The 59,559-nt window shown below is 41.0% G+C and overlaps 2 protein-coding genes across 2 annotated transcripts; one reads left to right on the top strand and one right to left on the bottom strand.

Moving 5' to 3' along the window:
- Positions 1-22,433: 22,433 nt before the first annotated feature.
- CMPK1 (cytidine/uridine monophosphate kinase 1) lies at positions 22,434-48,414 on the top strand. Its single transcript, XM_080921089.1, has 6 exons — positions 22,434-22,655; positions 42,180-42,326; positions 44,613-44,765; positions 45,990-46,066; positions 46,281-46,377; positions 47,268-48,414. The coding sequence occupies exons 1-6, from the start codon at positions 22,488-22,490 to the stop codon at positions 47,307-47,309; spliced, it is 684 nt and encodes a 227-aa protein (XP_080777215.1). The 5' UTR covers positions 22,434-22,487; the 3' UTR covers positions 47,310-48,414.
- Positions 37,675-38,918, bottom strand: LOC308424138 (threonine aspartase 1-like; the record flags this gene model as incomplete). The annotated part of the gene is made up of 2 exons (XM_080921031.1): positions 37,675-37,767; positions 37,842-38,918. The coding sequence occupies 2 exons, from the start codon at positions 38,916-38,918 to the stop codon at positions 37,675-37,677; spliced, it is 1,170 nt and encodes a 389-aa protein (XP_080777157.1).
- Positions 48,415-59,559: the final 11,145 nt, after the last annotated feature.

Genomic DNA, 59,559 nt, shown 5'->3' with positions numbered 1-59,559 from the left:
TGGATCTCTGACATGTAAACTGACTACCAAAATTAGTATTATTTAAAAGTATACTAATTCAATCAATATTTATAAGCTCAGACTAATGGATCTTTTACTCACCCATGTTTATAGGTTCCCTGAACTTGAGAAATATTCAGATTACTACTTAAGTTTCTTGCTAGTGCTGTAGGAATAATGGGGATAGGCTTCACAGGCACACACTTGAAAGAATTTGCTAGAGTTACTGCTGTCCATTGCAAGGTAAAATCCACACCATCCAACCTCTCGCTGGGGGTGACGTGGGCTCGTAAGGAAAGCAACTTTCCACAGTCCAAGGCGGCTCTGCTGCACACGTGGTACTGGAGAGCCTGAGGAGTGATATTATATAAATATTTTATTACTTGGAAATGTATCCATGTCTTTAAAGTTCAGTTAACATTGCTACACATACCTCTATGATATCTGACATGAACAAAATTAAATTCATTCTCATTCACAACATTTCAAGTCTCACTTTTTCCACATGATCAAAAGATTATGTAAATAATTTAACCAAACCAGCTCCTCAGCTCCATCATAAGTTTCCAATTGGATGTCCTAGCCGCTCTTTAAACAATTATCACCCCTAATAAGTTTCACTACATTGGGGTGGTGGGGTAAGGAGCCAAATTATAACTCAGCCTTGGGGAATCCCAATCATGCCTTTTTGGTTCTTTTCTCATTATCCAAATTGGGGTAGCTCTTCTTCCATAGTTAGTCATATCTACTGTGCCCTTTTTATTCTTACAGCTACCACTGTGTATATATAGTTGTGTATACACACACATATAAACACATACACAGAGACACACACACCATCTAATATACATCCAACCTACTTGATCATTCTGACTTCAGTGAGCCTGCTTGATCAGATCTCACAGAACTGCTTCTTTTCAAAAATCTCTAATAACTATATGCACAAAAGAAATTTCTTCATCCAATTAAGTTCTCTATAATCTGACTAAATTAATACTCCAGTCTAATTGCCATTAGGAAGTCTATAAACCTTTAGCAGCCCTAAGCACTTCCTGAACTTTCTTTTCTGTCTTGGTCCCACTGCCACTGCTTCCTCTTCTGGAATATTACCCATCTCTAGCCTCAAGAAACCATATTATCTTTGATTCTTTTAAGTCTACAATGATTCAATCACATATCATTACAAATAATTCTCAAATCTGTATGATTTATCAAAATACTATATGCCATACACACTATGATTCTCATATATAATTAAAAATAATGCCATCTACAGTTCAGACACAGGACTCAGAGGACCTGAGCTGGATCTGAACCAAAGCATCCTACGTACCTACTAGTTTTCACAGCACAAGGGGCCATGCAAACTTCCAAGGAAGGCAAGCAGATAGTCCTCTCAAGGCATGACACCTGTGAACCACAGGCACAATAACCCTATGGGAGCACTAGCAGCACACATTCCTTGGTGGTAACTAACAGCTCTTTAATTGGACTTCAGGCTCACTCAGGAGGGAAATCATGCCTGGTACTAGAAACCTAGCCAACTGCCCAAGACTAGAAAAGTCATCGATTTTGGAAAACCTTCAACTGCAAGGTTACCGAACTTCCTAATTCCTAAATGAAGTACATTCTAAATATTTATCCTCTATACACAGGTACATGTACTCTTACACCTTATCAAAGAAACTTCTCTTTGTAACAGAAGAAGACATTACAGAAACCCACAACTGATCACAATGCAGAGAGAATAAGTCCCCACTGGAACACCTTTAATCTATCTCCTGCATCTAAGGCTCAGGAATCATTGCTGAAGAGGACAGAAAAATCATTAAGAGCAAGAGAATAGGACATTTCACGTGAGATTGTTTCTACCAGAGAGGCTACATAAAGGAAGTCTCATCAACATGACTGCCAAAATGATTCCCAGATGGTGACAACACCCATAAACATGCTAACACGGTAGGGAGAAATCTTATGAGGTCTCAACCTTATACAAAGAGCTACAGGCACCTGGGAAAGGTTGAGAGTGGGAGACAGTCTTCCTTAGGGAACTGCACACTAATTGGTTATCCAATATGAAGCAGTTGGTGCTGAGGAAACATAAAGAGTAGGCTAAATTATGTGTGTATCCCTAATAATAACTTTTTGAAAGGCCATAAATTTGAGCACAACAGGTGACATACATGAGAGAGGTTGGAGGGAGGACAGGAGGAAATGATGCAATTGTCATAATTCCAAAAACTAAAAACTATTATAAAAAACAATGTTATCCGTAAATTTCACCTTTAAAGCTGAACTGAAGTCATCTGCATTACGAACTATGACATCTTTTGAACAAAGTCCTTGAGTATGAACTTTGCAGGGGATCAAAGAATCTCCAGGAAGAGATGCAGTAGGAGTTCTTTCTGAGCCTTGAGGCATTTCTCGACCAGGATCAAAGCGATCTATGGTCAGTGTCACACCTTCTTCATCTGCAGAACAAAAGTGTTTCTATTATATAGCATGCTAGTTAGAAACATAAAACCTCCAAGCAGAACTATGTCTCAGCAAAATATTTTTATCATACTAAAATCCTACATTGAAAAACGATAGCTTATCCAGTCTACCGGGTGACTACACCATGAGTTCTGAGATGGGTAGTTTTACTCATAGTTATATCCATGATGATGCACAGCAAGGAGATTAGCAAAAGCACATGCAATAGCTGCCTGAAACACATGTATGCTCTATAACAGCCATTGTGTGTGTATGTATACAATATATACACACATACTTTTTTTTTTTTTAACAACATATTACCTTCATCCACTGTGAGAGAACCAAGTAAGAAGCATGGCACATTTTTTTTATTCTGCTTAGCATGACGATAAGCCAGTTGGATGGCCTTTTCAGTTACCATAAGCTTTGGTTTTCTGAAAAATAAGAGAAGTCTTTTATGAATGTGGTATCCCTAATGTCCACACTATGAAATGTCCACATTAAACAAAACCTTCTATAAAAGTACTGACTAAAATGTAACAAAGAATTTTTAAAATGTACACAAAGACTATCACTAGAGATCCCTAGTCAAGAAATCCTGTAAAAGGCAAGAGGTAGACAAGGTCACTTAGAAGCCAGACTGACCACAAGCGGACAAAAAAGGTACAAATGCCTAACCTGGACCAGAGTACAAGCTGACCAAGCAGGAGGCTGATATGTCTCTGTAAATACAGTGACAAAGATAGTCACATTCACTTCTTTACATGTCATTTATGTCTGATCCCAACACCCTTGAATACAAAGCATAGATAGATAGATTTAAACAAAGCAGCTAGTCATGGTGGAATGAATCCTTAGTCTCAGAACTGGGGAGGTGCAGGCATCTCAGAGTTTGAGGCCAATCTGATCTACACAGTGATCAAAAGCCAGCTAGAGCTATATAGCAAGATCCTGTCCTTAAAAAGGGGGGATAGGTTGAGAGTGGAGGCTGAGGAGATGGCTTAGTAGTTAAGAGCTCATGCTGCCCTTTCAGAAGACCTGAGGTCAATCTCAGCACCATCAAGTGGCTCTCAATCACCTGTAATTTTAGTTAAAGGGGATCTGGCCTCTTCTGGCACCTGTACTAATGTGATTAAAAATAAAATGAATCAGGCTAGAGAGATGGCTGAGAGGTTAAGAGCACTGACTGCTCTTCCAAAGGTCCTGAGTTCAATTCCCAGCAACCACATGGTGGCTCACAACCATCTGTAATGGGATCTGATATTCTCCTTCTGGTGTGTCTGAAGACAGCAACAGTGTACTCATACACATAAAATAAATAATTCTTTAAAAAGTAAAATAAAACTTTTAAACGATATTTAAAGAACTATAAGAGGGAAACTATAATATATACAAGGAGCAAGTAACCAGAAGAAAGGCCAGATAATTTTAAAAAATATTACTTTTAATAAAACAAAAAGCCCCAAATAAAACAAAACAGACCCAGAGATGGGCAGACCTCTGTGAGATTAAGGCTAATCTGGTCTGTATAGTGAATTTCAGGCTATATAGTAAGTATGATCTTGTCAGGAAAAATTTTAAAGTACCAGCAAAGAATCATATGTTACCCCTGTAGCAGAGTGTCTGTTTAGCATGTTCAAGTACACGAAACACTCTAGGAGCTATATGCATACATGCATGCATGCATGCATACATACATACATACATACATACATACATACATACATACTTCTTTCTTGGTACTTTCCCATTTATTTTAATAAGGAAACTGACTTTTGACTACTTTATTGGAGTTATTTAAGTAAGAATTGGTAGGATCTGCAGTTGAGGGCTCAGTCTGATGCCAGTTAAGAGTACCTTAAAATCACTGTCACCAAAATCTAGTTAGTGATAAGTCCCTTGCAGACCGACCTGGCTCTCTGCACTATAATCTATCCTCTGCAGAATACTCCTTTTATCAAGCAGTCCTGAGATAACATCTCAACTGATTATCATAACTTTTAAGTCTAAACTTCTTTCAAAAGATCCTACACAGAACTAATTCAGTATTATATGCCTTCTAACCTGATGGATTCCAACTCTGTTCTTTCTTCTCAAGGTTCCACATAGATACCATGTTGAAGTACAGGAGATATTTCTACAATACTCAGAACCTTAGATATGTGAAATATTTTAACTGTGAAATTAAAATTATTTCTCAAAAACATAAGAAAAATTTAATAAACAGATGGAATTTTTATCTGATACAAACTTTAAGTGAGAAAGTTAAAAAAAAAAACCTGAACAGGTTGAGCACTGTTTTCTTGAAATACTTGAGACTACAAGTACTTCAGGTTTGGGAATGTACACACGTACAAAATCTTGGAGATGGAACTCAAATCTAAACATTTAAGTTCATTGATGTTTACAAATATCTTATACATATAGTCTGAAGATCATTTTTATATAACTATATTTTGTATTTAGATAAAATGTAGAATAGACCACTTTAAAGTATCTTGTTGACACTCAACAAGTTTCAGATTTCGAAGGCATCTTTACCTGCTCAGCCATCTTGCCAGTTTAAGCTTCAGATTTTATAACCTGGGGAAATGGTTCCTACCACACAAGCACAAGGACCTGAGTCTGGATCTTCAACATGCACATAAAGATGGGTGCAGTCCAAAATCTGTTTCTCCCAGTGTTTGGTGGAGTGGGGAGGGGGATGAACTGGCCACAGGCTAACTGAAAAGGGAAGCTCCAGATGGAGTGAGATCCTGATTCATAAGATAAGGTGAAGAGCAATAGAGGACACTGGACATCAACCTTCCGTTTCCACAAGTGGACACATACATGCACACACACACACACACACACACACACACACACACACACACACACACACAAAATTGGACTTTGGGATTTAGGCAGCCCAACTTGTAATTAATAATAACAATCAAGACTGTCCTATATACTATGATTCAGCTTACACTGGTTTGATATGGAAAGAGAAACACACCTGTAGTAAGTAAGATGTAAGTAGGTGCACTCTCCAATTGGCATTGGGTTCCAAAGTGCCAATTTTGATGGGGGAAAGTGGAAAGGTACCATCTTGCTTGAAGGAAACCTTAAAAAAGAAAAAGACAAATTAAAGTACAAGGAAAAGCAAAAAAGTATATATAATAAGAAAGTTATTAACTATATGACAACAGATTGATCAATATGTCCATGCTGTATTTTATATTCATTAAAAAAATACTACATGGGGCCAGGCATGGTGGCACCTTTAATCCCAGCACTTGGGAGGCAGAGGGAAGTAGATCACTGATTTTGAAGCCAATCTTATCTACACAGTGAGTTTCAGGACAGCTAAGGAGACCCTGTCTCAAAACAAACAAATTAAAAAAAGAAAAAAAAAAAAAAAAAAAAAAAAAAACTACAGCAGTATGATCTAACAGAAGGGTCAAGAGTAAAGTATAAGAAACATGATAGCCTCTCTGGGCCATGTTTCCTATTGTCTTCATCAAAAACATCTGGCACAAAGGAAGCTACAGAGAATACAAAAGCTCCCCATGGGCATAACTGTAGTTTAGAAGAAAAAAAAATCCATATGCCAGCATTAATCGTTCTTCTCTAGGGGAAAATAATGGTCCAAAAAAACTAAGTCACCTACGCCAGGTTGCCAGGTACTCATGGAATAACAGACTAAGAAAAGCAAGGACAGGTGGCCAGCTCCTCCTCCTTACTACACATAAAAAGAACCACTTCAGGAAACATGGAGAATCTTGGGATGGCCAATGTGAGATGATTACCACCAAAGACTCAGTGCTTAGAAAGAAGGAACCCCCAAAATTTTCTATTCTGCTAGAGCGGAAATGAGCAATCTTCTAATCTACAGCATTGGTTCAGATCATTTCTTATCAACAAAAACATCTATGTCAATAAGTTCAAGAGGAAAGGGAGCTAGTATTTATGCAGTGCCTACATATGCCCAAGCCTTTCGTCTACTCTGCCTTCTTAATACTTCCTGGTAATTAGAACGTGATCACCATCCTCATCTTACAGTGAAGAGCATAGTAAATGAACTAGACCGTGGGAGCCACCATTTTAACTGTGGAGCCAGGTATTCCTTCCTCTCTTCCAGTATTCCTTCCCAAGCTAATGTGGATAGCTGTAATAAAACACTGTGCAAATATTTTGAAGCAAGGCATGTCAGCATATACCTGAGGTCCCAAAGCTTGAGAGGCCAAGCAAGGAGTATTGAAATGAGTCCAGTGTTTTAAGACCAGCCTCAGCAACATGGCAAGACCTCCACCTCAAGTAACTAATAAACAGCCAGGTACAGTGGCACATGCCTATTATCCTAGCTCCTGGGAGGATGAGGCAGAACTGAGTAAGCGAGTGTGAGGCCAGAAGAGCTACATAGCTTTTGACTCATAAACTAAAAGGGAGCCTAGAGAGATAGATGGTTCAGTGATTAAGAAAGAGTACTTGCTGCTCTAGCAGAGGACCCAGATTTACTTCCTGGCATTCACATGGCAGCTCACAACCAGCTACAGCTCCAGTTCCAAGAAATCAGATAGATACCTTCTTCTGGCCTTCCGGGCCACAAGAATACATACACATAGTCAAAGCACTCATACAAATAAATAATATCTAACTATATACTCAATAAAATAAAATGTCTGTACCTGGTATTCATCTGGGACTACAAGCTGGAGGAACCACAGGCTCTATATTTGGTGAGTGATTTATTCAATTTGTAATCCTCAGTACCTTACAGAAATAAAGAAATACTGTTAAACATAGAAGAACATTGTGTAGCAAATGGGGACCATTCTTAACCATATAGTAACAAAATAATCAGCAAAATTAAGTTGCTCATATGAAAAGTAACTACAGATTAATAAGATTAAATGTATGTAAATCTCAGGATGCAGCATACTTTCCTACTCTGTGAAGAGTCCTATGTCCAATGTCCAATACAGAGAAAAATAATAGAGCAGATGTTAATAGATTTTGATTGCTTTCATACTATACATACTATACAGCCTATATTTTGCTTTAGTACTGAATGAACCTATCCAGTTGGAAATTAGACATATGGACTTGAAACTAAAGAGAGGTGGAAACTAAAGGTGCACAAAATGCTAGTGAGAAAACCCAGTAAGTGTGACTATGGAGCCAAACCAAAAACACAGATTCTTTCACAAGTCACTTTGTGGGAACAGAGACCTTCCCGTTCACTCTCTAAAGAGTGAGTTTGTTGATAAATATGTTATTGTAGTTGTTTATAAAAACGTATCATACATTTTCCTGTTTGGGCTTTCTGGGGATCATGAGGCTTGTCCCCCCAGTGCTAGGATACAGGTGGCACTACCAAGTCTAGCCAGCATTTATTGTACTTTTTTAGTCTTAATTTTTGACCTTCTGTGCATTGTTTTGATTTCAGGGAAAATGTTATCTGAGGTAGATGAGAAGGCTTAGTACTTGCTGCTGCAAGGCCAGTGATTCCATTCCCAGAATTCCACAAAGAACAGAATCTGGAACCTTTGACCTCCACATGTACACAGTGAGACAGACTTCTGCTCTCACATACACAGTACATACACAGTACATACATATCACATACACAGCACATGCACATCACATGCACATCACATACACAGCACAACAGCAACGATAACAAGATGAAAATCTAGGGCCAGTAAAATGGCTCAGAGGATCAAAGTGCTTGTTGCCAAAACTAACAAGCTAAGTTTGATTCCTAGGACCTACTCCTGGGAGGAGAACCAACCCCTCAGGATTATACTCAGATCTCCATATGTGCACATGCATGTGCACATGGGCACACATGAACACACAATAAGTACAATTTAACCTCTAATGTAATTTTAAAAAATGAATCATCTGACTCTAGATAAAGGATTTCTAATGGAAGTATAAGTCATTTCAAAAATTTAAAAGAAGCCTTTTCTATATAGTCCAAGGCTAAAAATATCCAGGAGAATGAAGTTCTACTGGATATAACCTTGAAGGATCAACTAAAAATTCACCCAGACTTTTTTTTTTTTAGAAGCCTTTCTTTAGCGCTTGGTTTGGTTGTCATGGTTTCAGTAATCACACTGATAACATTACCTCCACAAAGTATATAAAGCTTTCCTCATGCACAGGAGTGTTTTCAAATGCCCTGTCTCTCCTTTCATGCATTAGGCCTTTCTGACTTGAAAACCACCAAGTGAGATTTGATAACTAGTTCATCTTGACAGTATTAGCTCATGGGGTCAAAGCTGTACCAAGGAATACCTAACAAAAATACTCTCCTCAGGTAATGTCTTCATTGTGTAGCAAATGAGGACCGTCAAGTCACCCTCACCTCTTCTCCCTCTTACCCATATAAAGTTCTTTCTATCCTCCAACCTTAGCTCACCTCACGACCCTGCCGGATTTACTGACACATCCCTCCAATGCAGACACAAATGTGTCTATAACAAGTTTTCCTCTACTTAGAAAGTCAATGGCTTTTCTTATACAAAATAAAAGCCCTTCCTAGTTAAGGTCCTACCTAACCACTGCAACCATAGCCCTGGTCACTCACCTTCCAGCCCTAACTCAACTACCTGCAGTCCCTCATAGGGCTGCATAGGCTGTCCTCCCCTTCCTTTGGAATCTCCTACTAAATCTTATCATCCAACCTCCAACTCCAATGTGCAATTTCTCACGGTGACATCACTGTCTTTGTGTTCAGACACAGTACGTTCACGCCTCGCTTTTGACTTAGGTCTATTTCCTGTAGATCTATAAACACTTAGTAGATTCTTTACAGTCTGGGCAAAAAAAAAAAAAAAAAAAAAAAAAAAGCAAGATCGAGGATCAAGGTTTGAGTCTCCGGTGAAATCAATCTGAGGCACGTCACAAGGTAAACTTCTTTCCCGTTCTTTAGCAGACAACAGGCAAGGTTCTGAGGTCCGCCTTCTTTCTCCCCTGGCGGCCCTGTGGTCACCGGTCCCACCGCGCTAACTCCGACCTTACAGGCCGCTTGTTACTCACGGTGTTTGCACGGAGGGCGCCTCGGGGAACCAGGAGCAGGAGGAAGATCCACAGTCGCTATTGTCACGGCCGCCGCCAAGCTGGAGTTTGTTTGTTGGGCTCGTTTGTTGGGCAAGCAGAAGCAGGATCCAAGTAGCGTCTCCGATAACTGCGGCCCCGCCTCTGGGACGTTGGGGTCGCGGGAACCCAGGCGGCAAGCGCCAGCTACAAGAAACTGAAGGGCGCGCCGCGACTGCTGATTGGCCAGAAGCCCAGCCAGTCCCGCTACAGGGGCGGTACCAAGAACGCACGCAACCTCTCGGCCGCATACTGCTGTGACGACCAATCGGAACCCGGCCTGGAATTAGCGCTCGCCCTATCCCAAGGTTCTTTAGAGAACCGAGGGCGTGACCGCAGCGCTGTGTCACTACTCCGAGGATTTAAACCTTCGTTTCGTCAACGGTCAAGTTCCGGTTTGGCCTGGCTAAAGGCTTGCGCAGTAAAAAAAGAAAAAAATCCCGGCAGACTAGCCCGGAAGTGCTTCTTGCGCTGACTGTTGGGATCGACTCAGCCGAGCTTGGCTCTCCCCTGTAATTCCTGCGCTTTTCCAAAGTAGGTGCTACGACAGGAGGCTCACCGCGAGTTGGAGACAAGCTGGAATTATTTAGGGACCCTGTCTTAAAAAGACTAGAGTCGGGTGTGGTGGTGCGCCGCCTTAGTCCCAACTTTGAAGAGGTGGGTGGAGGCAGAGAGATCTGCAGGTTTAGGTCGTCTAAGCAACGGAGCAACTCAACAACTTGGTCTACATGGGACCTTGTTTCAGGGGAAAAAAACTGTTTTCAAGCCCTTGAATGATCAGAGATAGAAGAGGTTAAATTTGGTTTCAGTTGTTTCTTAAGTAGGATCTTATCAATTTTGGGAAATTCTTTTTTGTTAAACAGAAAAAAACAAAAACAAAAACAAAAAAAACAAACGATGACCATTTACACTTATTTCTAGTGCTAATATTGGGAACAGTTGAGGTTTGTGACTTGTGTGCACGTGCAGCCAGAGGTCCATGTTGGATATCTTCGAGATGATCAGGCATTCATTTTAATTTAAAAAAAAAAAACTTAAGAAGCACATCTATAATGTTAGGGCGTGTTACATCAAGCTTTGTGCATTTTTTAATAGTCAGGCAAAAATCTAAATGTATTAAAGATTTTAGTTAATAATGTATTGATGTTGGGTTAATAGAAACAAAGTACATACTTATAGAAGATTTAAAAACTAGGGCTAGAGAGAGGGCTCCGTGGTTAAGAGCACTGACTGCTCTTCCAGAGGTCCTGAGTTCATTTCCCAGCAACGACATGGTGGCTTACAACCATCTGTAATTCGATCTAATGCTCTCTTCTGGTGTGTCTGAAGACAGCTTCAGTGTACTCATATAAATAATATAAATAAATACTTTTTAAAAGATGTTAAAAATAAGGGAAAGTGAGTAGGAGGTGCTGTGTCTTCATTTATTTCTGTATATCTGAGACTGTTCTGGGAGGCTAGTATGCAGTTAAGCGGTAGTGTAGTGCTCCAGCATGTGCAGGGTCCTGGGTTGAGGCACTACACAGTAAGTAAATACTTTAACAGGTAAAATCTGGGGCTGTAGGGATAGCTCAGTGGTTGAGAGCGCTTGCTGATCTTGCAGATGATCTCGGTTTCAAGCATCCTGGTTGAATAGATCACAGTTGTCTTCTGACCTCCTTGGACACACCCACCTCCTGGCTGCCACACATATATAACCTATAAATAAATCTTTTTTAAAAAAGTTTATGAAACCCAGTGCTAGTGGTGGTGCACACCATTAATCCCACCACTGGAGAGGCAGAGGATCTCTGTGAGTTCAAGGCCAGGCTGGTCTACCGAGCTAATTCCAGGACAGCCAAGGCTGTCTTGGAGATCCCTGTTTTAAAAATAAATAAATAAGGAAAAAACGAGAGGAAACAAAGGAAAAATCTGAAGCATATGTTAACTTTTGAACAACTAAAACAACATAAGAACTCAAATGTTAGCAAACTGTTAAACATTTAATGACACTGTATTCTAAGGATGTGTGTGTGTAATGCATAAATGTTTGTTTTGAGACAGGGTCTCATATAGTCTAGGTTGATCTTGAACTGTTTAGGTAAAGATGACCCAGATCTTCCTACCTCTGCCCTTCAAGTGTTGGGATTCTAGGCCTGGGTCCCCCACGTGGTTTCTGCCATGATGGGGGCTTGAACCCATAGCTCTTGTGCATGTGGTTAAGCATCCTGCTAGCTAAGCTACATCCCCAGCTTCAGTGCATAAATAGTTAATACCAAAATGGAAAATGATTGTCCTTGGCAAACAGGAAGGCTGCCCTGAAGGCAGCCCAGCTCTTCATTTTCACTTAGTTTTCTTTACAGTATTGGGATTGACATGTTAAATGGGTGCTCTGCTACTGAAGTGCATCTTCGACCCCCTCACCCCTCCTTTTTGAAAAAAGAATTATTTGTGTATATGGGTACACTGTCACTATCTTCAGACACACCAGAAGAGGGCATCAGACCTCATTACAGATGGTTGTGAGCCACCATGTGGTTGCTGGGATTTGAACTCAGGACCTCTGGAAGGGCAGTCGTGCTCCTAACCACTGAGACATCTCTCCAGCCCCCAAACCCTTTTTTTGTCTTCTAAGTCAAGGTCTTGGATAAGTCCTTAGGTTGGCCAGGAACTTGCAGTCTCTCTCCAGCCTCCTGAGTAGCTAGGGATACAGGCACATTCCATCATGTCCAACTGGCCCACCTGTAGACTCTTCATTTGCATGCCATATCCACAGTCCTTGCTATATAACCTCACTTTTTGAATCAAGTGAAAAGTACTCCTCTGTGCTGCCCCCTAGTGTTGCAACATGAGGCCCAATAAAAGGCTTCTGAAAAATGAAAACCATAGTGGCTTTATTTTAAAACTGAAAAGGTGGCTTATTTTTAAGAAAGCCTGTATTTCCAGGTATCTTTAAATGTTTTCTTTGAGTAATGTTGTAGCAAAACAAGCCCCAACTGTGCCCTTTAGTCTCTCTGAAATTCATTCTCCTTATCTACATAATGTACCCTGTCATAAATGAGTGTGTGTTAGTTTGTTAAAAGGCCGTCAAATATTGCTATGCTAGGAATTCTATAGTTAACATTACTAATAAAGGTGCAACATGATCTTATATTTGAAGAGATTAAGGAGCTGATTTGTTAAGTCAGAAGGCTAAAGTATAATGAAATAAGAGCTGCAGACGCTACCTAGGACCTGTTACACACTGAGCTTTGTACTAAATGACATGGCAAGCATGAAACAAGGAAGGTACTGTTTTACAGGCTAGGTAATAAGTGGTGATTATCCAAACCCAATATAAATTACTGGTAGATTGCCTGCCAGGTTAAATAGACTGATTTTATACTGTGCCATTCCTTGATCCTTATTTATACTGTATATCAAGACACTGCAGTTTCTATGGCTGCTGACCTTTACAGAGAAAGACAGCTGTCTTGCTCTAATTTGTTTAACAGAGAACCACTTCAACTTTCTCATTTTTTTTAATTTTAAAAATGTATTATTTGGGGCTGTGTGTATAGTTTAGTGTTACAGTATGTAATGTATTACAATTATACAATGTACAATTATATTAATTATATCACTAAATATATTGTGTATTTATTATATATTACACATATATGTTATATAAATATATATAATATAAATAAAGCTAATTGTAAAGGGAAAATTTATCAACAATTCTGTATCCTAAGTGTTGTAGAGTAACTGTGTCCCAGTAACTGTTCAAATTCACATGTTGAAAAAGTTTTTTGGGCAGTATTTCACTATGCAGCCCTGCTCACCTGCAGTTCACAGATATCTACCTGCCTCTTCATCCTAAGTGCTGGGATCAAGGCATGCTGAAATCTTAGCTTCCAATGATGGTAGAAAGTGGATGACTGGAGGAGTAGATCATGAACACCGTACTTATGAGTAGGCGTCCTGCTCTTTTAGAATAGCCCCAGAGCACTCTATCCTGCAAAGTCACAAGAACATGGAAACTGGCCCTCACCTCATACTGAATTGGCCGTCACTTCTATAACTATGAGAAATTTTGTTATTTAAAATATACTCACTCAGTGGTATTCTATTATACTGGCCCAAGTGGAAAAAGACACCAATATCAATTGGTTTTGGAGAATGGAGTTTTCTTTCTCTTCTTCTTTTTTCTCTTCTTCCACTTCTTTTTCTTCTCATCCTCTTTCTTTTTTCTTTTTCCTTTTTCTCTTTTCTTCCTCCTCCTCCTCCTCCTTCTTTTTTTGAGACATCATCTATGTAGCCCTAGCATTTGTAAAACACTATGTATATCAGGCTGACCAGGAAGTCACAGAGAACCTTCTCAGGGCTGGGATTAAAAGCATGTGCCACCATGCCTGACTTGGATTTTTTTTTTCCTTCTTAGTCTCTTTCCATCCTGTCATAGTTAGCTTCAGCTGTTAACTTGACATAAAACTTGTCACCTGGAATGAGGGAAACTCATGTAATTGTCCAGATCAGTTTGGCCAGAGGCCATGTCTGTGTGGGATTTTATTCATTATTGATGTAGGAGGGCCCTGCCCACTGTGAGTAGTACCATCCCTAGGCAGCTTGACCTGGGCTGGAAGGTAGCTGCGCAAGTCAATAAGCAGTGTTCCACAGGAAGCATTCCTCCATGTTCTCTGCTTTAGTTCCTGTTCAGAGTTCTTCCTCTGGCTTCACTTCATCATGGGATGAATCATGTAAGTCCTGGAATCCTTATCTGTCTGTCCATCCATCCACCCATCCATCCATCTACTATGTATCTGTGGCTGGTATGGAACTTACAGATATACACTTACCTCTTCTTTCTTGCATGAAAGACTTGTGCTACCACATTTAATCCTTTCCTCCCCAGGTTGCTTTTGGTCCTGGTATTTATCATAGCAATGGAGCCAGGGATCTGTTCCCAGGGGTCATTCTTAAGCATATGTATCTGTAACACGGTCTTCATGATTAGACCAGGTAAATCTTCAGTGTTATATCTGATGGTATCTGTCATTCTTACTGTGGGAAGTAAAGAACTTTTGCTATCAGGAACAAAGAAATTACAGTCATTTGTTTTCATCTTTTGTCTTCTCTTACCCACTGTACTGAAATCTCCAAAGACCTAACTTTCTCCTCTCAGTTATGACTTCTGAGATAATTTTACTTCTGCTTTTAGAAAACAAATACCTGTGCTTTGGAGGTGACTCTGTGGGCAGACACATGCTACCAATCCTGAGGACTTGAGTTTGATCCCTGGAACCCAGATGTTGGGAGGAGAGAAATGACTCCTGCAAGTTGTCCTGTGACTATACCTATGGCATGGACTCTCATACACCACACACACACACACACACACTGTAATAAAAAAGAAACTTCTATATTGCTCTTTTAAAATATTTTATAGACAGAGTGGCTTGGCCTGATCTCTTTATCTTTCTGCCTCCACCTCTCAAGTGTTAAGATTATAGGTACATGCTGTTCCAAGACACTGATAAAACCTTGCAGGAATAGGAAGTTGTTCCTTCCAGAGCCAATATATTTTATAACTACATTCTAAATATTTTCTTCTACCCACATATAAGTACACCCCTCATCAAAGAAGCCCCTTCTCTCTGCAGAGACCTTTACAGGAATCCTTAACTTGCCAACATACAGAGAAAAGCGATTGTGGGGTGCCCAACACTGATACACTTACAACACAACTCCACACAAGGCTCAGGGACTCGAGGACAGATTGTAAAAGCAGAAGACAAGGGTGTCTGCTGTGAGACAATGTCCTGTACATGTCAGGGAAGAGACACCAATGCAGTCTCACAAACAAGGTCATCTAAGCAAGAGCTGCACAGTGCTGACGCCTGTTGATGTGATGTGTGAGATAAAAAATCTCACAGGGCCTCGTCCCTAGATGGAGCATGGTGGTTTGAATGAAAATCATCACCATAGGCTCATGTTTGAATGCTTAGTCATCAATGAGTGGCACTACATGGGAAGGATCAGGAGTCCCATGAGGCCTTGTTAGAGGAAGTATGTCACGCGGGATGGTTTTTGAGGTTTTGGAAGCCCATGCCAGGCCTAGAGGCCCAGTCTCTTACTGTTGCCTCAGCTACTTCTCCAAAACCATTTCTGCCTATGTTCCTTACTAGTTTGATAATGGACCATTAAACCTCTGAAACTTTAAGCCAGCCCCATAATAAATGCTTTCCTTTATTAGAGTTGCTGTGGTCATGGTATCTCTCCACAGACTGAGACAGCTACAGGCAACTAATGGCTGCTGAGATATGGGGTGCATCATCAGTCTTCTAGACAAGCCCTGTGATGGGATATTCAGTCCCAAGGAGTAAGCCCTAAGCATACATATACAAGCAGCACTAAGTAAACTGAGAGGCCGAATTTACATATACGTGTGTGTGTGTGTGTGTGTGTGTGTGTGTGTGTGTGTGTGTGTGTGTGAATAACAATAAGAAAGGGGCATGACTTTGAGAATAAGGAAGACATGGGAGGGACTGAAGAAGGGGTAAAAATTATATAAATGTAGTACCTATGTGTAAAATTCTTTCTAAAAATGTTTTTAAATGTTTATTTTATATGTAGGGGTATTTTGTCTGCCTACCATATGCCAGAAGATGCAGAACTGGACTTGAAGTTACAGACAATTGGAAGCCATCATGTGGGCCCTGGGAATTGAACCTGGGCCCTCTGCAATAGCAGCAAGAACTCTTGACCCCAAGCCATCTCTCTAGTCACATGAAATTCTAAAAAAAATAAAATAAAATAAAATTTGAATGAAAAGAAACCTTTCAGTAATACCCAGAAGTATAAAGAGCAGGGGCTGTGAGCAGATTCTAGACCCTCACCAGATGCTGAATCTGCTTGGGCTTTGACTTTGCCTGCTCACCACCTCCTGAAATTTGAGTTCTCTGTTAAGGTTATGCAAAGGATTAATTAACCCTCCTTTGCAGCATATCTTCCATGCTGAGGAGATGGAGGCAGCCTGCTGGGGATGGAGGAAACCAGGGATATCAGCACTGAGTTGCCCTCCCCAGGAAGATACAGATGAAGCTGTCTCACGGACTCTGACTTTTATGTAGTGGTTTCTATAAATTGTGAGGCTACCATGGGAATGATGGGGAGAAATTAGCAGCTTTTCTAGCTCCGGTTCTGCCCACAGCTGTGACAGATCTGATTTCCTTTATTAATTTTTGGTATCCCAGTTTCTTCTTTTAGAATGTGGTAAGCAAGAAACCTGAGAGACCAGTTATACCTACAACATAAATCCATCCAGAAACACCTCCAGGAAATAGCTTTCAGTGTACTGGATGGTTATAAAAACCTGTTTACCAAGTATGCAGCCTACATTCATAATCATTGTCTTAGTCAGGGTTTCTATTCCTGCATAAACATCATAGACAAGAAGCAAGTTGGGGAGGAAAGGGTTTATTCAGCTTACACGTCCACATGCAGTTTTTCACCAAAGCAAGTCAGGACTGGAACTCAAGCAGGTCAGGAAGCAGGAGCTGATGCAGAGGCCATGGAGGGATGTTACTTACTGGCTTGCTTTCCCTGGCTTGCTTAGCCTGCTTTCTTATAGAACCCAGGTCTCCCAGCCCAGGGATGGCACCATCCACATTGGGCTAGGCCCTCCTCCCTTGATCACTAGTTGAGAAAATGCCTTACAGCTGGATCCCATGGAGGCATTTCCTCAACTGAGGCTCTTTTCTCTGTGATAACTCCAGCTTGTGTCAAGTTGACACAAAACCAACCAGTACAATCATGTAATAAATGACCCATGTCCTAATAACATGCTTTCAGTTCTGTAGAAACAGTCTTTCAAGCAGTCTTTGAGTCTAGAGTGAAGGTATCCAATGCAGAACAGAACGAAAGTAACATGGGATTTGATGGGAGATGGGAGCACAAAAAAGGTACAGCTAACCTAGTCTGGGGAACTCAGAGAAAGCTTCCTAAAGGTGGTAAAATTTGAGCTGAATCATGGAGAATTAACAGAACACAGGCACCCATGTGGAAGGAAAGGAATGGGACCAACCATTTGCCTTAAAGGACAGTTCTTACAAGAAGGATGGGCAAAGGGTGACAAGCCACAACTTCTTAAGCCCCGAGAGAGTACTCTAGTAACATAGATGTACTCTGAGAAGGTTGCCTCTGCATTGAGTATGTGCTTCCAAAATGGGCTGGAGAGATGGCTCAGCTGTTAAGTTTCCTGCTATTCCAAAGGACCTACACCACTCTCTCTGTGCACTTTGGATCTCCCTGTGACCTGGGAGTAAAAGGACATCTGGTACAAAAGCATCTAGTCATAGAAATAGCTAAAGCATCCCAATTGTTGTAAGTATTTTATGTTGTCAAGTCACCAAAAAGTAATTAGCATAAGCAAAGTAGCTGGCACATAATGGGCGCTCAAAATAATGAATGTACCTGTGAATGAATGAAGTGTAGATATGTCAGCTTGTGGATTGTTCTATGAGTTTAGATAGGGAATGGCCCTTTAGGAAGTGACATTCACCTAGTCTAGTCTTTTAGGCACTGTTTGCACTTAAGTGAAACTCATTGCTTCCTCCAAGATACTGAGACAAAATGGATCTGTAACCAAGAGAATATGGGTTCCTTGGGGACAAATTAAGACTAAGGTGCTGAGGTTGGCCTTTTACTCAGCAGCAGGGTTAAATGTTGGGCACCAGTGTATCCTCGTGTCTTATAAATCCTAGCCTCTCTGTCTTGTTTCATGGACACAAGCTCTCTAAGCACTGCATCATCTAGCACAGCTTACTAAGGCTAGGGTACCACATAGGAGTTTTGGAACCTGTAGCAGCTTTAATAAACTTGGCTCATGGTGGGGAAATAGCCCAGGCACTAAAGTGTTTGCTGTGTAAGCATAAGGACTTGAGTCCAACTGCTAACACCAAGTACCTGTAACCTCAGCATTAGGGGAATCTCTGGGACTCAGTGGCCATCCAGTAGAGCTTAAGGTTTGGTGAGACTGTTACTCAAAATTGACTGTAGCCCTAAGGACAGGACCACACATCATTAATCCCAGCAGAAGAAAGCAAATTTCTGTGAGTTTGAGGCCAGTCTGTTCTATATAAAGTTCCAAGATATCCAGGTCCTAAAAATAGACATATGTCTAAATAAGACTGATTGGGGGAAGATCCCTGATGTTAACTTGTGACACACATACACACACACACCTGATGTCAACCTCTAACCACCCCCCCCATTCTCATACACAGAGTAAGAATAAACATAGTTTGAGATTCTCTGACAGTATTTTATCAATAAGTAGTACCTATGTACCCTCTCTCTTTGGGGGTTCTAAGCCCAGTTGACTGGAATATGGGAGAAGTATCACTGGGGTATCTGAGTCCAGAAGTATCTGAGTCCACATTTTAGATAACTGCAGCTTTCAGTCCCCACCACTTAGAATATTTACTATCAGAACGAGCCATCAGGAGATAGGAAGAAATCCAAACAACTCTTGGGGAAACTCGTAGTTCTAGTAGAGCAACTGGCTAAAAGCCAACATAAAATCACCAGTTATGTGAACGAGTCTTCTTTTGGAAAAAGTTTAGCTGATACCATATGGGACAAAGATGAGCTATAACCCAAACTGTATGTCCTAAGTAAAATGTTCCTGGGTAGTTTAACTCATTAACTTTTGTTAAGTAGTAATGGATAATAGCATGCTCAAAGAGCCAACTAGCAAGGGAGGATTTCTTTGCACAGCCTGATCCTTTCTAGAAATGACTCCTTGTAAAACCCTTGTCAGAAACAGGCATCTAGGTTTCTCTTTTTTATATCTTTCAACATAAAATTATTATTTCCCTTTGTTGCTTAGCATACTCGGCAGGTGGTGGCTAGGACGGGAAACAAGTACTCAGATTACTGTGGTCAGTTATGCAGGGGACACAGACATATGTGAGTATTCAAAGAAGTTTTAGAACTAGACCCTTGGGTAGAATTCTTTTTTATAAGTGAATATATGTATGTATGTATGTATTTGTCTTCAAACACATTGGAAGAGGGCATCAGATCCCATTACAGATGGTTGTGAGGCACCATGCGATTGCTGGGAATTGAACTCAGGACCTCTGGAAGAGCAGTCAGTGCTCTTAACCACTGCGCCATCTCTCCAGCCCCATTGGGTGGACTTCTTTGTTCTGGTGCTCTGCTATGGAAGCAACAAAGAGTGTATTTTTGTGTTTGCCTCAAGGCCTTCCTTAAAGTTAGCCAATAGCATAGATTTTTGCCACAGAGCTCACACCCTTAAGATCCCATAGCTCCACAGGCCAGAGGAGATATAGTGGTTGCCAGGAGAGTACGCACAGAAGAAAATAAGGCACATTTACTTTCATATGATCTTTTAATTTCTAGTTTAAATATCCTCTAAAGCTTTTCTTAATTGTATGTGTTTCTGCTATGTGGGCTTCGGAGATTAGACTCCGGTCTCCAGGTTTGGCAGCATGTAGCTTAACTTGCTGAAGCACTAACTGACCCTAAATAACTTTCTTTTAAAAAGGCAAGTCAGAGACAGAGCCAGGCAGATCTCTGTGAGCTAGAGGTCAGCCTAATCTACATAGCAAGTTCTAGGCCAGCCAGAGCTATACCAATTATTTGCATTGTGTGTGTGTTTATGTTCAAGCCATAGTGCACAAGTGGAGGTCAGAGGGCAACCTTCAAAACGTTTTCTCCTTCCACTGTGGGTTCCATAGGAAATGAATTCAGGTCTTCAGGCCTGATCAGTTAAGTACTTTTATCCACGAGGCCATTTGGTAAGCCTTTGGGAGACCCATATAGCTGTCTGTACCCTGAGTGCTGTGATCACAAGAATGGCTCACTATGCCTAACTCAGTATGGCCTACTTCATATTCCTACCACCTCTTCCTAGTAAGACTGGCTCTCCTGATTCTCATATGCTATTGTCCTAGCTGGGAGGTTGGAATCTTTTGAGCTTGAATTAAAATGTACTATCAGGTATTCTAGGTCATAGGTATTTAGCAAACTATAGCCTACAAGCTGAGAACTGGTTGTTTTTTTTTTTTTTTTGTTTGTAGCTCTGGGTATCCTGGAACCTGTTTTGTAGACCAGAGATCCAACTGCCTCTGCCTTTGGAGTGCTGGTATTAAAGGCATCTACCATCACAGCCCAACTATCCACTGAACCACCTTGATGGTCTTAGACACCTTTTCATTTTACTTGTTCCCAGTTTAAAGTGCAAGGATTTGTAGTAGTTTTCTAAGGCCAGAGTGACTAATTAGCAGGAGTAAGACTTAGAGAAAGGCCTGTGTACTCTTGGTACATGCTCCATCCTCTGTGCCCTAATATCAGTACAAAAGTGGGGTACTGCCCCAAAGTACATGCTTTCTATTGGAAATACGAGTCAGGACTAGTTTTGTTTCTTTCAAGTCTCACATGCTTTGCTTTTTCATGAGCAAAACCACAGACTTGGTAGCTCCTTGATTCTTATTGCTAAATATTTTTGAGCAAATTTTGACTTTGGATTTTTTTTTTTTTTACAGCAGGGTCTTCTGTAGCCCAAGCTGACTTGGAACTTGCTATGTAGTTGAAGCTGGTTGTGAAGTACTTCTTTTCTTATTTCCACCAGACAAGGGTGACCTCGAATTCACAGAGATCCATCTGCCTCTGACTCCCAAGTGCTGGGAATTGAGTTAGGCTTCAAACCCATCATCCTCCTGCTTCATCCTTTGACTTCAAGTTTCTTATTTGGAGAGCTGGAATATTATAGGTCCAGAGCTAAATTATCTATATTAGCTCCTAAACAACCATTTATTGATCATTATGTGACCTAACATTCTGTGACTCTTAGGTAATATACAAACAAAACCCTATCTTCCAAACCCAAAAGCTAAGAAATGTCACTGTAAGGGTCCATGACTTGCCAAAGAATGACACCCTGTACTCAAATAGTATGTAAATACAAAGAGCATTAACAAGATAGATGCCCCCTCCCCAAGTGAGCTTGCAGGCCCAACTTAAACTCTACCTCTAGTTAAGTGCAGTAGTGAGAAGGGGGAAAGTATAGAACAGGAGTTCAATCCGTAACTGGTAACAGTCACTTGAGCTAATCTTTGGATCAGTCTGTCTTATCCCTCTCATCATTTAGTTAGCATCTGAGGCCAATAGCAGTACTAGCTTTGCTAGAAACCATTCCACCAACTTATCTGAAAAAAATGGCCTTGATTCGTAACTTTGGTCTGTTACTATAAAAACTCCACTAAATGCTTCTCCAACTTTCAAAGGTTTGTGTTCATCCACGCTCAGTTCTCACTTTTGCTTCTATGTTCCGATTTTTCCCTGATGGCCCCAGTCAGGATAACAGAACTAAACTTAAAGGTTTTCACTGCGGTTAGAATATAACCTAAGTGCTTTCCCATAACTGGCTCAACTCTCCATTTATGACTTCTCATTCCCCTTATCCAGCCCTAACCTTCCAACACGACTTCTTATCTTGGTGGGTCACTGCATCCCAGTCTCTGCTCTCTTCATCCCTCAAGTCTTGGTTCCAAGGTCACCTCTTTGAGAGGCCTTCTCTGCAAACCTCAACCAAACTATTCTTGCTTTCCCTTGGTTTCCTTCCCAACAATGCCGTTGTGTTGTTCCTACTGATTCCTGTGTTTGCCTTTTCAGTTCGACCGCTTCTCTTGGGAAAGGGAAATCCGGGAGACAGAACCACCGGTCTGACTAAGCATCAACCCAGGCTGATACTGGGTCTCCAGCCACGCTGTGAAGAACCGGAACCGCGAGCGGAAGCTGGCGCGGCACACAGAAGTCCCGCCCCTTCCTGTCGCGGTGGCCCGCAGCTGGCGGCGGGGCCCGGCGCCCGCTCAGCCCGCCCCCTCCCTGCCGCCCCGCCCGCGCCGCCGCTCCGGCCGCTGTCAGAGGCGCGTTGTATGCTGAGCAGCTGTCGTCGCCGGCTGCTGCACGTCTTGGTCCGGAGCTTCCTGCCGCTGACCCGCGGACTGCAGCTCTTCCCTCTCCACCTCATGAAGCCGTTGGTCGTGTTCGTTTTGGGCGGGCCCGGTGCGGGCAAGGGGACCCAGTGCGCGCGCATTGTGGAGGTGAGGCCGTGCGGGAAGGCGACGGAGCGCTCCCGGCCTGAGCGGGCCGGGGCTGGAGGGAGCAGCCGCGCCCCCCGCCGTGGGGAGCGGACTACGAGTCCCGACGGCCATCGCGCGCCCAGGCCGAGGGGCGTCGGGTCTGCGAGTGCGCACCGCGGTGTCCGCTTTGTTTCCGCGCGCCCTTGCTTCCACTCTCGGGATGGGATCTGTTCTTCTCGCTACAACCCTGGCTGTCAGTCCTCCGCTAATCCACCTCGAGGAACTCGACCCGGATCTTGTAGTAGTTAAAGTACCGGAGCCGTGAGAGCCCAGGCGCTAACCTTTGGCCCAGCTGCCAACTCACGCCTTTTCCTTGGGCGAGTGAGTCACTCACTCTCACTGAACCTCAGTTATCTAAGCAAATAAAAACCTCTGCTCGCCGAGAAAGCAAAACACCACCCAATTATAACAACTTCTTAATTAAAAAAAGTGTTTATCTTAGGGCTGGAGAGATGGCTGAGCGGGGCTGAGCCTCCAAGTTCCATCCCTGGGACCCACATAGAACCAATCCTCTGCGAGTTGTCCTCTGGAGTTGTCCTCTGATGTTCACTCTGATGAGCTGTGGCTCAAGCGTTTGTTTGCCCACACAAATAACTAAATACAATTAAAGTTTTGACATAAGTTTACCAGTTCCATCCTTTTAGTGTTTAAGGTCAGGGATGCAATGTACTCGGAGAGAGGCAAAGACTTTAAACTCAAGCAGGTATGGGTTCACACCCCGTTTTTCTAGCCTCTGTGAGCTGTGATGATGCGGTGAGGAAGGCTTAATGGACTGTCTTGGCAATGTTTTATTTTTATTATTTTAAAATTTATTAATTATATATAAGTACACTGTCGCTGTCTTGAGACACACCAGAAGAGGGCATCTGATACCATTACAGATGGTTGTAAGCCACCATGTGTTTGCTGGGAATCAAACTCAGGATCTCTGGAAGAGCAGTCAGTGCTCTTAACCCCCGAGGCATCTCTCCAGCCCTTGGGCAGTGTTTTAAAGGAAAACAAGACAAACAGAAAGAAATGGCAACCAGGGTTGGGGTAAAAAAAAAACCCAACGTTCACCATTAAATTGAGTGCTTGGTAAAAGGTTTTTGACCCAGAACTTGATACTGTCTTCTTTTCCTATAGGCTGTGGCCTATATTTGCTTCGGATTTTTTTCACCTTCATATATTCAACTCCTGTCCTATATTCTATTCTCTAAAGAACACCCACAAATAAGTAGAATAGTGTGTTCTAAAAGTTACGTGTTTTACAGTTGTGTTTAGAATAACAGATGACTTTTGAAAACCAGTTTAATCACAAAGCTCATAGAATTTTTCTCCTTATTTTTACTTCTGTTTGTTTTACATTTTAAAAGGCCAAATGTCAAGTGAATGGTTTCTTTTCTTTTTTCCCTTTCTTTTCTTTTTTTCTCTTACAACTTATTTAAAAAAGAGAGATACATATACAGATTTTTAAAAGCATTTTGGCATAAAACTATATGAATATATTTTTGTCAGTATTTGATGGATGGTTTATTTTATAAGTAAAATGATTAAAATACAGATAGCATGGTAAAGGACCGAGTAGGAATTTAGAGTCAAACAGGTAAGCAGTTCAAGACCTGACTCTGGTGGTGTTTTTTCTAGCCCCAGAGAAGTTACTTTTAACTTAAGTTCCTTTGCAAGAAGGGTGAAAATAGAAGTGTCCGTTTTGTACTTGTGACTGTTAAATGAGGTTTCACACCTGGCACATAATGCAAATGCTTACGCTTCCTGGTTTATTATATTGGTCATTCAATTTATCCTTGGAAAGACTGCAGGTTTCTTTAGTGTACTGTAAGGGTCAGCAGGCAGGGTATAAGATTACTATAAGATTATCAGAAACTGGTTGTTTTTATTTTAAAGGTGCATTACTTTTTTTTAAAGAGTGTACACTGTCCCTCTCTCACATACCAGAAGAGGGCATCAGATCCCATTACAGATGGTTGTGAACCACCATGTGGTTGCTGGGAATTGAACTCAGGACCTCTGGAAGAGCAGCCAGTGCTCTTAACCACTGAGCTATCTCTCCAGCCTCTAAAGGTGCAATTAAAAAAAAAAAAAGTTGGCTTAGGAGTTTCATATTTGAGTGCATCCAAATACTTTCTGAATTTATGTCCTTAAATGCCTGTACTCAATCTAATAATACCCCTGTTACTTCACTGGGTTAAAAAAAATCTCTGTGTTCAGTGACTAGTATTTCTACCTCATAAAATAATAGTTGATAATACTGTTAATACCTGTTAATTATCTGAGTCCATGTTGGTTTGTTTTTTAAGATCTGTTCTTTTATTTACTATTTAAGACTTTGGCAGTTGTGTGAGCTTCAGCTCTGGGTTGTTTGTTTCTGTTTTTGTTTATTTTTCTGGTTGCACTGACAGTGGAACCCAGGGTCTCACACATGAAAGAGCATCTCTGTACTTTTTGCTTTAAAATTCTCAGTAAATTGTCCCTGCATTCACTCTAACTAAGGCAGGTCTTGAATTTGTGGTTCTCTTGGCTTAGTGTTATATAAAGCTGTGATTATAGGTCTGTCTCACCAAGCCATCGTAAGTAAGTTGTTTTGAACTGTTTGCTGTTGATTCAAGTTGCCATAAACATCCACCTGATACTCTGCTATTTCAGATGTATAATTTAACAATGACTGTTCTTTAGCTGGTTAAATAAACACTGGCATGTCTGTAGTCAGGTGTAAGTCAGGCATTTCCCCCCTTTGTGAGTTTGCATTTTGGCCCAATATTTCATTATGCAGGCAGCTGTGAACACAATCTCCAAAGATGGCAAGTTTTAAAATTAATTTTTTTTCTGTAGGGAAAAATGTTGTATAACTTAATGCTAAATTCACCAACTGACCTCAAAGCAGGGTACCTGAAATGTGGCTGATGATAGAATTATTTCTTTGGAGAGAGCTTCAGGCTGCCAGAAGTTGTGTTGTGTTGTTTGTTTTGAGGTATGGTCTCCTTATCCTCACTCAGGCTGGCCTCAAATTCTGTTCTCCCGCCTCACTCAGTCTTCTAAGTGCCAGGATTGGTGTGTGCTGCCGTGTGCTGTCAGAAAGTACACCCTGCTTTCAGAACCTGAGGGTATCTGGCCCTCACGCTCTGGAGTATTGGAGTTAGGTAAGGGAGAGTGTTATAGGGAAGCTGGAGTCAGGCTCCACTTTAGTTCTTGCTCCATGGGGAGGGGAGGGCAGTTCAGATGGAGAGAGAGCCTTATACCTATTTCCTGCTGGGGCAAGAAGCTTTGAGGGAGCTTTGGGAATTTTACTCATTTATTTGTAGTGGTCCTTTCAGTTTAATTTTATTTTCTAATTATTTCAAATCTGTGTTGTCTTGTACTATTTCAATGAAGTATTCAGTAGAATTATTATATAATGATGTATTTCTAAGATTGAGAGGGATGCTGTAACATTTAAAATTTTTTACTTATGTTGTGTGTTCGAAGTGTCTGTGCACATGCTATGGTACATGTGTGGAGTTGGTTTTCTCCTTTCACTTTCATATGAGCTCAGGGATGGAAATCAGGTCATCAGGCCTCACTTGTTAATTTTTATATTTGTTTTGGTCAAAAATAAATTAGAGTGCTGTGACCTAAGGTTATTTTTGAAAATAGCATCCACAATTTTGTATGGGTTGGTTGGAAAGAAAATTGAATTTCTTTTTCACATACTGTGAACATTTTGTCTACATAAGTAGTGAGTAAAGCTCATGTTTATTACCTGTGTCCTAACTCCTTGAATGGATGACTCCTACTGTGGTTAGAAAAGTTGTGGATGAGATTAAATTTAGGCATATAGCAATCAGAACTTGATTTTATTTATCTTTTTGTCTCTGTTCTTGAGCATTATGTCTATTACATAGTAGGCCCTTGTTGAATAGAAGTGATGACAGAAGACATTAATGTATCATGAAGCTGTATACATTTTTAAAAATTTCGTCCCTGGGGAGGGGGGATGGGATTGGGGGAAAGGGGATAACATCTGAAATGTAAATACAGAGAATATTCAATAAAAATAATTCATCCCTAGGGGGCACCCAAGTAGCTTTCTGGACCTAACATATGAATAAGGCCTCTCTTTGAGATGTTTTTGCTTACTCTGAGTGAGTGAATGATAAGTATGCTGAGCAGAATTTTTAAAGCTTTTGATTTCAAAATCCAGAATTCATCACGTACATTCAGAAGAAACTAATGAAAAATCTGATAGACCTTAAGTTCCATTCTAGTCTTTTAAGGGTAGGACCTTTTCTTCTCAGTAGGATATGGTTAAAGGCTGATTTTTTTTTTTTTTAAAGACGAATTAAAAGCTATAAAGAGTCTATAAAAGAAATGGTTTGCAAAACACTTGCCTTTGGGAGCTAGAGAGATGGCTTTGTTGTTAAGAGCACCAGCTACTTTTCCAGAGGACCCAGTTAGATTCGTAGCCCCCACACAGTGCTCACACCTTCTGTGACTTCAGTTCCAGAGCTGATTCTCCCTTTTGACTTTCACATGGCACACGTACATACATACAGGCAAAAACCCATACACGTTTTAAAAAGCAAGAAAATTTGACTTTATTGAAGAGCCACTATTTCTTTAAGACGGCTTGTTGTAAGGTAAAGTTTTCTTGTTTTGTTTTGGTGATGGTGGTTTTTTGTTGTTTGGTTTTGATTTTGGTTTTGGAGACAGGGATTCTCTTTCTAACAGTGCAGGCTGTCCTGGAATTGGCTTTATAGACCAGGCTGGTTTTGAACTCACAGAGGTCTACCTGCCTTCTGAGTTAACATAAGGTTTTTAATATCGATATTTTAGGAGAGGTGAGAGGAGTTTGTACTATACTTTTTACTTTAAATTGTAACAGTAACATGTCTGGGACAAGTTCAGTTTCTTTTCATCTAGAGGTTACCATTGTTTATTGCTTTCCTACCTGTATCTAAAAAACACAAAAAACTAAAAAACTAAAACCTGCTTATGTGTGTGACGAGTGTTTGCCGGCATCTACAACATAGATGCCTGCTGCCTTTGAGGCCAGAAGAATGTGTCAGCTCTCCTGGAACTAGAGTTATACACTTGTGAGCTGCCGTGTGGATGTTGGAACCAAACTGCACTCCTATAAGAGCAGCAAATGAGCTGAGCATCTACTGAAAATATTTAAAATTTTGCTTCTAATAGGCTATTCACTTTTTTCCCCCAAACTAAATTAATCGTATTTATCTAGTCTTTTGGGGCTTTCCTATATATGTAATTGGTTTTTATTTGTAGCTGCAGAATATTCTGGATATTGTCATAGCATAGCTGTATCATTTCACTTGATGGCTATTCAGAACAGTTTCTGTGGATGTTTTTGCTGTTAATTGTGCTTCTGTGAGCTTTCTTGTAAATATAACTTTGCCTATGGATTATTTTGTTTATTGGATTCATAAAAGTGGGTTGTTGCCTCAGAGTACCTGCATTTTATTTTAATTGATAATTACTTATGATTATTTAGAAAAATTTTGAGTTTTCCAGAGGAACACAGCTATTAAGAGGTGTAATTAAAACGTGTAAACGTGTTTATATTTGGGGAACTATCTCACACTTACAAAGGCTGAGACGCCACATGAGAGGCCGGCCATATGTAAACGGGAATCAAAGAAGCAGGAAGTGCAGTTTGGGATTGGAAGACCAGATGACCTTAAATTTTCTAGGAGAGTGATTTTTCTCATTTTCCTTCTTTTGTTTAAAAGTTTCATCAGATTGGATGGTGAGGAAGCTGATCTATTTTCTATCTTGTTCTAGTTTCCTGGATTTTAATAACATATGGGCATCTTCTTGCTGTCCTGCCCCTCTTCCATTATTGACTCTATTCCCTTAAACTGTGAGCCCAAGTAAGTCCTCCTTTAAGTTGCTTTTTGTCAGATGTGTAGGCCTAGCAATATGAAATTAACAGTGTCAGTTCATGGCTTTTGTGAGTCTCTGACCATGATACCCAAACAATCTCCAGTTTCTCTGGGTTAAGGGAGATAATAGTAATTTTTTTTCCCAAGATGGGATTTCTTCGTGTAGCCCTGGTTGTTCTGGAACTAGTTCTGTCAACAAGGCTGGCTTTGAGCTCAGAGATCCTCCTGCCTCTCTACCTTGAGTGCTGGGACCAAAGACCTGCCAGACCATGTCTGGATTTAATAGTTAAAAAAAACATAGGAAAACATTAGAATTAGTTAGTCTGTTCCCCAGTCTGCCCTAAATTGATCGTTCTACAGTATCAGTCATTTCCACATCCTTATTCTCTTTGAAATCTTGATTTATTCCCTTTTGGGTTTAAGTTTCACAGACCATATTTGGTTAATCTAGATGTGTTCCAGTTCCAATGCTAATAGGACTGTTTGTGGAAGACCTCAAAGTCACACACAAGTACTGTCTTTTAACAGTTGGTTTTGAATTGAAATCAGAGTATTTCTTAAAAAAAAAAAAAAAAAAAAATGACTTCAGGGGCTTAGCGTTAAGAGTGCTGGCTGTTTCTGCAGGGAACCTGGGATCACATGGTGGCTCACAGCCATCTGTATGCAACCCCAGCTTTAAAGCATTGGATGCCTTCTGATGGGTGCCAGGTACATATGTGGTACACTTAGGTACAGACAGCTGCTGATACATATAAAATAAAAATAATTGTTTTTATCTTTTGGTTTATTTTTTATAATTTCAGTTTGTTTATTATTTATTTATTTAATGTATGAGTACACATCACTTTCTTCAGACACACCAGAAGAGGGCATTGGATTCCATTATAGATGGTTGTGAGCCACCATTTAAGTGCTGGGATTTGAACTCAGGACCTCTGGAAGAGCAATTAGTGCTCTTAACTGCTAAGCCATCTCTCCAGCCCAAATAATTGTTTTTAAAAAGGAAAAAAAAATCATGCTAAGGAGGCTTTGCATGGGCACCCCTCCCCTACCGTGTGTGTGTGTGGGGGGGTGAATGAAAGTGAGTGCATGCAGATGCTTGCTGTCTTATTTTTATGCCATGTTCCAGGTCTTGTTACTTTTAAGCTAATACCTTAGTTCAGCTGCTGCATGAAAGTGTATTTGCTGTAACATTTCAGTTGCTTTAACCTGTCAAATCAAGAACATTTTTACAGACTAAACATGTGATAAGAGCATTTAGAAGTTAATAGAGAACAGGTATAGCTGGAGAGACTCTTTGCTGACAGTTTTGTTCTGCCTGATGAAAAAAGTTAACAAAACATCAGTTGGATAAAGGAAAAAGCACTAGACTACTCCCAGAAAGGTCCTGTGAAACATATTCTCTGTGTCTGGTTTCTGTCAGCATTTTCCAAAAGACCTGTAAGTTGGTTTCATTCACCATTGGAGTATACCACGTACTAATAAGCAGATACACTCATTTTTGGGTATGTGAAAGACTGCTTCCCTCCTACTTCCTGTTTGGAGCCTCCAGAATGGATTAGTCATTGGTGTTTGCTATTGGAAAGCACATATGTTTAAACACACAGGATTTACCTGTATAGTTACATAAGGTTTAGGGGGATCACAACACAATTTCCATTTTCTTGGTGTCTCCTTAAGGGCATAGATGCACTTCTGAAAGTTTTGATTGTGTGATTGACTTAATGGTTAATTTAGGTTATCAGATGGTCGAAGATTATTATCTTTGTTATTCATTTAGTGACCGTTGGGCAACGAAAGTAGAGATGGCAGTGTTTCAGAAGAAAAGAAAAGCAAGGCTGAAGCAAACGAGACAAGCAAATGGCCAGAATCTGGCAGTATCAAGATGGTCAGATACACCTTGTTCTTTGTGTGTGGGTGAAGTTGAGTGCATCCCTGTGTTACACATCCTTGTTGACTTGGTGTCTCCTTTTAAATGTGAGTCAAAGGTTATAGCAGCCCACCTATCATTAATAGGTAGGTGGCATAAGCAAGAAATAAGACTTTGTTATATTATGCCGTTGAGTTTGGGGGATTGCTGTAGTATAACCTAGCCAAACTTGAGTAGTACATATGCACAGCTCGGCAGCTAGGCCGTGATACCTTCTTTCAGACAGTGATTATTAAGTGCTTAACTGAGCTAGTACAGACTATATGCTGGACTTACCTGTGCACTGCAGGTGTGACTACTATACTAATGATGAGGAAGCAAATTCCTTTGGAAAGGTAAGTTGTATACTGGAGTAATAGAACAATCCTTGAACTACTCTGAGGTTAATTCACCCCTGATACCTTTTTTGTGACTAGGGAACTCATTGCTAGGTGCTAAAGCCACCATTAGCACTTCTTCCAGAAGCATCATCCAAGCACAGGAAGGATGTAGTTTTCATAAACTCTAATTTCATATATGGAAGGTTTCCTCCTGGGATCTCTCTCAGTAAATATCCTTTCCTCCTTCCATCACCTCTCCCCCTCAGACCTTATAGAAACTTGAGGCTAAAGCTGGATATCTGCATTGGTCACCATGGTATATCAAGGTCTAATGACTAAGGTCCATTAAGGACTATTCTCAGTGGAGGTCAGGAGACCTGGATCGAGTTTTCTCCGTATTAGCTAGGAAGTCAGCACATTTCGGATTCCCCTGGAACAGGAGTTGTGGACAGTTGTGAGCTGTTACATGGGTGGTGGGAATAGAACTGGGTCTTCCAGAAGAGCAGCCAGTATTCTTAATTACTGAGCTATCTTTCCAGCCCTGCACCTAAAGTTTTAAATTGTAAAACATAATCTCATCCTGTAGGCTCTTTTATTTTTATTTTTTGTAATATCCTTGGGAAAAAAGTTTTAATGACCAGGTAATAATACACCTTGAATATTTGCTCATGTGGTGTATTTTTCATGCTTGTGATGCAGAGAATTAAAACCTTGGTAGTTAGTGCAGGACTACACAGGAGACAGCAACTGATAAGTGTATTGGGGTTGAGGAGAGACAGAAGAGATAAGATGCAGAAAGGAAAGGAACAATAGAGTAGGTTCTCCTTAGGCACAGCATATTAGTTCAGTGGGAGGTGTCCATTTTGCAAATGGTTTCCAGTGATTTCCTCAGTGTGTAGCTGTGGTAGGAAAAGAAATTTTATAGAAAACATTTTTCTATGAGTTTGTCCCTTTTTATTTCCCTTGATGAACACTTCAATCAAGAACTTGTTTGCTCTGCAGTATAAAAGTAGACATAGTTATCTATATTCAACATTAGATCCTGGGCTGGATTAGGAGTAATTGCTATTTAATCAAAATCATATATTCTTGGGGTGGGCATGGTGGTGCACATCTTTGATCCCAGCATCTGAGGGAGAGGCAGTGGGTCTCTGAGTTCAGGTCAGCCTGGTCTACACAGAGAGTTCCAGGATAGGCAGGGCTACACAGTGAGGCCCTATCAAAACAAAGTATATATTCTTAGATTGACTTTTAGAATGAGAAAATGTATTTATAAAGGTAAATTTTATACCAAAATATAATATGTACAAATTCTCAAAGCCAAATGATTTTACTTATACTTTCTGGTAAGACATGTTATTGAACTAAAAATGAAGTGATTCTTTTGTATAAGCAGTATTTGCTTATTTTTGTTGTTGAGAAAGGTTGCTTAGCAGAACAGTTCTGAATGGAGCTTAAGATAGTGTGGATATGTTGTCCACTATATCTACACACATGGTATTTTTCAAATGTTTATAATTTTGAACTCTAATGTCTGGAGCCAGGCCTCATTGAATATGTTTCCTTTTAAACCTTTGGGTAATCTCATGAATTCTAAATTTGCATCTGTTTCTAGGATGTGAAACTGGACTGTTTTCTGTCTCGTATATAACTCTTGACTCCATGCCCATGTGGTGTGTTGCTGTATTGTACTTTGGTTTCTCCTTTGTTTATGGGATATATCACTTTTCAGAGAAAACATTATCTAAACATTTGAGTTGATTTTTGGTTTGGGGGAAGTTCATGGCGACCTTTCTCTAAAGCGGTTATTTTCTTTTAAGATTTTTTTTGTTTTAAGTTTGTGTTTTTGCTACATATATACATGTATGCCATGTGCATGCCTTGTGCCTGTGGAAGTCAGAAGAGGATGTCAGATTCCCTGAAACTGGAGTTAAAAAAGATCCTGAGCTACTATGTGGGTACTAAGATCTGAGCCTGGGTCCTCTCCACAAGCAGACAGTGTTTAACTGCTGAGCCATCTCCAGCCCTTGAGCTGTCATTTTCTAAATGATCCCTTTTCACATTTGAGGTAAGCATTGATTGTACTGGTTCACTTTCCTTTTTCTTGGACTCAGGTTTGGGGAGGTACAAGGTGGTTATAAGCGTCACCATTGGACAATAGTGATGAGTTCCCGGTGTTAAAATTGTTAATCTTCAGAAACACTTATTTATTGCATGTGGGTATGTAGAAGTCAAAGGACAGTTTGCAGGAATTCATTCTTTCCTTCTAGCTTGTATTGCTAGGGATTGAATATAGGTCACCAAACTTGGTAGCAAGTGACTATAGAGCCATTTCACCAACCTAGAAACTGGATTGTTGAGTCAAAAGATGTGCAAACTGAAATTCAGATTTACTGACAGCTCCCTCTCCTCCTCTCCCCTCCTCTTTTCTAGACAGGATTGTCCTGTGTAGCCCTGGCTATCTGGAACTCACTCTAGACCAGGCTGACTTTAAACTAAGATCTCTACCTGCCTCTGCCTTCCGAGTGCTGAGATTAAAGGTGTGCACCATCACTGCCTGGCTATAAAAATAGTTTTTTCTAAGCTGTTGCCTCTCCTTTGTTGTTGGTTTTTGTTTTTGTTCTTTTTTGTTTTTTCTTATATTTTAAGACAGGGCCTCACATTTTAGCCCAGTCTTATCTTGAACCTACTAGGTAGCACAGGCTAGTCTCAAACTGAAGGTCGTCCTGTCTCAGTCTCCTTGGGTTTAGGATTATAGTTATGAACTGACACACCAAACTCATTTTGCCTTTTTGAGACATAGTCTTGCTACGTAGCCCAAGCTGGCCTTAAACTTCAGATCTTTCTGCCTCAGTTTCTGAAGCCTTTCTCTGTTCAGAAATTTGTATACAATCAAATATAAACTGTAATTATTTGACTTTACTTAGTAACACCTGTCTACATCTCCGAATTTTTTTTTATTTTTTAAACTTTTTGCTTTTTGTTTTAGAGCTTTAAGTTTCTGGACATTTGCCTATAATGACAAATGGTCTGACTTTTTTTATGAACGGATACTCATTCCATTAATTGAAGTGGTGTTTGTTACAAGTATCACTTATTCATTTGTCTTCACTGATTTGTGAGTTTTTTTGTGTTCGTTTGGGTTTTTTTTTTTGTTTTGTTTTGTTTTGGATACAGTCTCCTGTAGCCCAGATTGACCTCAGACTCACTAGGAAGTTGAGTCTAATCCTCTTGGCTCTTGTTTTCACCTCCCAAGGGCTAAGATTACAGGGAATGTCATTACACTGCCTCTTCACTGAGGTGTTTTTTTAAAAAGATTATTTATTTACTTAATGTATGTGAGTACACTGTTGCTGTCTTCAGACACATCAGAAGAGGACATCGGATCCCATTACAGATGGTTGTGAGCCACCATGTGTTTGCTGGGAATTGAACTCAGAGCATCTAAAAGAGCAGTCAGTGCTTTTAACTGCTGAGACATCTCTGCAACCCATCTACACTGAATTTTAATGTTAACTATCACTGAGTTCCCATTTATACTGTTTATATATTCTGTCTTAGAACTGCTTTGTTAGTGCCTGTTTTATATGAGTACGCTGTAGCTGTCCTCAGAGACACCAGAAGAGGGCATCAGATCCCATTACAGATGGTTATGAGCCACCATGTGGTTGCTGGGAATTGAACTCAGGACTTCTGGAAGAGCAGTCAGTGCTCTTAACTACTGAGCCATCTCTCCAGCCCTGTTAGTGCTTGTTTTAAAATACTTTATATAGTTAGGCAAGTCCTCATTTGTACTTGTAAATATTATTTTTAATTTTGACTATTTATGCTTATTTCTGGTAAACTTGTTAATAAATTCATTGTTTTTGTTTTAAGCAAACAAACATGTCTAGTGTGTGGGTAGTTCAGTAGCAGAGCCCCCTTGCCTACCATTTTCAGAGGCTTTGGGTTTGATCCCCAACACCACAAAACAGACAGACAAACTCCAATCAGATTTTCAATGAATGTCCGTTCGTCCGTCCGTCCGTCCGTCCATCCATTTATCCATCCATCCATCCATCCATCCATCCATCCATCTATCTATCTATCTATCTATCTGGTCTAACTGTGTAGTCACTGGCCTGGAACTCACATTAATCCATCCCCTTTGCCTCCACCCAGTAGGAGGTTGATTGAAAAACTCTTGATCCATTTAAAAGAGAGTAAGTAGAAAATATAAACAAACAAGATAAAGAAATTCTTATTGTGTCTCATGGGTTTTGTTTTTGTTGTTGTTATGCCCAGAAATATTTGTATTGCCAGTTTTTAGAACCTCTGTATTTAAGGCTTTGTGCAGACTTTGGTAGACTTTGGTTTGGTTTTCACTGTGTAGCCCAAGCTGTCTGAAATTTAAAGAATCCTCTTGTGTGTGCCTCCCGAGCGCTGAATTAAAGATGTGTGCCACCATGCCCAGTACAAGCCTGTTTTTCAGATGGTTTATTATTGAACCCGGGGCTTGCCATTTTGTCTAGACGGTGACTCCCCTCTGGTCCTCTGCTAGGACTGTAGGCTGTATGGTCATGCCCCACGTTTATGTAGGTGCTTGGGTCCAGACTCAGGTCTTGCTTATATAGCAAGCACTTACTCACTGAGCCAGCTCTCCAGACCCCAATAATAAGGACTTTGAGGGCCAGAGAAATGGCTTTAGTAGGTAAAGTGCTTGCAAGCAAGCCTGACCAAAGTTGGATTCTTAGAATGTTCATGGTAGAAGAAACCCAGCTTTCACAAGTTGTCCTCTGACCTCCACAAGCATGCCCACTTACGTATATAACAAAAGGAGTTTTTTGGGACAGGGTCTCTCTTTGTAGTCCAGACTGGTCTTGAACTCAAGGTTAGCACACTTTCAAGTAAGGGTTATGCCACCATATTCAGCAAGAAGAGTTTGTTTTGTTTTAAAATGCTGAGTAATTTTATTTGCTCAATTGCTTTAAAGCTGTATTTGTAGCTTATATTCCTGTTGTCTTCCTTCTGTGAAATTAAGGAGTCCACACTGCAGTCTGGTGTCACTTTCTAAACTCTACATTAACAGAAAGAAGAGGAGCTCGGCATTGGAATCTTCCTGCTTTCAAGGTCCTTGTATTTATTTGTACATCATTTGTGTCTTGAACTCTGCTTTCTCTTCTTTTCCCTTTTAGACAGGGTTTCTATATAGCCAAGGTTTGTTTCAAACTCACGATCCCTCCTGGTTCCTGGGTTCTGAGATTACAGGTATATACCAACTCTCCTAAGCCTTGTACCACCCAGGAAGGAATGTCCCAGGTCCCAGCATTCTCTACATTTTTAAAGGAAGTAAAGGCAGTTGCTTAAAAAGTAAAAAAATTTAAATTAAAATGTGTGGTGGTTTAAATGACAATGTCTTCCATAATCTTCTGTATTCGAGTCTCTAGTTCCTTGGTGGACTGTTTGGGGAAGGACTGGGTGATGTGGCCTGTTGGAGGAGGCGTCTCCCTAGGTGGGGAGGGGGTGGAGTTTGAGGCTTCACTGTGGTTCAGGATATAAAGCCCTCAGCTACTGCTCTAGTGCCATGCCTCTCTGCTTCCTGTCCTGATGATATACTAACCCTCTGAAACGTTAAAACATGGTGTCTCTTCACAGCAGTAAAACAGTGAGGAAGCCACAGTGGTTTGAGTAGGTTAAATTGACCTCTGCCTATTTATGGTAAAAGAGAGTACTGGTTTGTTCTTCTTGAGACCATGGTGTCTTTTCATCCCTCTAAATTGAACCGTCATGCTTAGTCCATAACTGTTGCTTTTCATCTAATTTTGTTTTTTTTCCTCTTTCTCCTCTCTGACTTCCTCTTCTTTCTCTCCCCCCCCCCCCCGCCCCCTTTCCCAGACTGGGTTTCTCTGTTGTAGCTCTGGCTGTACTGGAATTCACTCTGTAGACCAGTCTGGCTCAAACTGGGAGATCCACTTGCCTCTGCCATTAAAGATGTGCACCTGGCTGTTGTCATTGTTTTTAAGACAGGGTCTTGCTGTGTATCCAGGCCAGCTTCAAATGTGGAGTGTTTCTCCTGCCTCAGCCTCCTGAGTGCTGAGATTATAAGTGCTGCTATATCCAATTCTATCTATCTATCTATCTATCTATCTATCTATCTATCTATCTATCTATCCGTTTGTTTGTTTATTTATTTATTTATTCATTTATGTATTGATTGATTGATTGATTGATTGTATTTGCACATGCTCTCCTGCCCATGTAGTGATCCACACATGGAGGGCAGAGGACAACTTGTGGTAGTTGGTTCTCTCCTTCTGCTTTGGATCCTGTGACCAAACTCAGGTCTTCAAGATTGATGACAAGTAACTTTACCCACTGAGCCATGTCATGAGCTGGCCTTGTTTTTTGTTTTTGTTTTTAAGACAGAGTTCCATATACCTTAGGCTGTCCTCAAGCTTGTTAGAAGTTACCACACCATCCACTTAACATTACAGATTACTGTGATTAAATGGGCTACAATCAAGGTCAAGTAATTTTAACAAGCAGATTCACTCTTCAGTTTAGACACATTGTATCAACCATGGTTGGTACTTCTTTATGAAATAAAAGTTTTCTACAACTTTAGGTTTATTTGTAAACAGTTAAAACACGAATTTTGTAAAGATTTAATCATTCTCACTCATATTTAAACTTGAGGAGATCTTATCCCATCAGGGAGAAGCAAGCACACACACACACACACACACACTGCACACGAATGCACACACACACATCCTTCCGCTCACCCATCTAAGACCCAAGCAGAAGATAAAACTCCAACTTCAGTTAACCAGCCTGGAGCTCTGGCTCTGAAATGCCTCTCAGACACTTCCTATTCAGACTGAGGGCTCTCCAGGCGGCAAACCCCACCTTCGATTGCGACGGACTGTCCTGCCATAGCACCAGGAGGGAGTCTTGAAATTTGAGTCTTGGCTTTGCTATCCTGGGCTGACATATATCCCACGCACATGCTTTTTGTAGTGTGGCTCCACAGAAATTCCACCAGCAGGGTCTGTTTATCTTGGGAGGAACATCTGCGTGACCGGAGAACGATCACCCCTCCGAGCACGCCATCTTCACTGGCAAGGATAGGTGCACTGATGAACTTGTTCTGCATAGTCTCCAGCAGAGCTTGGTGAGCATCTTCAGACTGTAAAGCGTGTGCACATTCTCTAGCCAGCATGGTGCGCACAAGATGCTCTCCACATCCCGAGGTACTCACAGCTGTAGAGTAGGGGTTATGAGCTCCAGTGTTTTCAGCCCAGCAGCCACATCCATAAAGAGCAGCCTGCCCAACTCTCCCTGGATGTTTCAAGGCCAAGCCTCCACTGGAGACAGCAGCAGCAACATTCCCTTCGTGATCGACGACCACAGCACCCACTGTGTCCAAAGTGCCCGAGTCATTTTCCTCCGTGCTTGATTGTCTTCTTCTCTTTAGCTGGACGAAGTCTGTTTCCACCCTTTCTGCCAGCTCTAGTTTCCTCTTGTTCCTTCTAAATGCAGCTAAGCTGAATCTTGTGGTCATGGTGCTAGGAGGGCAAGAGGGTATCCCACGATCCACTGCCCATCTGTAGGCGCCTTCTCCAACTAAAAAGCAGGGAGGAATTCTGCCTGCAGAGAGCTTGCCCTTCTGCCCTTCACACAAGAGTCTGTGTGCGACTGAGACTGGATTCTTGATTCCCCTCAATGCTCCAACGGCTCCGAAGTTTAAGGACTTTCCATCCATTATGCTGGCATCACATTCAATCTCTCCTAAGAGATTCAGATTAGATCCTATTCCCGCATTTGTAAGAGGCGAGTCCTCAAGTTCCACCAGAGCAGCAGTCACTGCATCTGTCACAAGAGCACCAGCCTGTAGCTTCTCAATTGCCTTCTGACAAGCTCGTTTGCATACATGTTTATACTCCTTGGCTTTGGATTCAGAATGATAGCCGGCACCTGCATGCACCAGCACAAAGCCCCCTCGTTTCTCCTTACAGGGCGGCTGTGTTTCTGACTCATTGACTGCTACGGTAGCAGCAGATGCCTGAGATGATCTGGAAGGCAGTCCTCCAGAACTCATCCCCTTCTCCATGATCATTCTCCAAGAGTATCATCTTCTCTCAGGAAAAGAGCATCCTTCCATGCAAAAGCAACTGTGCCAATGGCGTCACTCGGAGTCAGCGCATAGCACTCATTACACCGAACCACTAGGTTTTAATTGCTAAAAAAAAAAAAAAAAGTGAGAAAAAATTGGCTAAGGCTAGAAATATCTATTCTTGCTTTCTTCAGATTTCCCATCACTTAATGATAGCAGAGCAGAATGCTTTGAAAGCCTAGTTCCATGGTTACTAGTATGTAAATGTTGGTTGCTTTTTTGCTGTTGGAATTCTGTTAGAGGATAGCTTCATAAAATCCTTATGAAGAAGGTAGTAGAAAAATGAGCCCAGTTAAGAGACTGTAAAAGTGGGATGTCAACAAGAAAGTGGAACATAGACCACAGGGTTGACATGGCTATGCTTAGTAATATTTCTTTGACTTTGTAGGTAATGCCATTTACTTCTCAGAACAAACTGTAAAGTTATCTTACGTTGGCGGCTGGAGAGCGTAAGCTTTTCTAGAAGACCGTAGTTTGGCTCCCAGCACTCACTCAGTGTTGTCTGTCTCAGCCATCTATAACTTCAGCTACAGAAGTTCCAACACTCTTCTGGCCTTTGCAGGCACAATAGTCACATACACAAACCTACACTGTCACACACACATAAGTATAAAATTTAAAAATAAACTCTAAAAAGTTGCTTTTACAAATACCATTTATGTGTATATTATATATGTCTATAGGTCCAATTTAAAACTTTATAAGTTTTCTTTTTTCCAAAAGAGTGATATAATACCATTTTATAATATATATATTATATATATGTATTATATAATATATATATTGTAAAAAATATATAGTAAAAAATCTTGCCAGTTTGATTTCTCTGATGTCAGGAAATGGTGAGTATCTGTATTAGTCAAGGTTCTCTAGAGTCACAGAACTTATGGGTAGTCTCTATATAGCAAGGAATTTGTTGGTGACTTACAGTCTGTAGTGCAACCTCGCTAACAATGGTCGGCAGCAGCTGTGAAGTCCAAGGATCTAGCAGATGCTCAGTCCCACAAGGCAAACAGGTGAAGAGAGTCAGCCTTCCTTCTTCCAGTTTCCTTATATAGGCCTCCAACTGAAGGTGTGTCCCAGATTAAAGGTGTGTGCCACCACACCTGGATCTGGGACTTGCTTTGTCCCAGATGATCTTGAGCTCAGAGATCTCCTTGCCTTAACTGCCCTAAGATTCCCCTATGCCTCAAGATCAGGATCAAAGGTGAGCCTCCCAATTCTGGATTGTGATTCATTCCAGGTATAGTCAAGTTGACAACCAGAAGTAGCCACTACAGTATTGTAATGTAAATTACCTGCCAGGTTTCTGAATGTGTATGGCTCACATTGCAGCTTTACAGAGCACTATCGGTGAGCGTGTGCTGTCACTAGGGCTGTTTAATCTCTGATTTGTCCCAGATTAGATATATGTTGTAATCACTGGCCCGGAGAAGAACATCCAGAAGCAGAGGCTTCCAAGCAAGATCAACATAAAAAGTGTGATATGAGGCTGCTATAGTTTTGTGGACAGTAGTTGCAAATGCTTTTTGAAAATTGTACATAGTAAGTGGGAAAGTAGGTCACGCTTCATTTTTCATAAAGTCCTTTCTGTACTCAACTTCCAAACATTTGCCTATGCTCAGTGATCAAGCGGCAGTTTAGCTGCCGGTGTGGAAGTCATTGGACAATTTTACATTTCTCTTTTCTGTAAATAACAGTTCTTTAAACCCGTTGCAATTTAACACTTCTGATAAATTCTCTTACTAGAAGCACTTATAGGGATGAGACAGAAACATGATGATACTATGCTGTAGTGGTTTTTTTTTTAATTCTCATCCAAATTTATATCTAAGTTCAGGCAGCAAATAGCCTTTTTAGAGTTTCTTTTTCTTTGCTGATAGCATTATTTCTACCTTATTATTTTGTGAGCAAGAACAAATATAACCAATACTTGCAGGAAGTAGAATGGGGATAAAGATGTATCATTTATAGCTTTGGTCATTTGGAGCTTTTTAGAAAACTCAATTGAAGTACATTTTTTTTTAATGGCTTTAAACTCAGAGTTCTCCTGCCCCAGCCTCTTGATACATACTACCATACTGGGCAGGAAACACTTTTTTTTGTTTTTTTTTTTAAGATTTATTTATTTATTTATCTATCTTATGTATATGAGTACACTGTAGCTGTCTTCAGACACACCAGAAGAGGGTATCAGTTTCCAATACAGATGGTTGTGAGCCACCATTTGGTTGCTGGGATTTGAACTCAGGACCTCTGGAAGAACAGTCAGGCTCTTAACTGCTGAGCCATCTCTCCAGCCCAGGAAACACTTTTAAGAGTAGGGTAATGGTGCGGATTGCCTTACACCTTAATCTTCAAGTTATAAAGTATGTACATAAGATAAAAACCCATTGGAGGAGTCTTAAGGATTTGAAGTGATACATGTTGTATGACCATGTATTAAACATGAGTATCCTAATATTTCAGAGTGGGTTGTGTCATTCTTTTCATTAGTAGAAGCAGACATGTAAATTCATACGGGGAAGCTTTTCCTTATTCAGATCTTTCCTTAAGACTGTTGGCTCCTTATTGCACTGAAGCAGTAGCAATGCAGGACCTTTGAATGTCTCCTGCAACTTCCCTTAAGTGCAAGGCCATGTGCACAGCGTAGTCTCAGAAGAGCACATCACCTAATGGTATTGTAGTCGTCTTAATTTGTACAGATATGCTTTGTGGTGTTAACTCAGTAATGTTTCTGTTCTGTCCTTGTCCTTACAGCAAGTGTCACTTGATGATGGAGATAGGCAGTTTTGTTCAAATACCATAAGAGTGCACTTGCACAAACCCAAATGATATATAGGTCAGTTTACATATGTTGATTTTTTATTTTTGTCTCGAGTCTCAGATTTTTGGTAGATATTTTCATTCTTACATTTAAACTTGGATTATGTTTGTGAAAAAATACAGTGAGACGTCAGTGTTTTGCCTAGTTAGATAAATGTTGAAATGATTTTATTGTGTAAACATGGTTACGAAAGGGTAAGACTGTTTACTAATAGGCAAACTGGAATATATAAAATCTCTTATTTTTCTTTAGTATTTATTTACCCCAGAAGCAAAACTACTTTATTGTAGAAAATTATACATAAAATTAATACAAAATTATGTGTACTCCTGTCATTGGATTGAATGAATTCTGATATTTCTATGTTTTTGTTCCAGAAATATGGCTACACACACCTTTCTGCAGGAGAGCTTCTACGTGATGAAAGGAAGAATCCAGATTCACAGTATGGAGAACTTATTGAAAAGTACATTAAAGAAGGAAAGATTGTCCCAGTTGAGATAACCATCAGTTTATTAAAAAGGGTAAGGAGCGTGAATGCCAATCTGTTCAAACTTCCAAGGAAGAGCTGTAAAGAGCTTGGAAGGAACCACATTCACTTCCATTTGAACAGTGACAAACTAGACTGTTCGATTTCTTTTTTGATTACGGAAGGTAGTGTGCTCTTTGAAAATAGCAGTGTCAGAAACTGCTTTCACTGAAATTGACAGGAGCCAGGACTCTGTGCTTTGGTCTAAGGCCAGCTATAGTCCAGCCTAAGGGCACATAGGACTTTGCTTTGTTCTTGAAATAGCCTCATGTGTCCCAGGCTGGCCTGGAAGTTACCTAGTCACAGATCTTCCTGCATCTGCCTGTTAGGAATCAGGACCCATCCTTCCCAACATGCAATGGTTCTTGCCTGTTGTGATTAGTCTCCCCTTTCACTGCTCCTTCTTCCCTTTTCTTGAATGTCTATGTTCTCTCCTTCTGTGTCTCATTGTTCATATTCTGTTTCTAAAGTTTCCTTGTTTTCTTGATGGATGCATTGTTGTCTTCACTGTGCAATTTTACACACACACACACACACACACACACACACACACACACACACACACACACACATACACACACACACACCTCCTTATCTTGGTAGGTAGTGCTTTCCTGCAGGTCCCTAAGATAAGTCAGTAACAGGTATTTTGACATAAGAAAGCCAGTGAAACAGAATTGCATTGTTCGGAACAGGAAGCAGTAAATGGATCTCAGTATTGAATCTTGGGTGTAACTGGAGACACTTGGGTTGTAGAATGGCTCCTACACAGTCTGCCTCAGTCTGAACAACCAACTTCCTTTCTAGAGTAAGTAAATCTACCATCCTGTCTTCTGACCCAGACGCCTTTCCCTGCATTATAGGTGGTGAGCATTATGAAAGGATAGTCGCTTTTTTTTAATACTTGCTGTCTTTGGAACAGGCTTTAACAAGATTGCCCAGTTGACTTTGAACTCACTCTGTAGCCCTTGGAATCTTCCAAGCTCAGCTGTGATTATAGGCAGAACTGTTTCTTTATGTTATCAATGATTGGCCCTGTGTAGCCTAAGGAATACTTTTAGTCTTTATTTTCTCCTCCTGCATTTAAGTCTTAATTAATACATGTCTCTTTGAAACAAATTCTACCTATTTCTTGTACCACTATTTTTGTTCATTCTCTTCCTACTGCATGAACTGCCATTTTTCAGTCTCTTGATTTTTTTTTTCCTTTGCAAGTTTTCTAGACCACTCTGCTTCTGAGAGTTTAGTTCTCTTCAGCTCTCACTGTATATATTCCTTGCTGGGTTGTTTAAGCCATGCCCACGTCTTCACTGCACCAGTACTGCTGAACAGACAGACCTTTGCTTAGCTTCCAAACATGTTCCTATCAGGCTGCTATCTAAATCATAAATATCTCAGAGTCATACCAGAGGCTAAATATATCACCCAAAGTATGATGCTTATTTCCTGTCTTGGCTATTGGTTGAATTAACTACCCAACTCTATTTTTTAAGATTTATTTATTTATTATATACGAGTATACTATAGATGAGAGCAACACAGGGTCTCTAGATGTTAGAGCAAATCTCTTAAGTGGTAATTTGTATGAGAAGGTAGTTCACACTGTGCTGATCAGCTCTCACTGTACCAACATCTGAGTTAAGTAGACACATGGCTTTGGCCCACTGGTAGGGATGCTAGGTGGCAGTGATGCACATAGTAAGGAAGACTACCCCTTGGCCAGGAAGCAAAAAGATAAAAGGGCCAGGATCCCATAGTCCCCTTTAGAAGTGTATTCCTAATGATATATGAGGCCATTCTCTTAAAGGTAGGCCCACCCCAGAGACCAAGCTTTTAACAAAAACAACCCTCAGAGGACATTCAAGATGCACACTATAGAGTATGTTTCATAAGATGCAGAAACTACAGAAGTGGGGGGACGAGAGGAATAGGGGAACACATACCTATAGTCTCTCTCACTAGGAACCAACCGTGTCGAGAAGTTGGCTCATTTTTGCCTAGGCTGTTTCCCTATGTACCTTTCACTCTTGTGGCTTAGGGAAAAGTAGCAAATAGCCATCTACATACTGTTCTGCTTAAGAAATTGTCTTGTAGCTGGGTGTGGTGGTGCATGCCTTTGATATGCAGAGGCATGTGGGTCTCTGAGTTTGAGACCAGCCGGGCGTACAGAGAGAGTTCCAGGACAGCCAGGACCACATAGAGGAGAAAAACAAAAAGAAGGGAAAGAAAGAAATTACCCTTTGGTGATGTGGTATTGAACATAAGTCTTTTTTGTTTTTAGGAAATGGACCAAACAATGGCTGCTAATGCTCAGAAGAATAAATTCTTGATTGATGGATTTCCAAGAAATCAAGATAACCTTCAGGGTTGGAACAAGACCATGGATGGGAAAGCTGACATATCTTTTGTCCTGTTTTTTGACTGTAATAATGAGGTAATGAACATACTTATCTGTCCACACGGGCTTCAAGCTATAGATAGCCAGCTGTTAGAGAAAAATGGTGGTTTTTGTTTTTGTTTCTTCATTTCATTTCATTTTCTGCTGGCAGCAGTATATGTATCTAGTGAGTGAATAGATGGGTGGGCAGAACAGCATTATCTTGTCAATAGAATATTGAGGGCTGTTAGTATTGGCAGCTTTGTAACCCTAAGGCTTGCTTTATTTTCTATGTGTAAGAAGAATCAAGTTTGTTTATTTTAGTAAACATCATCTATAGTAATGTTAGGTTGTGATGCTGAGGTGCTGCTCACGTCTGCACTGCTGGGAATGGTGTGGTGTTTACTAGAAGGTAGAGATCTGGAAACGTGGAGGGGCCTACTGTTGTTGAGGAATTTGTCTTCTAAGAAGCAAGTGATTTGGAAAATGGCAAGAATAAATTCTCCACTCCCACCCCTAACACTTCTAATAGCAAACCCAGACATACCTTTGAATAAGTAAATAAATTTCTCAGAGCCATTAATTGAAAAGCCTGACTCTGTTGGACAACCACGATGCTGTAAATTTTATTAAATTGATGCCAACAGTCTGAGTCTGAAGTAGTGCCTCGAAGGAAGCAGCCTATTCTTAGGGTGAATTATAAATGTGCCTCTGGTAAAGGCTGGCCACAGCCTTTGAGTTGTTTTAAAATGTAACTCTCTTCTCCAACTCTTAGAAATCTGTTTTCACTTAGTCTTCAAAGTTAGCTTTAGAATGTTACCACAGCTTTGTAACTGAGGAATGTGTGTTCACGACTAACAAGAGATGCTTTATTCAAATATGTTGACTCAAATATTTGGATATTTATGGAATTATTGTAAAGTAAGCAAAAATGGTACAAAGTTTGAGGCACATAATTCATACCTAATGAGTTAATAATATGTCCGAGCTGCAGCCATACCCACACAGATCTTCTCTTTATTGCAGATTGAAAAAAGTACAGCAGGAAAAACTGAGTCATGAATGAATTCTTATTATGATCTGTATTTATTTAACCTAGTTTATATAAATTGAACCACATGTTTAAATTTAAAAAGATTTTGCATGTTGATTAATGAGTTAGACACATTGAGCTTAATGCAGAATGTTTTGTGCTTTTTTTTCTGCTTTGTTTTTGTCTCTTCAAAATATTTTCTCTTTTGCTTTTTTTAAGCATAACTTTTTACTTCTGTTTCTCTTTAGATCTGTATTGAACGATGTCTTGAAAGGGGGAAAAGCAGTGGCAGAAGTGATGACAACAGGGAGAGCTTGGAAAAGAGGTACCTTGCAGGCCACACCACCTCATTCCTGCTGTGCACGTGTGGACGGCTCTTCTGTCTGTTCTGTTTGGTTCAGGAAAAGAACATGTCATTTTCACATAGGCACAGTGGCTTGTGTAAAGAGAGAAAGCATTAGACTCTTGCCATCCTTTCTATAATGTGGAAGAGGGAGGACAGTTAACCTGCAACCATGAAATAATTGTTTCTTTTGCAGAATTCAGACTTATCTTGAATCAACAAAACCAATTATTGACTTATATGAAGAAATGGGGAAAGTCAAGAAAATAGATGCTTCTAAGTCTGTTGATGAAGTAAGTGTATCTGGCTTGTCTTTGCAGCAATCAAAAATTGTGATCATTGGGGTAGGTATAAAGAAAAGATGCTCTAAAGGACAGTACTTAGTTTTTTTTTAAGACATTTGAGGCTAACTGAAAATTTTTTTTTCTTTTTAGTAAGTCTAAAATGGGTTTTACAACATCAGACCTATTTTTCACAAGAAGAGGTTTATTAATTCCAACCCTTTTTCCTCAAACAGGGAAAGAGTGGTATTTTCAGTACAGTGATTTGGATCTTGTTCATTGTTAAAATCTGCAGCACAACTGGCATGCCATAGCCAAGGGCCCCGGCTGGTCTCTCACAGAACACAGAGCTCCCCGCGCCGCGCCACAGGTTTCCCAGGATGCTGCTCTCTGTTGCTCAGACCTCAGTGTCTGTAAATCCCTGCCTGCAGATGCTCCACTGCTTCCGAGTTCATCCGCTCTCCCTTTCCCCAAGTCTCGCTCTTGTTTCTCTTGGCATCACTGGCCAAAGCAAGGCCCAGAGGAGTACTCACTGAGTAAATCTTTCACCCACTGCCACTGCTGTAGTCAGTACACGAGAGTTTGGTTTATATTTTACCAGACCTTCAGCAGCCCATCTAGAAGCACATTTAGTCTAAAAGCATTAATAAAACGGAAGGCAAAATGTTCACAGTTTTATGTGCTTCATTTGTATTACTGATAGAGTGAAATAAGCAAAACCAAGAAATTATAATGTTTAAAATCAATACAAAATTGATGTTTTTTTAAACAGGAACTTAGCTATACAATCTTTTATCTGTATTTTGTTTTATTTTTAATTTTGGTGTTGGTCCCAGGACCTCAAACATGCTATGCTGTGTTTTAACAATATCTGCTTTTAAAATTGTCTTTTTTCTCTACAGGTTTTCGGTGAAGTTGTGAAGATATTTGACAAAGAAGGCTAACTAACCCTGAAGACATCTTTGAAATCATGCTTGAATATTGCTTTGATAGCTGCTATCACAGCTCCCTTTTAAGGCAGTTTTAATCTTTCAAAATTACATCTCAATTAATGTCTAGAAATATATAGTAAGACAAATTATGTGGTTTTTAAATTTGTGGTCACAGTACACAGTGAATTCAGATTTAAATCATTTTAGGTATTATGGTGCTCACAAAATGAAGGGTATCAGATAATTCTTGTTTGTGTTAAAAGACTATCCCTTTTATCCCTTTTATGTCTGTGCCTTCTGTGAGCTAAATTTTTTTTAGTATGCATGTATTTCCCTTTTGTAATTACAATGTGTTGGAATTTGGGGTTTCCACTTCCTCTTGCTGCACATTTAAAATTTCCAACCTGCTAAGTAAATTTGTGGACCAAATTTAAAGGAACTTTATGTGTAGCTGGTTCTTGCTCAATGTGTTTAGTAAACAAATTCATAAAATGAATTCCTAGCAATGTTATATTTATCAAATGACTGACCATTTCCTGTCGAAAGTTAAAACTTAAAGATTGATTTATTACAGCTTGTGTAAAATTGTATGGCAGGGCATAGTCTTTGCTTCCAAGGTTTGAGTTAGGGGACAGGGCCTTCAGAGCCTGGGCAGGATTCTTCTGACATAATCTGTGGGGCAGCAGTCACAAGTAGTGACTTGTGTTTCTGTGCTCTGACACAGTGACTTGTGTTCCTGTGCTCTGACACAGTGACTGTGTTCCTGTGCTCTGACACAGTGACTGTGTTTCTGTGCTCTGACACAGTGACTGTGTTCCTGTGCTCTGACACAGGCTGGTCATCATTCAGCAGATGTTAACATGGTTCCTCAAAGTAGACCCTTGACACGCTTTCATTAGTTTATGCTAATTTTTTCTCGTTTTAATAATAGTTCAAGGTTTGTAGTTTTGTTTCTTAGACTAAATATAGAGTTAGAATAAATTAGACAAAGCAGTCTAATGGTTAAATTTTCCATTTGTATTTTATTTTCTGGAATATGTTTTTCATGGTTACTTGTTTTAAAAGATTTTAAAATCATTGCACTTTGGTCAGAAAAATAATAAATATATCTTATAAATGTTTGATTCCTTTCCTGCTTGCTTTTTCAATAAAGTTTGAAAGTCTAAGTGATTTTCTTCCTTTAAAAACTTAAAAAATTGTTTTTTTTTTCTTTTTCTTTTCTTTATTTTCTGTCCCTAAAACTGAGTGGTTACTAAGGTTCTTTTAAAAAAAATTTTTTTTATGAATGTTTTTTCTGCATGTATGTTTGCATACCATGTGCATGCCTGGTGCCCACAAAAGTCAGAAGGTGTTGGATCTCCTGCTACAAGAGTTACAGAAAATTGTGAATTGCCTTGTGGGTGCTTGGAAAAACCAAGATCCTCTGCAAAAGCTGCGTATGCTTTTCACCCTTGAGTGAGCTGTTTGTTCAGCCTGTATCTAGAGAGATTTCTTTTTTTTTCCAAAAATTTGTTTATTATATATGTAAGTTACACTGTTGCTGTCTTCAGACACAGCAGAAGAGAGCATCAGATCGCATTACAGATGGTTGTGAGCCACCATGTGGTTGCTGGGAATTGAACTCAGGACCTTGGGAAGAGCAGTCAGTGTTCTTAACCACTGAGCCATCTTTCCAGCCCGAGAGATTTCTTTAAATGTTTCTTATTTCAGCATTTAAACTGTTTAGTACGTAGTGTTAAATAGAACACAGACTTTATATAATTAGATTTTATATTTAAATTTATTGAGAATGGTAAGAACAAATTAATGGACTTTTTAAAATAATACATTTTTATGTGTTTTTGAAAACACTTTAGTCATTAGAAAACAGAGTACCTCTTCATACTATAGTGTATTGACCACACACTTATATTCAGTCAGTTTTTGTTCTTGGAAGATTATAGTGATGTTTTTCTAGCATTTCAATCCAGTTGGGCAGAGGTTTTATTGGTGATTAATCGCACAGCTATGAAATGAAGCAAGGATACTTACTTCCTGTTTGTGTAAGTGAAGAAATACACCAGCTGGAAATGTACATATTCCTACTAATGACTACAAGAATACCCTTCCGGTTTTTAGGGGGCTAGTGTATTGTGTCATCAAATATCTCTCTGGCATTTGCAAACAAATGGTAATTTCTAACTTATGAGTAAGTTGCTCTTTATGTAAAATAATGTGTTGGCAGTATTGAGCTTTGGAGTTGATGAGATACATCTGACTTTGCTAGTTTATTCATTCTATTTATCAAAGATACAGTGCTAAGAAGCTTTTGTGATACTTGGAGGGCTTTACTTTTGAGCCTTGCTATATCTTAAAAGTTTCTGTCATTTCCATGTCATTTCCATGATCTAGTGTTGGAAATATATGATTATGTAGTAAATAATCCCAATAAATGCTGTGCTGATGCCTTTGCTGTCATTGCAGGTTCTGATTCCTGTTCTCTTAAGTGTATTAGACACAAAACAGTATATTTAACACACCAATGCTCAGCAAAACCACCATGCAGACAGAGGAGAACTTCTCTGCCCTGTATTGGCTGTCTAGACTTCAACAGTGTAATATCCCATTTCTTCAAGAGTTGATTTGGGCAGAGCACATGTAACCTGTCTCACCATCTGTAGGAAGTATTCTTTGCTTGCCTCTTGGAAGGGAAATTAACAGCAGGGAATGTCTCCAAATGTGGGCTTTTTGTGGACTGGCCATGTCCTTATCATTTTAGAATTTTCAGTCATTGAAGAGGTACCTGGAGATAATGGTGATTGAGTGAAAGATTAGGCCATATGAAGCTAGCATTTCTTCCTTGGAGATTGGGGCTTTCCTCTTCAGTGGGGTACCACTAACAAGCAATTGTGCCACCAGCACATTCTTTTCTTTGCCTTCTAGTTTTCTCTCTGAGTGACTGATATGGAAATTCAGTTATCTTCTGTTAATTAATTTTATTTATTTTTCCTGTCCCCTGTGAGACAGGTTTTGACTGTGTAGTTCAAGCTGATCTCAAACTCACCCTCCTGCTTCTCTTCCTCCTATTCTGTACTGGGATCATACGTGTGTACCACCAAATGGTTCAGTTGCTCATACTTGGTTCCATTATCTCTAACATCTCTGTGTCTTCAGCTAAATTGAATAGTCCCTAATTCTAATAATTTCTCAATAAAAAGGAAGCTTATTTATTATGTGCCAAAGAGGAAGGAAAACAATGGTCCTCACCACCTGTCCCTTTTCATTCTTGGAGCCTATGTGTTGGGTGTAAGTGTAGTTGTTAATGATGATGTAATGATCTGGGTATTTTCCAAACCCTGTGTTTCACCAGCTTTCCTCCTGGGAGATAGGGAAACTCAAACTGAAGTTTAAGTTAAAGTTAACCATACTAGCTCCAGACTGCCGGGCTCAGGCTTTTACAGATCCCTGCCTGCTGACCCATCAGAGCAAAACCCACTTTTCTTGAGTCTGTCTTCAAAGAGGCCTTTCTTGGTAGGTTACCAAATATATCACCACATGTTAGACTGTAGTGTGTTAGTGAACAGTACTAATTAAGAGCTCTTCATGAATAATAAGTGTGGATTCCAGCATAGTGCCTATATGACCAGTTCTAGCTCTTGAGTGATCTGGTGTCCTCTTTTGGCTTCCATGTGTATATAGATACACACACACACACACACACACACACACACACCACCCTGCATGTGCAGAGATATATGGAGACATAAAAATAATCTTGTTTGTTTTTTGAGACAAGGTTTCTTTGTGTAGCCCTCTGGCTGTCCTGGAACTCAATCTGTAGACCAGGCTGGCCTTGAACTCAGATCTGCCTACCTCTGCCTTCTGAATGCTGGGATTAAAGGCATGTACATTAAATGCCCAGCAAAGAATTAACTTTAACAAACAAAAACATGTTTGTGAGCTTTGGAAATTTCTTAAAATATTTTTTTAGACACTGTCTCTCTCTATAGCTTTGGCTGGCCTCAATTTCACAAGAGACCTGCCTGCCTCAGTAATTGCTGGGATGAAAGGTATGCATCATCGCACCTGACATCTTAGTTTAAGATGAATTTCCAAGAAAATGCCTTAATTCAGTAAGTCGTGTTGGGTGTTCTAAATCCTTGCATTCCTGTAAGCATGCAGCAGAATTGGACTCCTGCCAACTGCCTGGTTCTAAGGACATCCAGGGCCAGAGGGCAAAGCTATTGGCTGGGTTCAGCAATCAGTACTTAAAAGGCACAGAATTACAGAAAGCATAAAGTTCTGTGCCCCGACTCACCCTGACTTGTTTATAGGCTTTATAAAGAAGCACTTTTACAAGCTGCCAGAACTTGGAAAGTTGTGTGTCTGGTGGTGGTAGAAAAGCATCCAAGTGGCCCTATGATGGCTGGCTGTTTTCTCACTACCAGGAGCACAGTACATAGACGGTCATTGCCCTGTCCTCCTTTGGGACGATGGGCTAAATGAACAAATTCTTTACATTATTTAGAAGGGAAAAATAAGGTTTAGTTGGCTAGCTTTTAGATCGGGAGAGACTATTTCCACTTTAGAGTGACAGTGGTTGACCTCAGGACATAGCTCCATGGTAGAGCATTTGTTCAGTATGATCCATGCCCTGGGTTCAGTTTCCAGCACCACAAGAACTAAAATAATATATTGACCAAGTTAGAACAGCAACCTCCACTTGGTGCCTTGACAGGTGCTTATCATCCTGACTACTTAGGATGCCGAGGCCGGAGGAAAAGATCACATGAGCCCAGGAGGACAGGCTGAACAATAAAGCCAGCTTCCTCAAAACTGGTCTCACCTAGTCAGGGTGTGCCACGTGCCCTGTCCAGCCTGGCAGAACAGAGTTTATCCCTTTTCCACTGTTACTTAGGGTGGATAAACACTGTTTCAGAAAGGAAGGTAAATAATGGGCTTGGGCTTGAGACTTACAAAATCTATGGGGACTGGAATAGCATGGGGCAAGAGGAGTGAGATTTCCCTCCTATACGTGTGTTATGGTCCTTGCTGTGGCTAGTTTGTCCTGCTAACTTACTCATCAAACACCATTCTTGTTCTATCCCAAAATGTTCCTGACAGCAGACCCCCCACTTCTGAGTGGTTTGTTGACAAAAAATTGGTTGAGGAATGTACTTCATCTTCATTTCTCTTTAGTTTGTGTTTTGAGTCCTTTTATGAATATTTCTGAGTTTGATTCAAGGTAGTTAATTAGAGGCAAGTCACTGTCTTATGTGACATGTATATAATATAAATAATTGGTAAAATAATAGCTATATACACATAGGACTTGATTCATTATCTCTCATAACATTTATTCAAGGGTGTACCCTCTAGGTTTAGTTAGCTGGTCACTAACAAGCCAATTTTTAGGGGTGTCAGTCCTGAGGCTTGGTTTTAAAGGATGGTAATAGCACCAAAACCTTCATGTTATAAAAGTTGGTCATTCAAAGTGGCTGTTTGGGACAAAAACATAATCACCAAATATATGCAGTCATTACAACTGAGGTCTGGTGATTTCTTAACCACACTTTGAGTAGAAATGCCTTTTTTTCTCCGTATGTGTGTATGTTTTATACATGTCTATGTGTGAGGGGTTCGTATGTACGAGGATGCTTCTACATGTGTATGTACATGCATGTAAAGGTTGGAAGTTGATCTGGTTTTCTCAGTCTATTTACTGAAGTGGGATGTCTTGCTGAACACAGAGATGTCCCCGGGATCTCATCTGTCTCTGTCTTCTGAGTGCTGAGATCATAGGCAGTCACCGTGCCTGGATTTTCCATAGGTTTGGGGACTCAGAAGCCATGCTCCTGTGAAACCCTTTATCCACTGAGCCAATCTCCCTCGACGGTTTGCTTTAGTTTTTTGTTTTGTTTTTAAGCTGAGCTCTCACTCTGTAGCCCTGGCTGACCTGGAACTAACTGCAATGACCCCCCTCCCCATGCTGCAGTCTTCCTTCCTGCCTCACCCTCCTGAGTGTTGGTTGGATTTACAAGAGTGAGCCACCACAGTCACCGGTACATGCTTTTAATGCTGGCTGGCTTTTACTTCTGCGGTCTCATTTTGTTTTCCTAGCAATTCTGAAGCACTTTGAAATTGTTTTCCTTTTGCATGATGATTACAGTGAGGCCCAAAGAGTCCAAGCCAATTGCTTAATGAGCTTTATAAGCAGTAGTTGGGGGTTTGGAACTGATAGAATTGGTGCATTCACCTTGAGCCTCTATGTGGTGGTTTGAATAGGAATGGCCCCCCACAGATTCATGTGTTTAAATGCTTGGCCCATTGTAAATGGCACTATCAGGAGGTTGTTGGAGTAGGTGTGACCTTGTTGGTGAAAGTGTGTTATTGTGGGGGCGGGGGGTCTTTGAGGTCTCACATGTTTAAGCTATGCTCAGTGTGACACAGAAGACCCTGCACCTTGAGCAGCACAGTGGAGCTGGCTCTAGTGGTGTATGGCTGAGCTTCCCCAAGGGCATGAGTGTGGGAGCGCTAATTCTACTACTTGTCTGCTGTGGGGTGTCATGGGTGCAGAGATGATGCCCTTTGCCCCCTCAGCCCTCACCTGAGGCAGTAGAGAGGGCTGACCTCAGGGTCATGGGAGCAGGTGAGCAGTCCTGCCCTCACTGGCTGCAGGACTCAGGAGAGTGGGCCCTGGTGAAGGGGACCCACGTGTGGGTGCTAGAGAGCTGGGCTTGCCACCTGTCTGCCATGAGGTGGTGTGGTCGAAGTAGTGATGCAGCCCTGTCCCTCCCCTGCCAGCTGCCGTAGTCGGGATAGCTGGCACTGAGGTCACGAGAGCTGGAGGGTTGTCCCTGCTCCTCACCAGTGAGAGAGCAGGCTTTGCACCTCAGTATTAGCCATGGTGGAGGGGTACAGGTGAGCCAGCCCAAAGGTATGAGTCGGAGAAAGCTAGTCCAGCCCCTCACTTGCTGTGGCACTTGGGAAAGTGCCCCCACTCTCTGCACCTCCATTGAACAGCTCAGTGAAGCTGGCTCTGGAGGCGTGGATGTGGGTGAGCGAGAGAGCCGGCTCGCCCTCCTGCCAATGGTGGCATTGGGTGACCTAACCAGAGCAGTGCTGGAGAGCTCACCCTGGTGGTGCAGATGAACCAGCTCAGCTACCACCTAGGCCCAGATCCAAAATCTACACCATCTGGGAACTCTTGGGGCATGTGGCTGGTCCTGCTGATCCAAAACTGCAGGATCTCCATGACACGGGGCAACAACAGGATAACTGGGAGGAATCCTATTGAGGATCCAGTGTTGTGTCATAGAAGCCAGAGTCCTCGAACCTCGAACACATTGCACTGAACATTCCCAAGTTAAGATGTGTGGACAGAGCGGTATACTGTGGGACACACTGTGACATGATGTACCTTCTATGATAAAATATTTCCTATACTTTGTTCTGTTCATTCTTTGCTTGTGGGTTTTTATTTCCAGGGTGAGGTTACAAGGGCAGAGGGTGGATACGAGGGAATGGGGAGATGAGTGGACTGGGGTGCATGGTGTGAAGCTCAAAGAATCAATACAAAGTTTGAAAAATATTGTACTGCATGATTTTAATATCAGCACTTAAGGGAAAGGGGCAGAGGTAGGCAGATCTCTGAGTTTTAAGTCTAGTCAAGGCTACATAGTGAAACCCTGTCTCTCAAAAAAAAAAGCTATTGCATTTGTATTTGTTGTGCTGTGTATACACCACACACACACACACACACACACAACCACACACATACACCACACACACATCCACACACCACACATACACAGGTACACACATCACACACCACATACACACAGAACCACACATAAAACCACACACACCACACATGCACACACACACACACACACGCACGCACACACACCACAACCACACACACATGCACACACCACACACACCATACACACACACACACACACACACACACACACACTGTCGTACCATATGTAGAGCTCAACTTGCAGAAGTCCTGTGTAGTCTTCCATTATCATGTAGGTTCTGGGGATTAAACAACTCAGGACATTCTTGGAAGCCGCCGCCTTTGCCTGCTGAACCATCCTGTTGGAAGGAAAGACCTTATATTTCTCGAGTTGCTGTGAAACGGGATCTAGTGCGTTATTTTCTTCATTGTATGCTTCACCATAAGATGTAACTTTTTTGGTTATTGTTAACTTCAGGCTCGATTTGAGAGCCAGGAGAATAAAATTATCAGTCTCTTACTTTATTTTTATTTGGTGCTTTTTATTCTTTGAAAGTTCTATATGTTTATACAATAATCAAAACCATCAGTTTTATGGCCATGGTGGAACATGCCTTAGTTCCAGCACTTGGGAGGCAGAGGCAGGTGGGTTTCTGTGAGTTGTAGGACAGCCTGGTCTACATAGTGCATTTCATGCCAGCCGAGGCTACATGGTAAGACCTTGTCTTCAAAATCATCATCATCATCATAATCTTCAAAATAACAACCATCACCTTCCAACATCAGTTTATAGGTCCCTGTTTCCCAGGGCCCAAGTGCAGAGTAAGCCCTCAATAAACACTTGTTGGAAAGAGGACCCTGAAGGTTGGGAGTGGTTGAACATATAAGAACAGGAAGGGAGGCAGACTTTGTACATTAAACAATTCAGAAAGGCTTAAAATGTGACTCTCAGTAGTAAAAAAGAAAAGGCTCTATGACCAGGAAACTCCATTCTGGCAGACATTTCATTGATCCTTACTTTAAAAACTGTATTATCATTATTGTGTGTGTGTTTGTGTGTACGTGAGCTTGCCATAATGTACGTGTGGAGGTCAAGAGACAGCTTTGTGGAGTCAGCTCCCTCTTGCTACCTTTATGTGGCTTCCGGTGATTGAACTCTGGTCATTGGGTTTTCCTGGCAAATGTGTGACCCGGCTTCTCCCTGGCCTAGCTGTGTTTTGACCCACCGCACCCCCATTTCACTAATATTGTGTTAGGACGTGGAAAATCTCTGCTGTAAAAAGGCAAGTTTCTGCTTTATGTTTTAGATTTGAAACCACTTAGTGAAAATGTCTGCTTGAAACTTTATAAAATTATAGTATAACCTCAGGGCTTTAACAATGATTTTATTTATTGAAACTAGGCAAAAACCGACTGTATCCCTGCAGCCTGATCTCTCTCTTTAGCCGGCCATTGTGGTGTTTCTGTTGTTTTGATTACAGTAAGTATATGGGGGGGGTATGCTCATGCTTCATGGTATGTATGTGGAGGTTGGAGGACAACATGGAGTCAGTTCACTGTGGGTCCTGTTGACTGAACTCAGGTCATCAGACTTAGCAGCGAGTACCTTTACCTACTGAGCTCTCTCTCTAGTCCTTTGTTATGTTTTGCTTTGCATTTTGTTTTGTTTTGAGACAGTGTTTTGCTATGGAATCCTGACTGGTCCGGAACTCATGTGCAGACCACGTTACACGATAGCTTCGAACTTAAATGATCCTCCTGCCTCCGTATCCTGAGTTTCAGGATTAACATGGCATGCACCAGCATCCTAGCTGGTACTTCTTTTAATATTTTTGTTAAAATACTATGTGCATGTGTTTGCATGTATGCTGCATGTGTGCAGCTATCCAAGGAGGGCAGAAAGGGGGTTCGAGCCCCTGGCACTGGACTTAGAAGACTGTGAGCCACTTGAATGAAGTAGGGGCCAGGAACTGAACTGGGGTCCACTGAAAGAGCAGGGAGAGCCCTTAAGTACCAAGCCATCTCTCCAACACTCAGCAGGTGTTTTCTTTAGTTACAATTTTAAATTAGTTAATTGATTAAGTTATTGGCTGGAGGTGAGCACTACATTGTACAGTGGCTCAGAGAACTTGTGGGAATGGCTATCCTTCCATTGTGTGAGGCCTCTTAAGGGACTGAATTCAGGTTGTCAGGTTGGCACCAAGTGCCTGTACTAGCTGAGCCATTTTGCCGGCCCCCACATGCTAGGTCTTGATCAGTTATTGAATGTGGAAAGATGCTTTAAAAGACTTCTATTTTTTTCCATAGTCTCTTACTGACGGGTGGGGGTCAGTACAGATGCTTGCTATGCTTTTGGGTAACGGAATAGGGAAGTGTCCAGACTGTTGAAGCAGAGCTGGGAAGAGAACCCTGCTCCCCTGGTTCTTCCTCCAGCACCAGCTTGCTTCTTCGACCACCTTCCGGTCAAGGACGTGCAAAGGCGAAGCAGTTGTCCCATGATGCTCCAAAACCGCTGTTACTGCGCAACGGGACTTCGTGAACATTTATTGAATTTATGTATTTTAAACCACGTTTAAAACAAAAGCCAATGCCTCAGGCTCCACCTCCGGAAAATCTAATTTAATTTTAAAGGCTACTTGGATTAATCCAACCAGTGGTTCTCAAATGGAATCTTTATGAGGGCTGGTCAGACCCAGAATGCGGCCCACCCTATGGGTTTCTGAACCAGTTAATCTAGTGTATGGTCAAAAATATTTCTCTCTCAGTGTCTCTGTCTGTTTCTCTTTGTGTGTGTGTGTGTGTGTGTGTGTGTGTGTGTGTGTGCAGGTTCATGCGTGTAAAGGACAAAGGATAGGCATCATCCTGCAGGTGTTGTCTGACTTGCTTTTTAAGAGGAGTCTCATTGGCCTAGAACTCACCAAGGCTATACTGGTTACCAGTGAGCCCAAAGATCCACTAATCTCCACCTCCCTGCTTTGGAATTACTAGCACATTAGAATTACCATCTTTTACAAACTCTCAGGTGGTGCTGGTACTCTGAGAACCTCTAGATTAAAAGTAATGCTAGGAACCTACAGTCATGCAGCTTTGTGGGCAAGGGACCAAGTCTATTCATAGTGCCCAGTGCAGGTTAGGTCCTTAGTGTGAGTGGATTGGTAGTAAGTAGTCAGTTAGTTAATAAAAGCTCACAAATGAAACCATTGCCTCGTCTGCCATTGCAGAAGCTCCAGGATTGAGGGAAAGGCCCCCAATGTCTTCTCATTAGGGAAGTTGCCAAAAGGATGCCAGATTGCTCTTTTTATCTTACTTGGTAGTTTATATGATCCCAGAAGGCTGGGAGAGCACAAAGGACCCCCCCCCCCAAACTCTGAGGAAACTTGGAGTGATGTGTCGAGCATGGCTCCAGGGCAGATGGGGGTGTGGAAGCCATGTAAGGAAGATGTAAGAGTTCCCAAAAGTGAGTTGGTCTTCTCAAGGACTTGGATCTTCTACCCTAGACACAAACAAACCAGCTTTCAGCCTGGAGGTTCTGTGGTTCAGTGGCCATCATGTTTGAGTTGGAGTTGAGTCTGAGGTCCACTTGGAATCCCAAATATATTCTCAGGCCTTCTAGAGACCCAGTATTCAGGAGTTCCCTTGCCATAGAAGTGGAGGAAAGGATCAGGGTACCACGTGAGTTTATGCCTTCTCATAAGAACCCAAATGCTGAAATGTCCCTTTGGCTTCTCTTTCTGCTTCCCAGGGGCAACTACTCCTCAAAGGCTTCTGGGAGGACCACTACTAGTGTTTGGGAGGTAACTCTGCAATGGAGAAGAGGAACTGTGCTTTCATGGAGAAACAGAACCAGAAAAAACAGTAATAAAGGATACTGGAAAGCCTGAGAGCAAGAGGAGAAGGTCCCTGTGAGAGAAGGGGCCACACAAGGTAAGTGGGGGAGTGCATCGGAAGTCTTTGGTGAGAGGTTCAGGAGCACAGGCGGTGTCCAGTGATGATGTGACAGGGTCCAGTCTGGAGAGCTGCATGGTCGTTAAGCCATATGAGCCAAGTCTACAAAGCCCTTTGGATTTCTGAGTCTGCCCTCCTGTTTATCTCCTTCTCCTCCTCCTTCCACCCTTCTCCCCACTCTGCCCCCCCTTCCACCACCCCCTCCTCTCTCTTCCTCCTCCCCGTAAACTCCCTTGAGTTCTATTCTGAAACCCTTAATGGGTTTTTCCATCTCACTTGGGACATTTTGAAAACCCTCTCTGGCTTGGCCTATGTTGGGGCTGGGCCCAGGGCAAGCTGGCTAGGAGGTGGGTCCCCAGCAATAAGCAGCCCACAGAACTCTGTCTGTTATTTAAGAAAAGTTTCTGGGTTTTTGGCTAATTGCAAAAATACATAATGGATGCTTTTTGCATCTGCTAGTTATTCTAGAACAGGCCTGCATCCAAGACCAAACTTTAAACAAACAATAAGATTATGGAGCTTAACTATTTCAATGTGTAACAGAAAAGAAAGCCAAGCCCGGAGAAGTTACATTAACACATGCACTCAGACATA

Source organism: Micromys minutus, assembly GCF_963924665.1.
Source record: "Micromys minutus genome assembly, chromosome: 9".
In the NCBI taxonomy this organism is placed as follows: Eukaryota; Metazoa; Chordata; class Mammalia; order Rodentia; family Muridae; genus Micromys; species Micromys minutus.
The sequence above is the reverse complement of the archived record's forward strand: the minus strand, read 5'-3'. Positions and strand labels throughout refer to the sequence as shown.

Bases quoted from the DNA above. Each gene is read 5' to 3' on its own strand.
- CMPK1 (XM_080921089.1), top strand. From the start codon at position 22,488: ATGCTGAGCAGCTGTCGTCGCCGGCTGCTGCACGTCTTGGTCCGGAGC. The intron at 42,327-44,612 runs GTAAGGAGCGTG...TTTTGTTTTTAG, and splicing joins CCATCAGTTTATTAAAAAGG to GAAATGGACCAAACAATGGC. The intron at 46,378-47,267 runs GTAAGTGTATCT...TTTTCTCTACAG, and splicing joins CTTCTAAGTCTGTTGATGAA to GTTTTCGGTGAAGTTGTGAA.